This window comes from Phaeoacremonium minimum, assembly GCF_000392275.1.
Source record: "Phaeoacremonium minimum UCRPA7 unplaced genomic scaffold PA7_03_scaffold_44, whole genome shotgun sequence".
NCBI lineage: Eukaryota > Fungi > Ascomycota > Sordariomycetes > Togniniales > Togniniaceae > Phaeoacremonium > Phaeoacremonium minimum.
The window spans coordinates 139,381-207,208 of NW_006920951.1; the positions used below are offsets into that span (position 1 = coordinate 139,381).

Genomic DNA, 67,828 nt, shown 5'->3' on the forward strand with positions numbered 1-67,828 from the left:
AATGGTGACGAGCGTCTTCACAGCTGCCGAGCTGGCGCCGCTCCAGCCACTGACATTTCATCGTTTCGTTGAAGTTGGTTTGGGATGTTGAATGACAGCCTAGCAGGCATGGATTTACACGACCAAGAGAGATCAAGTTAGTGTCAATGGCACACCAAGACAAAAGAACAAAGAGAAGAGCTGCTCTAAGGCGAAACCCTGGTCTCGGCCGGGAGATGGGCGAATTCCGACCAAGGTTCCGGGCCGCCACAATTGGCCGCATCCAAGGTTGCAACAATAACTTTGCCTCTTGAGGTAACTGTAAAAGTTGGTAGCAGCAGGTCGTCGTGAGATAATAGATCAGCCCCCAGAGGCTCAGCCCCGATGGCCACACGAATGAACTCTAGTCTGTGTTCGACGATGGCACCGTACTGCCATAGAATAGGCAGGTATCGTCATCCGTCCCTCTCAGAGTTTTTATAAATAAAACCGCACGAGTCGCTATCCTAGACGCTGTTAGTTTAGCTCGAGCACTTAGCCTACGGGATAGTCATCACCATAGTACCGAGAAGCTCGGGGCGTCGCCTGTCCCTTGCCGCCCACATCCCATAGTGATCTCCCCGGCTTGGTCTCATTGATGGCGTAAGACCCTTCATTTTAAATCCATGGCACCGCGGCACACGTCGCCTCTTTCCCAGGTCCCGGTTCACTCAGGTCCGTCCATACAGTGTTGCTGCTTGGCAGTGCTTGCTGAGAAAGACAGAGACTCGGCCGATTGCCGTTAATTAGTGGGAGACAAGATTTTCTGCCATTGAAACGTTCGTTGTCATTCCCGGCTTTTCTTTTCTTATCCCTCTGCCCGTCTAATTGTATTTCTTCTGCTCTTGAGACTACCTCTCTTCACATGCTTGCGTCATTCACTCATCGGGCCCTTGCAGTTAGTTCTTGAACCTGGGTTGGCCCTCTCCAGCATCATATCCGGCAATCCTGCAGCGCCTGCGCCTCGCGCATACGCCAGACGACACACGCCTGCGTGACGCACTGAGTCGCCAGAAACCCGCAGCCCACTCTACCGAGTCGGTACCGGTGGATCCGTCATTGAACACGCACGCACGCTCGCTTACTTGCCAGTGGTAGTATATACCATCACCGCACCACCTCCTCCAGCGGCTCGATCTGCTTGATGCAGCTCAGCGGCGCAGAGAGATGGCGACGCCGGTCCAGGACAATGGATCAGGACGGCCGGTACCCGCCACTCCAACCGCTGGCGCTGCTGCTCCTGGTCCTCCCGCTCCGATGCGCAGCAGCAGCAACATCGCCGGCAACACGACCAGTGGGAGTGGCTTGGCATCGGCCGCGGCAGTTCAAACACCAGCGGCAGCCGCAACCACGTCGACGCCCACATCGATGATGGAAGGGCAGCAGCAGGCCAAGACGGTGAAACGGCCACGGCCCGTCAAGAGCTGCAACTCATGCCGCCAGCGCAAGCTACGCTGCGACCGCACATGTCCGTGCTCGCAGTGTGTCAAGTCCAATCGGCCTTGCAAATACGCCAATGACCAGGACGTCGGCGGCAATGCGAGCTACTCCGATGGCGGCAGCGATGTCGAGGCCAGCAGTCCTCGCCCAGCCAAGCGTGTCCACCGCGTTGCCCCACCGCAGTACCTCCCTGATGCTGGACTGCCGTCACATGCGCATGTGCAGAACGGTCAGGAGCATCGGTCGGCAAGCGCATCGTCGTCATTGCTGGACGTTTTCGGGGCGCGACTGGAGCGCCTGGAGAGACTCGTTCTTTCAAAAGGCAGCCCTGGTGCCGCAGAATGGGGCCCATCATCAAGAACCCATCACGATGCGGGATTCACCTCGGTAGCTGGGTCTCCGGGCAAGATCCGTGGTCTCAGTGTGAAGGGGAACCTGCGAACCCGTCTCTTTGGCCAAAATAGTACGCGCGTGTTGCTGAATCTGTTTGATGAGGCTAGAGACTTCATTCTCAACTCGTCCAATAATGAGAACCTCAGGGAGCTCTTCGTTCAGCTTCAGAGCATTTATAGGGCAATGCAGGAGGAGCATCGCAAGGCACTTTCGCCCATTACTGTCTTCATAGACTCCATGGTTCCTGTCCAAAAGCGCATGGCGGATATCCTCCCGAAGAAAGTGGCCTGTGACCGCCTGATCGAAGCGTACATTGGCGCGTCTGAAGGCTTATACCGCATCATCCATATCCCTTCCTTCCGTGCCGAATATGATCAATTCTGGCAGACAAATCGGCCCAGCGATGGTTTTCTCCCACGGCTGTTGTGCATGCTCTCCATTGGCGCGCGTTTCGAGACCGACTCGCGCGGCCTCAGTCATGATAGGTCTGATGGCGTACATCTTCCTACTGCTTGCGCGCTCGTCAGAACCTATCTCGACAGCCTGCGCGGCAAGCAGCTGGTCGACATCAACACACTACAGTCAGAGGTCTTACTCCTTCATGCACAGCGGATGGTCTCAACACGGCAGCAAGAATCATGGACACAGCTTGGCCTAATTGTCCGGATGGCTATGACAATGGGTCTCCACCGCGATCCGTCCGAGTTCCCCCAGATCAGGCCGTTCTTTGCTGAGACTCGTCGTCGGCTGTGGTATACCATTGCAGATATGGATCTTCATGTCGCCCTAGCCTGCAACCTTCCCTGCGCGATCCGAGATGGCGAGTACACTTGTCGTCCACCAAGCAACCTGGACGATGATGACATCCATCCAGACATGACGAGGCTTCCAGAGCCGAAACCCATTGACCAATACACCAACACGCAACTGCAAGCCTACGCCGCGCGAACACTTCCCTACCGCATCCGCGTTTCTACCATCATCAACCGCCTCGATAGTCTGCGCGACTTCCAAGAAGTCCTCGACTGCGGCGCACAACTCGAACGCATCCTTGATGATATCCACTGCTTATTCCCACGCAACCATGCACTTGATCCTCGCGGAAAGTTCAAAGAGTGGCGCATGCGTGCGCTACTAGATATGCATGTGCGCCGACCACTGCTTGCACTGTACCGCCCGTTTGCACTAAGCACAGTCGATTGTCCGGCTCACATTAGTACGAGCTATCTCAAGTCTAGCATGACAATGCTCACCTACATGGACGAGCTAGATCCACGTATGCCAGGCTTTGTGGATGTCAGCCATATGTATAATGTCGTCTTGAAACACGATATCATGCAGGCAGCGTTTAGCGTCTGCTACTACATCAAATCTGCCCGCGAGAGTCAAGCGTCTGGCATGAATGGTTATTTGGGCAGTCCTGAGGTTATTGAAATGCCTTTCGTCAACGCACTGGATCCTCGAACGATATGGAGCACGCTGGGCATGACGAAGACGGTCGAGAAGACACTTGATGCTCTGATTGGTCTAGTAAAAGACTCCAGTTGCGATATGAAGGACGTAGTAGTTCTGTCCGTCGTGCTAAATTCTGTGAAAGCGGTCCCGACTGAACAGAGGCTAGAGACCATCAAAGGCGGTGTGAGGAGGGTGATAGATGCTTGTCTGCAAGCACTGAATACAAGCTCTGAGGCAATGTCCTCGATGACGGTGAGATAGTCAGTTGTGATCGCGGTATGCTTGGTGCTGATGATGTCCAGATTCTCCCGGGAGCGCCGAACATGCTTCCAAATCAGCCATTCCCGCCGAATGACCTGTCGATGGCAGGCGTAAGTGCCCGTAGGGCTTGTTCTCCGTCTCCAATAGCTAACATGATGACGCAGTTCTTAGATGATTTCTCCTTCTGGGACGTGGATCTTTGGGATCCAGTGGGGTATCAGCTTGGATAGGCCTTGATACACTGAAAGAACGATCAACGGAAACAACACACAACACTCGATATCTCCTATTCGCGTGCTTCCACGCGCACTCGCAAGTTTTCCTCGCTGTTCAAAGTGATTGAGCATGCGGCGGCTGGTCTTGCGCTGCGTTTGTTGGAAGAGCACGAGTAAAATCCACCAGCTGAGACGTTTGCAGGCCGACATCGTCTTTCTCTGGAGGGTTGACTTCTATAAAATGGCTCATCTTGAATGTCTGGTTGGTATGAAGATGTGCGATAGGATCAGCGCACTTCTGCGTGTGCCATATACGAAAGGGATGGTGTCAGATTCTGTTCGATACTGGCGACAGGGGAAACCAGAGGAGATCAAGATCCCGACAATGACCAGTCTTCAATTTCATTAACAGATGGGAAGGGGGAGACCTCAGGCTCTCTCTACTAGTGGGAGAAAGAGGCTGCCTAAGGAAGGGTGTTTAATGCTGAGCAATATCAACAGCGGTTGAGAGAAAGTAGCCGAGGTGGTGCTCGAATGCATTCGAAGCTAAACCGATAAGACTATCTAACCCAACCTCTCCCTCAGACACGACGCCTACCGCACACGGAGTAAACCTTCAGGCAGGATCAACGTCGCACATAAATACCCATAATCCGAAAGGAGGGCGCGCAGTAGCCAGGACGCTGAAATCAAGATCCTGTGGCTGGGCGTGAAGGAACGGTCGAGAAACGGCCTGTCTCCTGTTCCTTTTTGCCTGTTCCCTTTGCGTGCTCTGAGGCTGTCTCGATATCTAGAGGGCAAGTGGATGTCGATGGGACGATTTGGTGTTCGAACCCACACCAAAGGAATGATTTTTGTTGGATGAACCTGAGAAAAGGGTTGGAATTTTGACGGCAAGATGATCATTTGTTTTCTATCATTAAGATACCCTCTTTTTCCTTTGTCAGCGCGAGACTCCATCACCTCAGAGGTGTACCACCAAGCACCTGGATGATTGATATCTACCTAGATTATTAGATTTTAATCTCGGCCTGGCCCGACTCCGGATACGAATGACAATCCGTTCTTCCAGTCCACCTTACAGCTCCATACTAATGGCGCCAAACCTCCTTGATGTCTGTTTCTCTCAATTCATGATTACTGGTGCTCGACCGTCGTACTGATTAGTCTCAATGGCATCAACAATAAACGACGCCACGCTTTTCTTCGTAATCTTTGACAACAGGCCCACCCCCTGCCCGTTGTCAGGCAAGACCTTGACCGGTGCTGCCTCTCCATCCGCAAGTACGCATGACCGTATCAACACGAAGTCTATACTCCTTCCGTTCCCATCTGTCCCGTCTGAAGATGCGGCTTCGCGAATAACCTGGTCTACTGCATTGTGGTCGACGAATTGCCACTTCATGTTGCTGTGTTGGAAGAGGAGACGGAACATCCAGGGTGAATTGTTCATACTATCTCCCGTACCCAGGCTCGACATGGCGACAAGTTTCCGCACGCCATGTTTCTTCATGGATTGTAAGAGATTTTCTGCAGCGTCTGCCATGAGCCGCGGAGGTGTGTCTGCAGACGGAGCCGCGAAAGGGCTGTCACTGGTTCGTCGGGCGTTGAGTGTCGACACTACTGCCTCTGGTAAACTAGAGATTCCATTCGCCAAGAAGGCTCGCTCGACGTCGTCGGTGGAAAGAGGAGAGCCAGTGATGAGAGTGAGTCCGGGGCGAGCCTCAAGCGAATTTGAGGAACGAACAAGGGCAGTCACGGTGTGGCCACGCTTGAGGACGTCTTCAATAACGAGTTGGCCTATGCGGCCGCTACCGCCGATTATCAGAACTCTCATGATGTTTTTTTTTTGAAAGGCCGCGCTAATGGATCGGTTGTTGAAGGAATGGACGAGACGAATACTGTAACACGCGTGAATTGGTGTATGTTATAATGAGTTAAAACTATCAGCGAACTACTCGAGCAGCCTGGCCTATTTATATCGTCTCGTTGACCAGTTTGGTAGGCATGCTGTCCAAAGAAATAAGGGGCTTTTGTTGAATAACTCGGAGCCGGCTATTCGGCCGAGTGATGACAAACTCCAGCTTTTAGAGCTTGGTCAAGCTGTCTTCACCACATTCTAACAACATTGATCTTTAAAAACTCATGTGAGCTCCTGGGAGCTACTGATATACCTAGTGGGTCTAAATAAAACATGCGAAGCAAAAGTGCGAGGTTTGCGCGGTGTAGTGCATGGTAAATAAATTAGATCCAGTGAGGAATCGGCAACAAGGTCACGCTTTGGCCTCATACTTTTATGTTACAACAAAGGGATCATTCGAAGAAAACAATCTTCTCTCGAAGGTTCATGTGTAAGCCCTACTATCGCCATGAAAACACCAGGAAAGCGTCTGTAACATCTGTGATCGAGGGCTGGAGTCGGCTCCGACAAATCCTTCCGGCCGAGTGCTAGGCAGCCATCAAAAGTCCGTTATAAGCACCGTCTCCGGCTCCGAGCTAAAAGCAAATGCAGAGGGTTCAATCGGCCGAAACTACTTACAAACAAACAAAAAAGACCTGGCTTGGTGAGATCAAAATCCTAATTCTAGAGATTTCAGTAGCTTGTTCCATTAAGCTTAGAGGTAAATGATGCATGGATACCGAAACTGAACACCACGAATATGTGCCTACCATCTCCCTCCATGGTATTGGTCCTCCCAATGTCAGATTGGGAATCAATTTTGCCCAGGCACGTTGGACTCGGCCGATAGAACCTCCCCGGCGTTCGGCAGATAGTGATGCATATATAAACCTTGCGATTCCGTCGCTTCAGTTTCTTCTCAAGTGCAGTCTCAGTCGTCCTAGCTAAACTTAAGCACCTTTCAAGCCTCTTGTTTCCATCAATTAACATGTTCAGCGACAACGAACAAGTCGCAATCATTGGCGGTGGACTTTCGGGAATTGCCATGGCGCTTTGTCTTCATAAGCTCGACATCCCCGCCACTGTCTACGAGATGCGAGAAACAGAGCGAGGGGAGCGCACATCTGGCGGTGGGATGATGATAGGGGCTAACTCTCTGGCGCTCCTCGACAAATGGGACGTCTATGAAAAGATGGTGCCTCGTGGATATCCCTTTGAGCGAGTCTATTACAAGAACGCGCAAGAGGAGACCATCGACTCGTTTCCCTTCGGCTCAAAAGAGCGAGATGGCTACGGCAGCCTCCGCATCTATCGCCAACAGCTCCTGGATGCAGCCTATGAGACTTGCAGAGAGAAGGGCATCAATATTCAGTTCAATAAGAAATTCTCCCATGTTGTCGAAGAGACAGATAACGGCGTGACCTTCGAACTTACAGATGGAACCACTCACACGGCTGCTTTGCTCATCGGAGCAGACGGAATTCATTCCAAGATCCGCGACTACATTCTCCCTGGAGTCAAACCCAAGTTCTTGAACCTCATGGCCGTAACATATGAGGCTGCGGCGGCTCATCTGCGCGTCCCTAAAGACAAAGATTACAAGCTACCCGTGCAAGTAACAACAGATAAAGGAATCTTCATTCTCGCACCGCAGACGCCCGATGGCAGTCTGATGCTGGCCGGAACGCAGTACTCCACGCCAGATCGCACGCGAGAGGAGTGGGCCGCGCTTCTCAAAGACACTGAGGGCCTGAAGCAGCTCATTCGGCGAGATATTGACTCGTATCCAGATATCATCCGATCTGCACTGGAGAACATCAATGGAGAAACGTTCAACGTCTGGCCGTTCTACCTGTTGCCCCAGCTCGAGCGCTGGACATCACAACCGCACCGGCGCGTCGTTATCCTTGGCGATGCAGCGCACGCCCTTCCGCCCACGACAGGGCAAGGAGCGTCACAGGCATTTGAGGATGTATACACACTCGGATTATTGATTGTGCGACTACGAGCGGAGCCGAAGCTACGATGGGAGGAGGCTCTGGAGTTCTGGCAGAAGATGCGCCAAACAAGAATTGACGACCTGTTGCTTCTCACGAAACAGATGAATAACAAGCGTCTCCCAATGAATCAACAGGCGCTACTGAGTGGGGATGACATCTGGGTCAACGAGCTGGATAAAAATCCAGGGCAGATGGACTGGCTTTATCAGCCAAAACTTACTGAGCAGATTGATGCTTGGGTTGCGGCAGCGTTGGAGAATGGTGTTTAATAATCGGGATTTACTGTTAGCCCAGGGTTGACTTAGATCCAAACCCCACTTCGCGACAGCGTGACGAAGAGTAATCAACAAACCCGGGTAGTCACTCCGGATGCGGCTCTTTGTCAGCGGTAAAGACCGCATTAGAGATGGTTTCATAGCTGAATTGACGAATCGCTGATAACATTTTCCGAGAAGTTTGGTGCAGGTTTCGCCTTGAGTATTCCCACTCGCAACAAACACTACTCAGACCTAGCAGTACCTCAAGAGCCCGCCTGATTACATGCCTAGGTAGGGTTGCTTCTGCTTAGCCGGTCAATGGAAACTGGGTGTAAAGTACGATTGAGTGTTATTGAATGCCATATAGACTCTTGAATCTAGTCATAATAAGTTACCATTCTAAAATGAGTTCATCTCCATTGGGTTGTAATTTGCATTCTACCGCCCAAGGTACCATCTTGTATAGAGAGTTTAGTCGCTTGTCCTGGTGGTATCACGTAAAGTGACTTCACAAGCAAAATACCATACCTAAACAGGAGATGCAGATACCTAAAAAGGCCATGCATGGCCCCAAAACACAAAAGCATGTTGACCCCAGTTTTCCCAACGTATTACGAGAGACTGCTTCTACGTCATTAACAGCTTCTGCAGCGTAGTTGCATCCTTCCGCAACTCCGTCGTCTGGCTGGTGCAGCTGTGCTGCCCTCCTCCCACACGCTGTAGCCACACAGTACCTACCTAGGTAGTTAGCGCGCTCACCCATGATAACCACTGTCAACGTCTCAGCGCTCATCATAGCTATACCAGTCAAGGTTTTGTATAGCCGAATTTCTGGTCAATGAACAAAAAAGAGTGGCGTCTAGGAGTATTCTCTCATCACGGCCATCGTACGATTTCCTGTCATATAACAGTCTTTAGCAATTCAATCAATTGATGTGCTTAGGTCCATCTTTCCTCCCAACGTAAAGCCTCTCTGATCTTGGCGTCAACAAATCAACCATCTAGTAGTCAAAGTTCGTAGGATGCTATGTTTCCGTAAAAGGCTTACTCAGCGATAGACATTAGACTCCGTGACTCCGGCATTGAAGCATTGAACAACAACCGATCTTCTAGTAGGAAGGTTTGTACATCAAGGTATTCTTTCGTCAACATGTTGACCCGCAAACCCGAAGCACAGCAATGCATTCGATTATTGATCACGCTAACGCTTTAGTTGACTCCTACTCCCGAATTGGCGTGTAGGTCAGCTATTCTCCACTATGATGAATCTCCTTATTCTTCGAATATAAAAGAATCTCGAGTATCCTTTCATCATGTCTTCTGTTTCCAGACAAAAACAATTGCAGCTTTCTCGTTACCCACAAGGTGCCATTCTCATTATCAAGAACTTATACACAAGACAAACTCAACCTCCTTGTTGATTGCGCAAACTCGATATTCAATTCTAGGACTGCTTAGAAACAAGTCCAGCTTAGTCGAACAAACACATCTAACTCTCGCACAACAATCCAAATAAAAAGCCCCGTCACCCAAGATGTCTTCAAGCGACAAGAACCTCACGGTCGAAACCGCTACCAACCTTCTTCCCTTCGCTAACCCAAACCTAAGCTGGGAATCCAACGACGAGACCTCACAGAAAGGCTTCACTGTTAGTGGAGTCGATAACACTCCAGGCAAGAAAGCTCTCTTCTTCATCCTCGAGGCGAAGCCCGGCAAGGAGCACCTGGTACAAGGCTTTCTGAAGGACATCAATGAGGGCGTGCTCCAAGAGCCCGGAGCGGGACCCTGGATGGCTTGGAGATACTCTAAGACAACATTCGGTGTCTTTGAGGGCTTCCCCGACGCTGAGGCCCGTCGGGCTCACATCAATGGTCCTGGAGGACGCAACTTTCTCCGCACTGACGTCCTCAAGGAGATGCTCGCTCACCCTGCGCAAGTTCACGAACTTGATATTCAGCATGGCAAGTGGGGAACAATTTTTGGTCAGATCGTTCAGCCTGTGGCCTAAAAGCTACTTGTGATTGTATAGTCAAACATGTGAGGGTGGACGGTCAGTACATTCTCAGGCGTCAAATTCAACTTCTTTACAGTGAGCGAGGCTTGGATTGAGAATTCCGTGTCATTTGATATAGTATATATAGACGAATGATAATCAGTATCTTCACTCAAGAAGGTGAACGATCTATATATGCAGCGACAACACGCCTGTTCCAGTGATTTAGTAGACCGAAAGTTTATGGCCTATATCCGGGAATATTTTCTCGAGGAAGATAACAGCGACGAGATCATTTCGGATATATAACTCAAAGACAGACATTTATTTCTCTGAATGATACTTTAGGGCGAGACTTGCCCGAGGCTTACCGAATAATAAAGTTAATCTCGCTCGTAAATCATCGTGAAAGCTAGAGCGACATCTTACACAATGAGTCTGATGTGGTATCCTTAAAGATCCTCTTTCTCTTATCGCATGAGTTTAAGACTAGGTGCGGGCAGCACGTATCCCTTCGCACTGTGGTATCAGACACTGTTAAAGCGAATTTGCACATCTTCTGGTAACGTTCTAGATAATAAGAAGCCTTGGCAGGGATCATCATCAACTTATCAAGAAAGTTTTGAGACCAAAATGTTAGTTTAGTGTAGTGTGGTTTTCATGACCTTATTTAGGCTAAGATCAAGTAGTAGCCCTGCAAAATGGGTTTGTTGCTAGTCTATCTTCGTGGAAACCTCACTTATCTCATAGTGTCGGGAATCCAGCGGTCAAGTTTTCCGACAAATCTCATATCTTATCAATTGCGGAATCCTTCGTTCTAATTTCAATCAAACCTTCAATCACCCTCCGGATATAAGAATCATTTCCATGTCATGCCTAAAGCCGCTTGTAATGTAAGGTGTCTCCCATCTCAGAACGAATATACGTGCTGTTGTAGAATTGTATCTATTGTCACAGATAACGATGAAGACAATTGAGAATTTTCTACTCGCGGGTATTCTTATTGCGATACCTGGCGTTCATGCTAGAAGCGGTAAATGTGCATCAGAAGGGCCAATTGTCAGTGTGAAGAATGGTTCCTACTCTGGAACATATTCGAGCAATTATGATCAAGATTTCTTCCTCGGGATACCTTTCGCACAACCTCCTACGGGAATCCAAAGATTTGAGCCACCCCTAAGTGTCAATGCATCGTGGGCAGGTGTCAAAAAAGCAAATGACTATGGTCCAGCGGTTAGTGGCCCATCAAATGATAACAACTTTTTCTTCACGTTATAGACTAATAATAGTTATGTAGTGTGTTGGATATGGGGTATGTCACCTCAAAGAGATTGTACTCTCGTCATTGCTCACGTCAAGTAGTCAGATCTCTATAATGCCCCCACATCAGAGGATTGCCTCACGTTGAATGTTGTGCGACCTCACGGACGAAAACGGAAGTTACCAGTTGCAGTCTGGCTTTACGGGTGAGTTGAATATGGCTTGTGAGAACAACTGCCCAATACTGACAGTCCTTGCTTGCGTGTAGAGGCGGATTCTATACAGGAAGAAGTTCCGCGCCAGGCTATAACCTCTCAAGAATTGTTCAAAGTTCAGTCCAGGCCGAGCAACCAATCATTGCAGTGTCTCTCAACTATCGTCTGTCAGCATTTGGATGGTTATGGAGCGAGGATGTCAAGAACAACCATGGCACCCCAAATGTCGGCTTCCTCGACCAGAGACTTGCTTTAAGATGGATCCGTGAAAATATTGAATCATTCGGCGGTGATCCTGATAAGGTGGTCATATTTGGAGAGAGTGCTGGGGGTCAGTCGGTAGGCTGGCATCTTATAGCATATGGTGGTCGCGATGAAAAGCTTTTCCGTGGCGCTATCATGGAATCTGGCAGTGTTCTCCAGAGATGGCCCCTCTGGGTAGATAATCCTCCTGCCTACCAAGAAGAGTCCTACATGAATCTAACGGATGCCACTGGCTGCACAACCGCAGCAAGTCCATACCAGTGTCTAAAAGCACTACCGTTCAATGAACTTAACACAGCATTGAATATCACCAACACCTGGATGTCAGGCACAGGCCTCGGGCCTTTTATTGGCGTGTACGACGGTGATATCATCCAAGACTTCCCCAGCAGACTTGTCCGCGATGGTCGCTTTGTCAAAGTACCAATCATATACGGAACGAATACCGATGAGGGAACTGTCAGCGGGAAGCGTGGAGTCAACACCGACGAAAAATTTAGAGATATATTGGCTCAGGCTGGACTTAACGAGACTACAGCTCCCTTTTATGAAGCCATGTATCCCAACATTGACGGCATCGGCATACCCGCGACGTTTGATCCTACAGCGATTACACAGAATCAATCCAGTCTAGATTACGTCAACATCACAGCTTTGGGGAGACAGTGGAAACGCGTCTCGGCTTTTTATGGAGATGTATCGCAGCATACTCCGCGTCGAGCTATGGTACAAACATGGAGCCAGCATGGCCTGACATCATACAGCTACCGCTTCGATATTACACCAGCTCAGAATCCCACTTACACCGGCGCTACTCATGCAGTTGAGGTTCCGTTCGTCTTCAACAATGTCGATGGATGGGGTTTTACAGTCAATCCTTTTGGAACACCAGAGGATCCTCGACATCAAGGATACCTGGATGCATCAACTTTGATGACTCGCATGTGGATATCATTCTTTAATAATCTTAACCCAAACAATCATGGCTGTAAGTACCTACTAGAGACTGTTCAAGTTTCAATCCCAACTGCAGACTGAACGACAACGCATCGTTTTGTCTAGAAAACCTCAGCTGATATCTCCAACCTTTTAGTGCCATCCCAGCCACAATGGCTTTCCTTTAACTCAACGAGCACTGGGGTTGGAAAGAATTTCGTCTTTGCCATGTCAGAAAATGAGCACGCCTTCTCTCCATACATGGAACGAGATGACTGGAGAGTCCCCAACATCGACTTCATTCGGGCACATGCTGTGGATCACTGGTACCGCTGATTGCCCCTTAGAGATTTGTACGTGATATAGTGAAACCTCATGTATTCGGCGATGAGGAGAAATAAAATGGATTTTTGGATATGTTAAAGCTCAGCTGATTCAATGAGCGTCGACGAGCATCTCGGATGAAGCGCTCAAATGAGCCAAAACCATTTTGGTTATCTAAGAGGTGTTCTCACGGGCAATTTTTTTTTTATTCGGTCTGTGTGGTTCATGTACGGACCGACGGTGGAATAGTGAGTGTCGAGGCCGTTCGTGGTGGCCCAATCAAGTTTAATGTTATTGGTTATTGCCCCGGCAAAAATTAACCGAAGCCGTGATGGGGCCGCCTGAAAGCGCCCCCATCACGGCGCCCTGACAGGCCGGGGTGTGGCAGGCAAGATGCCTCGGCAGACTTTGACACCCCCGCAAAAAGCCGGGGTTGAAGAGCGTGGAGAAGGAGTTCCCCGAATGCACTCTTCACATTACTTACTACCTAGTTAAACCCACATGCAACCCACGGCAAAGTGGCGATGGGGGATCTTACTCCTATATAGTGATTGATTTCCAATCTTCCCTCCTGTATTGTAACGACTTTTGCTCCTCCTTCGGACATTCACCAACGACTTACATAATTCTCTCACCACCTCACGAGAACTTGACTCTGTATAGTACTACTATTTAACCACTCTCATCACATATCACACAGTCGTTATGACGCCTAAGCAGCGGCAGCCGTGCTACGTGCTCGGCGTGGGCATGACCAAATTCATCAAGCCGCGCGGCAAGGTCGACTATACGGAACTGGGATTCGAGGCTGGTGTCAAGGCGATGCTGGATGCACAGATCAACTACGACGACGTCGAACAGGGCGTTGCTTGCTACTGCTACGGCGATTCCACATGCGGCCAGCGTGTCTTCTATCAGTTCGGCATGACCCAAATCCCCATCTACAATGTCAACAACAACTGCTCTACTGGCTCGACCGGTCTCTATATGGGCCGTACTCTCATCGCCAACGGTGCTGCTGACTGCGTTCTCGTCGTCGGCTTCGAGAAGATGATGCCCGGAAGTCTGCAAACATTCTTCCAGGACAGAGAGAACCCCACCGGAACGACCACGATGATGATGGCTGAAACGAGAGGATTGACCAAGGCTCCTGGTGCCGCACAGATGTTTGGCAATGCCGGTCGGGAATACATCGAGAAGTAAGTGTAGCAAAACCACTAATTCTCAATATCCTTCGTAGACTTACACTTTATAGGTACGGTGCTAAGCCCGAGGACTTCGGAGAGATTGCTCGGATAAACCATGCACACTCTGTCAAGAACCCGTACTCTCAGTTCCACGACGTTTACACACTTGAGCAAATCATGAACGCACCCAAGATTCACGAGCCACTCACCAAGTTGCAATGCTGCCCGACTTCGGATGGTGGTGCCGCTGCTGTGCTCGTCTCGCAAGCCTTCCTTGACGCGAGACCGCACTTGAAGGACCAAGCTATCCTCATCGCCGGCCAGTGCCTGGCAACAGACGCTCCATCTCTCTTCTCACGCAGCGCCATCGATTTGATGGGCTACGAGATGACACAACACGCCGCCCGCACCGCTCTCGGGGAGGCCGGCATCACGCCCCAGGACTGCCAAGTGTGCGAGCTGCACGACTGCTTCAGTACAAACGAGATGGTCGTCATCGACGCCCTAGAGCTCAGCGAGAAGGGCAAGGCGCACGAGATGGTGCGCCGCGGCGACATCACCTATGGCGGCAAGATCGTCATCAACCCCTCGGGCGGACTCATCTCAAAGGGTCACCCGCTTGGCGCAACCGGCATTGCTCAGTGCGCCGAGCTGGTCTGGCACCTGCGCGGCTGGGCGAACAACCGCGCCATCCCGCATACCAAGCATGCACTTCAGCACAATCTAGGTCTGGGCGGTGCTGCTGTGGTGACGGTGTACAAGAGAGCAGATGGCAAGGAGGCGCCTGTGGTGGACTCGGCGACGGTGGGCAAGATCAACAAGCTAGGCTACAACCCGGCCGTGGAGGCCAAAGGTTTTACAGCGGCACACGCAAAGGCCGTAAGAAGTAAGAGCAGGTCAAGTGACTGGGCGCTGCAAGATACCGAGAAGAAGGTCGAGGCGAGGTTTTGAGCAGATGACAAGGAGGGTATGCCAATAGCGGGCTAGTGTCTGCCAGCTATGTCGTCGATAAGATTGTAAAACCGAGTAGCAACAACCAAGGCTGACCTGGGAATGGGCCGTCAGCGGTTGTTTCCGTGTAAAGGGGAGCATAGCGGCGTTGTTAGTTGAATCATCACCAGAATCGACCCCCATGTATATGGCATGGCTCGCGCAGCCAATAAAACAAATACTGAGTCTTGTGTTTCTAAAGCACATGATTGACTGAACCAATGCAAGCGAGTGTTCTCTTGTAGACTGTCTATGCTTTTTACCGCCTCGCTAAGTAAGGCTATGCATTGTCGCAGAGTCTTCCATTGATGCTTCTACCGGTCGATCACACGGGTCAGGGGCCAGTGGCGCTGTCCCAATTCATGCAGCCAACCTGTCACCTGGTGCTTCCACTCCGTCCTCCATTTTGAAAAAAATAATGAAAAATTAAAAATAACCAAGTGATAGATGATGCACTCAATGTTAAATTTGTTGTTTGTTCTTTACCTGATGCGTTCCTTCGTGTTTTTGTGAAGCATATAACTCTGGAAGTCACGGCTCATGAGATTGATCTCGGTGTTATGGCTCCGTGCATGAGTTCCTGAGCCGCACCGAAAATGACACTTCTCGGAGGGACCGCAACTGCACCTGCACCTCAATCCTTCTCATCCTCCGTATCCCACGCATGCTCGAGCGGGAACTACTTCCCCGCGTCGAGAGTGCGAACAAGAGACGACATTCTGTCGATCACCAATCGTGGAGGTGGCGTTTCGCAGTTTCAGAGTTACATACTCGACCAATCGCAACGGACGTCAACTCGATGTTTCCGTCTGCTCGGGCTCACCGCATGATGGTTCCGTATTTACCCTTTCGTCGCAGCTGTGCTCGATTCCGAGCCGCCGGATCACCATTCGTCATGTCTCCCAATGCCATCCTCCGTCACTCTCCTGATTCAGCCTGAAGGAGCCAGGAAGCAGCGCGGCCTTCCAGGCAAGCCAACGGCGCCAACCTGGCACCTCGCGTGGGATGATTGCCCGATGGGATGTGGTTTGCAGCCATCCAGGTGCCCTACGCACACCACTATGTAGTTGGCTGCAGTGACTGTGGCGCTTTTGCTCGACACCAAGTGTTTTATGTCCGCCAGCTCTGGCGTAGATGATTTGAACATCCCACGCGGGCAAACGTTGGCCAGTGCCAGAACAGTCTCCTACAACCAGACTGATATAGATCTGGTACGAACGTTCCCTGCTGACTGTCTGAGGCTTGCAGTTTCTGCGGGAGTGTAGGATGACAGAACCAAACTTGTGCTCTTCTTCCCATCAAGGTTGTTACCCTTTTTCCCTTCTTGGCATTGGGGTGCTCGTCATATTAGACATGAGCGTCCCTTCGACTTCAAGTCAACCACGCATAGACGGGATAGGAAAGTGAACTCGGCCTTCCGGAAACGAACTGGCGACACCACTCAGAACTTGCTGCTGGCAGCTATGCCTCGGAAAGTGGACTTGAGTCGAGGGCCGGCCCTTCTCTCACTCTCAGTCGGCACAGCCAGCTTTGCCTTCGCGACATGTATAGTACGCTACTGCGTACGCAAGAGAATAAGCAACAATGTCGGGGTGGATGACTATGCCATCGGGGTGGCAACTGTAAGTCAGACTATAAGACCAACAAGGCTTTGGGAGTTGAAGAGACGCTAACAGCCTGAACTGATCCAGCTCATCGCCTTTATTGGGACCATATTCAGTATCATAGAGGGCACAGTGATGAACTCCTCAGCACGGGCTCTTGAATTTGACTTTTTGGGCCAGCCTTGGTTCATGATGGGTGCGACATTGGCCAAGATTTCGATCTGTCTCTTCTTCATCCGGCTAGTCGGCGGTGTCAAGCAGTGGAGGATCCTGCTCGGTGTGATGATTACGTTAATGGCAATTGTTAACTTTGCATTCTCTCTGACCACGAATCTGCAATGTCGACCACTCGAAAAACTCTGGAATCCTACCGTCGATGGACAGTGCTGGGACCCCAATCTGCAACTGGACATCGGCTATTTTCAAGGAGGTACGCCAATTCTATGGTCTGCGTTTGAGAGACAAATATTAATCCGAGACTAGCTTTCTCGGTCTTCTCCTGGCTATTTCTGTCACTTTTTCCTGTCTTGATCGTACGTGACCTGGAAATGCATCGAGCTATGAGATGGCCGTTCTATTTCCTTTCCAGCCTCAGTCTCGTGTGAGTAAATGAGCTTGTGTCTTTTGTCATCGAAGACGAAGATTAACAATCCCATAGCGCCGGCATTTTTGCAACAGCTCGCACATACGAGATCTCCCAAGTCGACAGTGGCGTGTATACTTTTGATACATTCTGCGCTCAACTTCTCGCGATGTAAGTCTCCTCGGGTTGAAGCATGCATGGTCTGCCTCGTATCGATACTAACGAACTGTCGCATAGCCTCGAGCAAAACATCGGCATTGTAGCTGCCAACGTTCTACCCATGGGGCCGCTCTTCTCATCCCGAGCCCGCCGTCTCGACCGCTCGCCACGCCTCCTAAGCCGAACAGGGTCCAACGGCGCCCGCAGCGCTCGCTACAGCACAGACGACTCGTCGTCATCCATCAACATGAAACGGTCCTCGATGCTCGTCATTGAGGGCCCGCGGCGCGTCAGCTTCGATGAGCGCTCTACTGGCCAAGGCTGGCAAGGCAGCACAGACAACGCCCGGAGCCCTAGCCGCGGCAGCAACCGCAGCTCGACGGAGTGGCCGAAGGGCATCATCAAGACGGTCAGCGTGCACGTCGTCGAGGAGGACATCACCGACTACGAGCGGGAGCTGGCAGCCTCCAGGGCAAGCGGCCACACGGTTGAGATGGATTGGGAGGCGATGCTGCGGAGCGGGCCGGCTCGGTAAAAAAGAGGTAGGCAGTTTGCTTGTGTGTATGCCCTTCTGTACTTGTACGTCTTTGGCTGGTTCTGGCGTTTACAAGAGAGGCATGGCGTGTTATTGGATTGGCGGGAATGCATCGGAGCGATCCATTGATTCAGTCATGCATGCGTTCATCCATTCATTACAACGGCGGAACATGGGCGATACCCTGTACGAATAGAGTCAGTGCCTGGTTAGGACTTTTTAGACTGTACTGATAGACGAGTGCGGACTCCATATAGTCACTCTTTTGAATTTCAAGCTCCAAGACTAGGTACCTCACTATTAGTGACGCCAATCTAGTTTGTTGAACCGCGTGTTTGCGGTATTGTTTATCTGCGCCGTTTCTTACGCCATATAACGCCTCAAGCCAAATGACAGAATCCTCCTAGATCCCTCAGATGACTGATTAGATCGGAACGTGCGAGAAGAGGAATGACACTGATTCTCCGTTGTGGGTTCGACGAATGGCCTCCGCAATCGTTGCGCTCACGTCGATGATGCGCAACTTGGGACATTGGTTTACCTTGTCGCCCACCGGTACAGAGTTCGTGATGACAACTTGTGACAGTTTTGACTTGTTCAGGATATCGATGGCATTCCCGGAAAGGATTCCGTGGGTCACGATGGCGACGACCTCGCTGGCTCCATGGTCGTGGACAGTCTCGGCTGCCTTTGCCAGAGTACCGCACGTATCGGCCATATCGTCGATCAAAATAGCAATCTTGTCCTTCACATCACCGACAAGGATCATACGGCTGACCTCGTTTGGCCGAGGTCGCTCCTTGTGAATGAGAGCGAAGCCTGTCTCCAGGCGGTCTGCGGTGGATGTGGCACGCTTGGCACCACCGGCGTCAGGCGAGACGATGACGCACTTCTCGATGGGAAGATTTTCACGGATCCAACGAAGAACAGATGGCTCAGCGTACAAGTTGTCGACTAATACTTGGTAAGCAACAATTGCAAGGTTCCGTGGATCTCGTACGAACCTGGGATATTGAAGAAGCCCTGGATCTGGCTGGCGTGGAGATCCATTGTGATAACATGATTGCAACCAGCAGTTTGGATCATGTTGGCAATGAGTTTTGCGGAAATGGGAGCTCGGCTGCGGTCCTTCTTGTCCTGACGAGCATAGGCTAGACCATGGTCAGCAATACTTCCTTGTATGTGAACATTGAATTCCGTCCACTGAATCCACGGTGTGGGAAGGGGTGCGGTGAGACATACGGAAGTTTGGAAGGACTATAGAACGACAATGATTAGCACAGTAGCCACCTCAGATGGCTCCAACAGGGATCATACCGCAAGTGATCCGCCTCGCGGAGGCGGTCCTGCAAGCATGGGTCATAATGAGGAGCTCCATGAGTCCGTCATTGATGTCCCCAGGGGCAGTCGACTGGATAATGAAGACATCCTCGTCTCTAACTGATTCGCCAATGGTTACACTGGGTACACATCAGCCTCACATGCCTTGAACAAGCTCTTTGAGTCTTCCATCCGAACCCAGCACGCACCTGGTCTCCTGGTTCGAGTAATTGAGGCTCATAGTCTTCGCGATGTCGATTCCCAGCCTAGTATCTCACCAATTAGCCTCATGCTGTGCCTAGTCGTTACACTCGCGTCTTCGTGGGGGTCCATACCGGTCAGCGACCAGCCGGGCCAGAACCGGGTGGCTGTTGCCGCTGAGGAGCTATCGAGTTGACCGTTAGCCGTGTCAGTCCCTTTCCCATCGCAAGGGGATCTTTGCGCACCTTGATCTCGTTCGCCATGTCGCCCATCTTGGAGAGCTGTGGGGGATGGCGGTCACAAAAGGAGCTTTATAAGGGAGGGGCTTTGTCACGCCTCGAATTCGACTGGCTGGAGTGTGTTTCGGCGCGACCTGAAATGGGCGTTCGGTGTAGGCGCAAAATTTCAGCGTGGGGTAGTTGCTGCAAATGGAGGGGTAGATTGTCCGAGGAAGCTGCGCTGTGGTTGCTCTGAGACACCGAAGATTGCCGAAGGTAGGTAGGCAGTTAGCCGTGATATATAATGACAGAAGCCCTTGGGGTGAACCTCTGGTTGCACGGCGGAGGCAAAGCAATGGCCGAGACTCGAGATGAAAAGTTACGGGAGTCAAATCGCGAGGCTGCTCCGGTAGTGGAGTCACAGTCCGGTCCCGTCCCCAGGAAAAATTTAATAGCCCGTCATTGCCCGCCAGTTCGTTCGTCACCGGCCTGACAGCCATACTAGCAGCTGGCGGCCAGCTGGCTACAGTGGACGGTGCCCCCTTTGCGTTGAACCAAGATTCTGTGTTGGCCTAATCGTGTCTACTGGGTCAAAATGGCTATGAATACAAAAGATGATCCGTAAGATTACCGATGACTGCGATGACCGGGAGCTTATAGGTATTAAAATAAAGATCCAGACATGATGATTATGAGCACATTGTGTTTTGCAAGAACGTGAATATACCTTGAAGTAATGTATTGATTCACTCCCGCCCCATTTGGATCTATGTTCTCAAGACTCCTTCAAGGTGCTTCTGTGTATTAACAAGAGAAAGCACATTTGAAGAAATATATTATATTCCCTTGTCTCCAGGGCAGGGCGTGATTAACTGTTGTATACTGGAGCCAAGGTGCCTACCTAATTGTAAAGTTAAGCATATCTTAGTTTCTCTCATCAGAGTCTCATCATTCGTGTTTAATATTTTCGATTTATTTCAAAAGACTGAGTAGAATGATTGTTTGTGCAAGCAGAATCTGGCTGTCAGTATAGAGAATATTAGTGCAGCTGTCGTTTGATTGTTGATAGTGAGCATCTGAAAAAGCCTGAAGAGCCACCCACTTGTGAGGATTGGCTTCTAAGCGTCTTCTACCTAGGTAATACACTCCTCCAACACACAGGGCAATGCCACTTCGCATTTATTGTTCCTAGAGAGTCAACAGTCACAAAGCGGGCAAGAATAAACGAATTTAGTTGGCACACAAGCCACAGCAAGCATCACCAGCCTCATCGCCGCTTTTACGGCAGGTTGAGCTGAAGCTTCTAAGCTGGTTCAGCTGACAGCGTGTGCTTCGCAATGTGGGATGCTTGGCGCCGACAGAAGTGCCGACCAAGACCCGGAGGCTGCCGCAGGGGCACCGTACATAGTGGCCTGACTCCTGCAGCGCTGCACCGCCGCATTTCCGCAGCGCCGTTAGAGCATCGAGTCGTACAGCAGCATGGCAAGCCACGCGTTAGTGCAGGCTTGCAGGATCGTCTCCAATGGTCTATGAAATCCATTATGCAGTGTTGCATCACTAACCCACCGGTGAGGCTGCTATTGTGTTCCAAACAATGCTGTCTGTGCTTGATTTCCGTTCGCCCATAGATGGGGAATGGCTATGCAGGGAAGTGTGGAGTAGTGTCCCAGATCCGATGGAGACTGACTCGTCGCCAAGCCGAGTGGTGGGTGCGGCATCGTTGTGAAGCTAAAAAGCAATGCGTGAGTGCTTAATCTTTGAAGCTATTTGCGGTTATGTAACCTTGCTCGAGCGTATAGTATAGCTTCTTCCCCGCAATTTGACACTATTTAATGCAGATCTTGGAGTTGGGGTGCATTTGTGAGGGTGAGGGCGTCCGGTAAAGCGAGAGGACGCTCCGCGGGCGTCTTTCGATCCATCATCGACGCCTCGGATCTGGGGATCTCGCTCCAGCGGAGATTTCATAGGTCAATGCCGTAGTCACTGCCGTTAAAGCATTCTGGGACAGGGGTATAGGATGCAAAAAGGCAAGTCTTTGAAGAAGGGGCATGTGTTGATTTGATGGGTTTCAGTGCATCAAACATGTCCTAATTTGGTAATTGTGAGGAAGGCATCGGAGGTTTGCAACACCCTCAATAAGACGGGCTGGAGGAAGCGTCAGATTCGGCGACCGGCGCCGTTCGATTTGCGGTGTCGATCCAGACGGGAGCCAAAGACGGGCCTCGAATAGGAACACCAGGCAAGCAGGGCACCGACAAATGACTGATACTCCGTGGCGGGACGTTTGAACCAGTCGTATCTACCTACAGGAGCCTTACGACTAGAGACGAGTGCACTTCGTATCATAGTATCATCAATCTGCTGGTCTGGTCCAATATTATGGTCCAAGACCGTAAACATGCCACGGCTGTACGGCGCTGTCCGGCGTCGGGGGCCAGACTAGGCTGGATCATGAACTTCTAGAACGAGCGCAGACGGCTACCGCGATTGGCCCACCCCCAATGAGGCCCCTGTAAGATCTGGTCCCTGTTGGCCTTGTCGACCAGTATCAGGCACTCTAGACCCGGTGGAGATAAGAATGGCACTGCCTGAGTCGGTGATGTACCCATTGTAAGCATGACAGGCTCAGGGAACACCTGCTGGTAGGTCGGCGTGGCATAGGCCGAGAAAATTCCATCGGACGTTCTATGGCGCTTTTCGAGATCTGCCAGTTTTTCCCATTCCATCAGAATCATGAGCTTTGTCGGTGGGAATCTCCTGCCCACGCTCCCAGAGCTCCATTCACTCCCCTGCAACGGCGGGATTCCTGGCGTTTCCTAGCCGCAGATGGGCCTATTGTAGCGCTGTTCGAGATACGGCTGGGGCGATTCATGAGGTAATTCAACACCGCTTCTTCCTGGCCGGATGCGGCGTACCGAGTCTACCGACAAGCCACAGCCATGCTCCTAAGATTGCCCCTACCCACCAGAGCTCCATTGCCCAGGGAATCCTGCCCCTCCCCTCCTGTTGCCGGGTACACCTGTGCCCTGAAGGACAGTTCCTTAGCTCCTAGCCGTCGCCCTATGCGGGGTTCCTGTCTCCCGTCTGTCCATGTCCAAGGGACCCTGCGATTAGCGTTTGGAGGCGCTGAGGGGTACTGTAGCATGCTGCATGCGGGCGCATTGTGAGCCATAGAATGCTGTTTCCGTTGCCCCAGAGAGGACCTGGGGATGAGGGGAACAGCGCAGGCATGGCACTTGAATGGAGACCGAAATGGATCGGATCCGATGCAGGACGCAGGCAGACAGGGAAGATGCGCGAAAATAACTGACTAGGAGACAGACAGACTGAGGGATTAGACAGATTAGACGAAACAGGAGGAGGGGAGAAGCTCGTGTGGAGTGTCTGCAGCAGGCCCAGGCGTACGGGCTGTGGGCGTGGGCTTAGCTGGCGTGTAAGTGTAAGAGTGGGTGGGTGTCGAGATCATCGAGAATCAGATCATACGTTTTGCTGGGCGTCTGAAAATCTTGCCTACGCATCACCAGACAATCCTCACCACCTCTCCAGCTCCCGGCGTCACCTTAAGTCGCACACTACTCGGCTGCAGGGCCGCGCCTTCCTCTAATTCAAGCAAGCTTTGCTCTCTCGCCTCTGCGTCACCGTCACTCGTCCCTTCCTCGATCGCTATTACTTAAACGTATCCTATCCACGCCCCCACCCAAGCTCATCCACCCCCTTTCGCCCATCATGAACTGTATAAGAACATCCCCAAGCCGCCTCCTGGCCCTCAATAGATCTCCTACTTCTTCTCTCATCACAAGAGCTTTCTACACCTCAATGACCAAGCACTCTCACAGAGCCGCATCACCAGCAGCCACATATCAACACCGCAGCAAGCGTCAAGAAACCACCATGACCCAAGTCCAGATCCCAACCGAGCAGTGGGCTCAGGTCGTCGAGAAGACCGGCGGACGTAAGTCTTACCTAACCAACCCGATCCCCCTTCAATCACCTCACCACCATACCCCCTCTTCTGCGCTCCTGCGTGCCCGTGGAACAGCACTTACACAGCTCATCTACCACACGCATGGCCAGGAGAGGAGGTCTGAGGAGGTGTGCAAACCTTATGCAGAGCTAGAGAGGCTAACACGCACCCCGCAGCCGTTGTCTACAAGAAGATCCCAGTACAGCAGAAGCCCGGTCCCGATGAGGTCCTGGTCAATGTCAAGTACTCTGGTGTGTGCCACACCGATTTGCACGCCATGTTGGGCGATTGGCCCCTGGCGACCAAGTTACCCCTTGTCGGTGGCCACGAAGGCGCTGGCGTCGTCGTCGCTCGCGGCGATCTCGTCACAGACGTTGAGCTTGGCGACCATGTCGGCATCAAGTGGCTCGGCGGCTCATGTCTGGCCTGCTCTTTCTGCCAGCAGGCAGACGAGCCCCTTTGCCCCCACGCTCTTCTCTCCGGCTACACCGTCGACGGTTCCTTCCAGCAGTACGCCATTGCTAAAGCAGCCCACGTTGCCCGTATCCCCAAGGAGGTCTCCCTAGAGGCCGTTGCCCCAGTCCTGTGTGCCGGTATCACGGTCTACAAAGGCCTGAAGGAGTCCGGTGTCCGCCCAGGACAGTGGGTCGCCATCGTCGGTGCTGGCGGTGGTCTCGGCAACATGGCCATCCAGTACGCCAAGGCCATGGGTCTGCACACGATCGCCATCGACGGCGGTGCTGAGAAAGGAGCTGCTACCAAGGCTCTCGGCGCCGAGGCCTACGTTGACTTCACAACCTCCAAGGACCTGGTTGCCGATGTCAAGGCCGCTACTCCCGATGGCACTGGCCCGCACTCCGCCATCCTTCTCGCTGTCTCCGAGAAACCCTTCCAACAGGCCGCCGACTATGTCCGACCACGTGGCTCAGTCATTTGCATCGGTCTCCCAGCCGGCGCCAGACTCTCTGCGCCCGTCTTCGACACCGTCATCAAGATGATCTCGATCAAGGGCAGCTACGTCGGTAACCGACAGGACACTGCCGAGGCTCTCGACTTCTTCGCCCGTGGTCTGATCAAGGCACCATACAAGGTCATCGGCCTCAGCGAGCTCCAGAGTGTCTACGACATGATGCACGCCGGCAATGTCGTCGGTCGCTACGTTGTCGACAACAGCCGATAAAGCAACTGTCTGCCTAACGAGCTTTTGTTGCAAGCGAGTGAATGAGATTATGAGTTTTCCAATCGGAATGGGTAGCTGATGGAGTTCCGGCTGATGGGTTATTAATCGTCCATGTTTTGGAAACCAATGAAAGGGACCTAGAAAGTGAAGAGGGGTTGAAAATAGGTTACCCATGTACAAAAAGCTACACAATTAACAATTATTGTTACAACCATCTATCTTGATCCCACTTGTTCTGTGAATGAACTGATGAAACTGAGAATTGTTTGTGCATCTTACGTCGTTTTCGGATTGTCAAAATTGCCGCCTATATAAGGGATGATTTTTGGGCATGCTCGTATATGTACACCCTAGCCAGCAATCCTACCTAGAAAACACAAGTCATTCTACTTTGATCAGATCCATGCAACACCAATAACACTAGGCAGGTACATCATGTCAACCTAATTGAATAGGCAGAGAAATGAAGGAATTGTGTATAAATCACCGTTTGAGAGCACATAATGCTTCGGCAGTCCTGTATGCTAGAAATTCGACAATTCCCTTCGTTCCCAAGTAGTTCGTTGTTTTCACCACTCCGATTCATTTCCCTGGCCTCATAGTAAAAACAGTTGGGCAACGATGACCTCTGCAACATCGCAGCCGACCGGTGCTCCCACGACGTTCATCATCTCTCCGGAGTTGAATCTGTCTGAGTATAATCTCTCTATCCCAGAATACCTCGCCGTCCACCCGTCCGTTCACCGTGTTGGAGCAAGCGTCATCGTGTTTCACGGGCCCCGTATGCTGCTCATCAGGAGAGCACCGCACGACTTTCTGCCCTTGAAGTACTTACACCTCCTCCCTGCCCCATTCGCAGATATAAGGCCATACTAATATAGACCAAAAAACCAGATGGGAGGTCCCCGGCGGCGCCACAGAGCACACGGATGCTACACTGCTGCACGCGGGCGCCCGCGAGCTGTGGGAGGAGGCCGGGCTGCGCATGGCGAGCGTGCGGCGGTGCGTAGACGCGACCCGGGGGTTCGTCGACGGCGGGAAGCGGTGGCGGTTGATCACGTTCGAGGCGGAGGTGGACGGGGGAGACGGCGAGGCGCCGCCGCCCGTCACACTCGACCCGGAAGAGCATGTAGCGTATCTGTGGGCGACGGAAGAGGAGGTGCGCGCTCGCCGGTGTGGGGACGTCGAGCTGGATTTTGCGTTCAAGGAGTTCGCGGATATGATCATGGGTGCCTTTGAGGAGAGGAATCGGGGGAAGAAAGTAGACTCATAATCTCAACCGTGATGTTCTGCATCGTGAAGAGACATGTACGTAGTTGCCAAACTTTTGGGTCAACTTAGAATAATCTCAGCAAAGGTCAAATTCAAGCAGCTCGACAAAATCACTGTCACATGTACAACGTATTGGCTGCCTTGAAGCGTCTTGACATTTCTTTTCCTTGTAACTAGGCTCCGTCCAACGCTGCTTTTCCTTACATAAATGGCTTTTCTAGCACAAACCAAAGCCGCCTTGCCGTTATCATGCCTGTTCTTTCTACGACCCGCCAGGACCTCCCAAGAGCGCAAATCTTCGTACGATACCAGGTCCATATTCTTGATACTGTAGACTAATTAGTTGCGGCTCAATGAGTTTGCTGTATTTCACATACCTCTGCCTTTGTGTGGCAGTACGACTTGAATTCCGGTGTTTGTCCAAGCAGAGAACCTCCGAACCAAGGACCGTGCCTTTGCCTCTTGTGTGTGATGACCTGAACCTCTAGACCACCACTCTTTGCGCCACCGCTACGGACCTCACTAGCCCGGATTCTAGCATCCACTAGCTGCTTGATATCCCTCTGTAGTCTGCGTCCGAAGTCTTTGTACAAGGTGCTTCCGCCAGACAGCACAATATTCTTGTACAGGCCCCGACGCACATCGATGGGCGAGGACTGGATGACACCGTCAACGACAACCGGGAGAGGCGTCAGGAAATCGGAGGAGTAGATTTCGGGATTGAAGAAAATCTCGGGGGCCAAGAAACGCTCGTATCCAACATCCACGCTGACCTGCCTACCACCGGGCTGTGTGACACTGTGCTTAACGAAGCGCGTAGGGTCGCGGTCGTAGCGGGAGAACTCCTTGACGATATCCGGGCAAACATATGCGTACTCCTCCTTGATCTCCTGAGCAGTTTTCAGAGAAGAATCAGGCTCGCCTCGATCACGAAGTAGCGATTGAACGAAGTAGGTGATATCGCGACCTGCTATGGGAATAGACTTGATCGAAGATCCGATCACATAGCCCTCTGCTACTGGAATGACGTGGGTGACACCGTCTCCCGAATCAATGACTGTACCAGTCAACGATCGATCCTGCACCTTGGACGATGTCCATGAGGCTGCGAGAGCAAGCACTGCTTGGACGGCAATATATAGGCCGGCACAGTTGAATGACTCGAAGAAGATTTCGGCGGTGTTCTCGCGGTTCTCGGGCGGGTTCAGAGGCTATGAAGTCGTCAGCGTCATCCTTTGAAAGAGTTCCGACATTCCTCACCGGCTCGGTGAGTAGGAAATAGTGATCCTCCGGCTCTACCCTCAGGTATTTGAAGATGGAATTGGACCAGAACCGTTCCATATGATCCTGCATGATCATCAGCACAAAGTTGTAGCGCTCCGATCTTTCGAGTACGAACCCAATTCTCTATTTGTCCATGTCTGATGGGGTAGTGAAGACCATAACCTGAGATATTAGCATCCCGCCTTGTGCAGTCGGCACGGCTCCGAGCTTACCAGGACCGTTAGCTGCCGAAAGAGCCTCATCACCGATAAAGAAGTCTAGGTCTTCGGTGCCTCGCTTCGAGTTGAGATGTCCCGTGGGCCCAGCGCCGCCAGTCAGAAACGATGGCTTGTTTGCAACAGCGGGACGTCCAGAGCCCGCACTTCCGGCGCCACCTGCTGGGCCCTTGGTCGCAATCGCAGTCGGAAATACGAAGGATGGAGAGTCGTTACCGGCGAAACCTAGATGCGTGCGCAAGTTAGCGAGGCACCCAAAGAGAACCTTTTGACGCCCTTCAACGAGTTCATACCTAGCTTTGAAAAACCCGTGCCGCTGGAGATCAGAGAATGTTAGCGATCGTATACTAGAGATGTGGAGGTGACGACAGCACCCGCCCCCCAGCTTCGTAAGCGGGGTTAGTGTCGGGCTATCAGGAGAACGTACTTGTCCATGACAACGGCAGGAGTTTGGCTAGCCATGATGAAAGAGGTTGGAGCTTCGCAGAGCTCCGGGGTCTCCTATCACGATCTGTCGCGGAAGTTGTAAGATGAAGGAATTTGGTGGGGTTGATGCTGATGGTGGTGATGGTGGGAGTTGACCTGGAGGTCGGGCCAAATTACGTTGCGTGCCTGCTCAGCCAAGCTTCAACGTGCGGCTGTGCGTCTGGTAGCCCCGCTACGGCTGGCGGAATCGACCAATGATGCAGCTTCGAGCTTCATGCTTGTCTCTATTAGTTCTCTTGAAGCTTCAACTGAACAACCTCGTGCTCTTACACTCTAACAAGTCTCACCAAGATGTCCAACATAAATCCTCTTGATGTGTCATGAATATAGCTTAGATTTCCTCTGAATTGAGCGTTAAGATTGGACTTGACGCCGCAATCGCCCTTTCATCAAGTCATATACTCCTCTCTCAATAACTGACAGGACAGAATCGAGGCCATCATGGATGGAAGGCACGTTTTGCCCTTCCTCTTGCCCTTGCCGCCTTCTACTTTAAGCGCCTCCGCAGACAACTCATAGACTTGATGCCGGAGGAATTGCTCTACCTAGGCCCCAAACTTGGAAGCAGCTCCCACTCTGGCATTTGAATCCATCCTACAATAATTTCCTCCGATATACCTATGCCGTTTGCTCAGCATTCGATATCATCTCTCACAGATATTTGCCTCTTCTCCAGCGAAGGCAGTATCAAACACCTCAACAATCTTATTGTGCATTTCTTTTGACCCATGAGACTCACATCTTGCTCTAAGGTCTGACAGCATCTTTAATCCACTCCTGCTCTGCCTCCTGCTTTGTTTAAGCCCACGCAGACAACAATAAGATCCTAGGAGCATACGCCTTCACAGGCTTTCGACAAATTTCGATAACTTCTTATTGAAAGCCAACGAGTGAAATTTGGAGGAGCTTCATGTGTGTTTTGGTGCTTTGAAATTTTGGCGCCTTCAGATTTCCCGGCGCGTCCTGCGACAACACCTGTGCCTTGTTTAGGTTGCAAAGTCGCTCTCCATGACAGAACACCACACGGATGAGCTGCACCTCGTCCCGACCTCCTCACTCAAAAATCTTTCACGACTTAGCTCACCCGGCCCTATAACGCAAGACTCACCACTCCTCCTCGCAGATCTCCATATTGATGATCAGACCGACGACAGTTCAACGACAATGGACTCCCCAGCAGATGGCCACGAATCGTCAGACGGCAGTGCTTCATTCGAAGGCTTCACCTCTAACTCTCCAATATCAGCCACAGGTGTTGATGGAACAGTCGATAAAGTGCTAAAGCATGGAAGCAAGCGCCCAGTCACTGCCATTTTTGTTCATGCTGGAGCCGGCTACCACAGCGTCCAGAATGAACAGGTCCATCTACAGGCATGCTCCGAGTATGTCCTCGCCAAATGCATTCTAATCAGGGAAGTAAGCAGCTAATGATCACAGTGCCTCCCGAATTGCCATGCAGCTACTCAAGAAAGGATGCACAGCTGTCGAGGCCGTGGAGATAGCAGTTCGAATCCTCGAGGACAAGGAAGTCACAAACGCCGGCTTTGGAAGCAACCTCACTGAAGATGGCAATGTTGAATGTGATGCAACTATTGTTGATCACTTGGGCCGAAGTGGTGCTTGTGGTGCTGTGCCAAGTAAGGTCCTGTAGACCGTTTGATATCTTACCAAGCTTATTTTGCCCCAGACATCAAGAATCCAGTTTCATTGGCGAAGTTGATATTGGACCACAGTGCCAAGCCGATGTCACTGCGACGAGTGCCGCCCAACATCCTCGTTAGAGATGGGGCGAAGGAGTTCGCTGTCGAGCACGGCATGGCTGCCATCCCAAACCAATATCTTGTGTCAAAGAACGCCAAGCACCGGTACGAGCAGTGGAGCGAAGATCTCTCCAAGGCCGCAGAGCAAGAGAAGAAGGCCAAGCATCGTGCCTCGTCTGGAGGACGGCCGTTGTCTCCTGATGACGCAGAGAAGGTCACGGAGCAGAAATATCCGCACCTATCGAGCCATCTTGGTGACCATATCAACGCCATACTCACAGGCACCTGGAACGAAGGCCAGGCAGACTCTCCCTCACACAGCTCACCTGGTGAGAACGGAGAATCGCCTACGACCCCGGGCATATCCTCACGGCCTCCAACCTCAGTCCGCCAGGAAACCCCTACCGAAGCTGGAGACAATGGAAACCCACGTAGCCCTATTGACGCTCCTCAACGCCGATCGCCAACGCCAGTTACTAAGCGAGCGAGGGTTTCCTCCCACCAGAACGATGAGCCCGTGCTCTTTACTGTAGCTTCCACCGCGACTCAGACGGCGCCGTTGATTAATTCCAATCATGATGGATCTGTAAGCTCTGTAGAGAGTGATTCAAAGGATACAGATGCACCACAGGGCACCAAACGCTCAGCGGAAGCGCTGGAGACACAGCCCGTCGACCTATCGTTCAGAGTCGGCCAACAAGACCTCATCACAGATACTGTGGGAGCTATTGCGATTGACAAGCTGGGAAACATTGCAGCTGCATCTTCATCTGGCGGTATCGGAATGAAGCATAGCGGTCGAGTCGGACCGGCTGCTCTTGTTGGCATTGGAACTGCTGTTCTTCCCGTAGATCCCGACGATCATGACGGGACTACGGTGGCGGCAGTGACCAGTGGCACAGGAGAGCATATGGTCCCAACCATGGCTTCATACAAGTGCGCCGACCGGCTGTACAATAACACGCGTCGTGGGCCTCGCGGCATAGACATTGAGGAGTTCGATGAAGAGGCCATTATGGATTCCTTTATCCTCGACGACTTCATGGCACATCCGGGAGTGAAGAACCAGTTCTCTGCTGCGGCTATTGGCGTAATGGCCGTCAAGAAGTCTATCCGCGGCTATTATCTCTACTTCTCCCACAACACCGATTCTTTCGCACTGGCATCGATGTCATCCAAGGATCAAGAGCCATTGTGTGTCATGTCTCGACTCGGAGAGATTCGCCACGCCCCTGCCCATGGGGCAAGAAAGATTTCCATCGACTAAATCGCCTCACCTAGGAAACTTCAACACGATTGTATAATACACAGGATAGAGCCATACCCCTATAGACCAGGAGTTTTAGGCTTTCAGATAGATAGAAGGGGTTTGTGCAATTCAGGCACATTTGACAGCGTCGCTGGTCTGAGGCATCCAGATTGAACAAATGAAAATCGGAGGACTCTTTGAGTCCTGCAAAGACAGTTTTCAATGAGGCGCCTACTCTAATACACATAGAGCACACAGAGACATAGTTCATAAGGGTATATTTCCCTGCCTGATAGCTATCCTTGCCATGCATTTTGTGACCCAGAGTGTGGCCCATACATATGATGTTTTCCCCTGGACAAGAAATTCCATTTGTCCAATCCATTCCACCCTTTGACGCCTTGCTTACTATAATTCTTATGATCATACAGTAGTCTACATGCTTTCTTTCCGGAGAATTTCTCTTTGACTCTTTTATCAAGTGTAACATTTCCATTAATCTCACCCTGGTCTCGGCGTGCCCGTTGCACTCCCCGTTTCTTCTCTTCCCTCGCCGTTGATGCCCAACCGCCTCTTCTTCTTCTTTCTCTGCCGTGGCACCACGGCCGGCTTGGCACCATAGCTGCCCAGTGACAGCTTCGTCCCGCACGTCAGGCACTCCGCATTCTCTGGCACCTCGCAGAAGATGCTCAGGCAAATACTGCACACGAACCCCGTGTCGACTACCCTGCGGTGACAGAAACACGCCGCTCGAAAGTCCACCACGTCCGTCGACGGGCTGACTAGCTGGTTGAGACTGGCCTCGTCCCTCGCGCCTCCCGTGCCCGTCCCCGCGCCGCCTGCCGTTGGCGCCGACGAGGAGGCGAACCCGAACATCAGGTACGACAGCAGGCCCTGCGGCTCCTTGGCCTCGAGGAAGGTGCCCCGCGTGATGAAGCTCGCCTGCTGCAGGAAGGTGGCGGAGCCGCGCAGGGCCAGCGTGTCGATGGCGATGCCGGCGTGGGCGGCCGCGAAGACGGCGTTCATGGTGGGTATGTACTGCGATGCGGCGCTGTCGGACACGCTGACGACGAGGATGCGTGCGTGCAGGCCGGCTAGGGCTCCCGTGTCGGCGGTGACGGTCGTGGGGTTGTTCGCGGAGGGGACGGACTTGGTTGCGGTCAGGGCGATGGACGCCTTGTTGATGTGACTGAGGGCGAGGGTTAGGGCGCCGGAGATCTGGGTCGTGGTGGTGAACAGGTCAGACTCGGTGGTGGCGGTGATGAGCTCGCGGAGGGACTTGAGGAGCGAGTTCTCAATCTCGGCGAACTGGGGGTACTTGTTGGCGGACTGCCGCTTCTGCTTCGGTGCAGGAGCATCCACGTCCGTCATCTCAACATCTTCGGAAGTCTTTGAGGATTTTTTTGCTTCTACAGGGTTTGGATACAGCCATACTGCACGGTTTGTGTGGGATGCTATTATAGCGACCGAGTTGGCGTTGCTGAAGGCGAGGTGTGAGTTTACGAAGACGAGGATGTTGGCGATGGCCTTGGAGATGGGCAGGACATTGTTAATGGCAGCCCATGCCCTGGGATTTGTGTCGAGGATGATGGTGCATAGCGAGGGAGTCTCCTCGGTGGTGTAGATCTCGTAGTGGCTGGTGGCATCGACAGCATCCATTGTGGACCCCTCTGCTGCCGGCCATTCGAGGTTGTAAAGGTGGAGGGGAAGTCAAGGGAATATTGATGATGTGACGATGCTCACTCAACTTTTGAGCTTGCCTGGCTAGTCTATCCTTGGAAGAGCTTCATAGTGGGACCGTGCGTCAGCGCCCCTGCCGGCAGCCTGCCAGCAATCATTAGTGAGAGATGCCGCGGAAGTTTCAGCGCTACTGCGGCCCACACGTGATGACACTTGGGCGGTTAGCGGGACCTTGCCCCTCCAAAAGGTTTGTTCTCGGTCGAGTTATTTATAAGGCACACCCCTACCTAGCACAAGCTGTGGTGTGGAGGGGCAGCGGGAAGTGAGCAAAAAGAAACACATGCCACCTTTTCTTACATGTAACATAGAGCATATTTCGACACGCAAGCTGTGAGACGCCACCAAATAAGGGCCCGTTCAAGAGAGGCGAGGGTTTCATATATATTTAGAGACCGTCTCCCCGCCTGAGTTCCTAGGGCATCTTTTTTTCTCTCAATTTTCCCATTTGCATCTCATTCTCCGTGGAGCTAGCGCAATGGAGACTGTCATTGAGACCGGAGGCAAGAAGCTGGAGGAGCTCGGGAGGGAGGACCAGACTCTGCTGCTGTTTGCGCGATTAATGGAAGGAGGGCAAGAAGACGACGAAACATGCAGCGAGCTGGACAAGCTGACGAAGCTTCTGAGTGATGATCTGGATGCAACAAAAAAGGGCGAGGAGTCGATATGTAAAGTCATCGACGGAGACTGTGTCGACACTTTCGTCTGCTACCTGGACATGAGGCAGACTGAGGTCGTCCGGGGCCACGCCACGCTTTTGACATCTGCATACCTCAAGGCAGCAGGAGACGACGGATCGAAGAAGCTTTCAGAGTTCTTCTATGCCAGAGTGAAGAGGGGCACTTACGATGACTACATCGTCGCTTTTTGTGTGGCGGCCGCCATATTTCCAATCGTCCCGGATCTGACTTCCGAACTGTTCCTCAGCGAGGGATTTCTCTCCAGCCTCGGGCCGCTTATGAGGCGGAAGTGGAAGAGCAGGAAGGTCGAAACGGCATGCCTTGAGATGCTGAACGCCGCATGCATGAATACGCCATGCCGAGAAGCTGTACAGAAATACTGTGCAGAGTGGTTAGAGGAGATCGTCGACCAAGATGTCAACGACGCAGTCAAGATGTACACATCCGATCCGGATGTTCAGATCACAGAAGGCTCGATATCTATGCGGAGGCATTCGGAGCAGGTTCAACACCTGGCAGCAGTCATCTTGACCAAGATAAGGGTTAGCCATCCTACCAATGCCGCGCACTCTCCTGTACCAGTCATTGGCCCAGCCTAGAATGTCTCACTGACACTCAGGCCGCAGGCAGTACAAGCACCGCCTGCGCCCGGACAAACTGAAGGGCGGATTCAGCAGGCCAGTACGAGCATTGAAGAGCTGTCGAAAATGTTCACAGATATGCTTTTGAAGGATCCGGAGCATACGCGAAATAACTCCGTGGAGGGCTTGGCTTATGCCACCCTACAACCAACAATCAAAGAGGAAGTCGCCAAGAACAAAGATTTGCTCAAGAGTCTTGTGCAGACTTTGAAGGACGCACCGCCAAAGTCACCGCTCACGTACGGAGCTCTCAGTATATTCGTCAACCTCACTCGCTATCAGCCAACCCAGTCGGAGGAAGAGAAGAGAATGAATCAGCTCAAGGCATATGCAAATGCTGCAGGGAAGATAGCACACAACCCTCTAAACGACAACGACCATGTCTCTGAACGATGCAAGCGGGTTTATGAAGCAGGCATCACCCCAGTACTAGTATCACACAGCAAGAACGGTTCAGTCGCCTCACTATCACTTATTATAGCCGTTATCTACTCCCTCTCCATGACACCAAGTCTCCGTGGTCAATTGGCTCAGCAAGGAGCTGTCCGCCTCCTGATAGCGGCATGGACCGCCCTGCCGGAAAGTGAGAATCAGTCACGGCGGGTGGCCGCCCAGGCCCTGGCACGCATTCTCATATCGACAAACCCGTCTCTTGTCTTTGGAGGGACTCGCCCCACTCCTCAAAGCGCAGCCATTCGACCTCTCGTGTCCATTATCGCGCCAGATCCGAACGCTGAAACACGCGATCTTCTTCCAACATTTGAGGCGCTCATGGCCTTGACTAACCTTGCCTCTACCGATGATGATACCCGGCGCAGCATTGTCCGGACAGCGTGGGCCGACATAGAAGATCAGCTGCTCTCTTCAAACCATCTTGTCACCAAGGCAGCGGTAGAGCTCGTGTGCAACTTGGTGCAAACCGTCGATGCCATGGCCTTGTACGCCGATGGCAGCGTCAAGGCCCGCGACCGGCTACACATCCTGGTTGCGCTGGCCGACGCCGAGGACGAAGGCACTCGGAGCGGTGCAGGAGGTGCACTTGCCACACTGACAGGCGTCGAAGATGTCGTCAGGGCCATCGTGGCCCGCGACAGGGGCGTGGAGATTGTACTTGGCTTGTGTGCCGACGACAGCGAGGATCTCAGACATAGAGGAGTTTTCGTACTTTACAATATGGTGTCTGCGGAGGGCGAGGCGGGTAGATTGGCCAGAGAGAAGATCAAGGCTTCCAATGGCATTGAGATATTAACCGAGAGCGCGAAGAAGAGTAGACGGCCAGAGGTGTTGGATGTGACTGTCCAAGCACTCAAGGCACTGATTGAAGAAAATTGATAGAGGGAATGCATGGCATATTGAACAAGTCACATGGGTGGGCTTTCATGGCTTGGAGGGAATGGTCAAAATTGTCGAGTGCTCGGTCATTGCAGGGTGTTATGTTATATTATCAGGGTAGCAGGAGCCTCCATGGCGTATTCTCATTATTGAGCTTTCTTTTAGCTACCTGTTATAGGAGCGACATCCCCTCAACCCAGTATCGCAGCCTTTGCATTACCGAAGTAGCAACAGCCAGAGTTTTAAGTCTAGGTTGGGGCACCGGGCGGTGACCATCGAACGAGCTCCTAGCTCTCGACTCGGTTTAGCACCGCTACGCCTTCAACATGTCCCGTCTGAGGGAAGAAGTCGAACCCACGTAGGCTCTCGATCTCATATCGCGTACCACCGATAGCCTTTTCCTCGCTGCTACCAGCGCCACCGTCGACCTCGCCCCTGACCAGCACGCCGACATCTCGCGCCTGCGTATGCACGTTGCAGCTGACGTACAGAATACGCTTGGGCCCGAAGCGCAGCAGCTGGCTCAGGAAGCTGGCGTCACAGCCCTTGCGCGGCGGATCGAGCACGACCACCGTCTCATCGGGGTCGTACGTGACGCTCTTGAACAGCTCGGGCGCGTCGGCGGCGATGAAGCGGCACTGCTCCTCCTTGAGGGAGTTGAGCGCGGCGTTCTTGCGCGCAAAGTCGATGGACTTGTCGGCGATATCGATGCCGACGCTGCCGCCGGAGAAAAGCGAGGACAGTGTGATGGTGAAGAGGCCCGAGCCGGAGTAAGCGTCAATCAGGTAGCGGATGGGTTTGGCGTCTGGTGACTTGGACGGCGGAAGGGCTTGGGAGCGGACGTAGTCTGTAAAGGGAGACAGGATGGAATTGTTGTTCTGGAAGAAGGCGCCCGCCGGGTTGGTGAAGACGAAGTCGTCGATATACTCGGTGGACACGGCGTTGTTATCGGTGATGCACGACTTGATGTCGGTATACTTGTCCGTCTCTACTAAGACGGAGTGGGATGGTATGGTCTCCGATAGCGCTGGGACTGGAGCCTCGGTATCGCCATTTGCAGCTGCTTTAGGGATGCGTTTTGTGTCTTCTCGTAGTAAGATGGTGGCACCTCTCTCATATTTGCCAAACTCGGCAGCCATCCGCTCTCGCTCTCGTGTCAACCCTCTCCGCACTGCTTCAGTACCAATCGGACAATCCTCGATATCCATGGTTTTCCTTGACCCCTTTAGCATGAAGCCAAAGTCTGGCTTCTCTGCGAAACGCCTGTTCTTATCGCGTTTACCTCCTGGCGGACCATCAAAGTGCGGCGTCAGTTTCGTGCGGTAATTGTACTGCAGCGGACTGCCAATGGTGTCTAGTATCTGAGGGACCAGCTCAGGCGGCAGCTGGGAGAAGTTGCGGTATGCCTTCTCCACGATCCTCCGCTTGATCTTCAGTTGCTCTGCATAGTCGAGCATCTGGAATTGACAGCCTCCGCATTTGGTGAAGTACTTGCACTGTATCCGGCTGTCGTCTCGGAGAGGCGACGGCTTCGTTACTGATATGAAATCTGCGACGGAATACTGCTCTTGAGTTAGATGGCGATATGCCTTCACCTTGACAGTGTCGCCCGGCACTGCGAATGGCACCACGTAGATCTGATTTGAACCTGGCTGTCGCGCCAAGGCATCACCGGTTGATGACAGTTCCACAACTTCGACCTCAATCTCACTACCGGGTTCAGGCAGACTGTTCTGGGCCTCTTCCTGTGACGGCGCTTCGGTTCCATCTTCTGAAAGCTTCTGAGCTGCCAGCATAGACTGAATATCTGCAAGCAAGATCTCCTCATGAGAACCCTCCTTCACGGGCTTCTTCCTCTGCTTTCTGAACCTCTTCTGGTGCGGGCCTCCACCATTTGCACGTGGTCTCTTGCCGTGCATATTTTTGGTGTCTTGCCTCGATGAGGCAGGCTCCACAGGAGCTTGAGCCTGTGAGACGGCAGCTGATGCCATGGTTAACGCCCTTCGTGCCCAAGACGTTGTTGAAATGTTCACCTGATGTCGAGATACGAATGATGACACCGTCAATTTTGGTACGTGTCTGAAGATGCTGGTTCGCATCGAAACTCCACCCAGGATGTTTGTTAGACAATTATATTTAAGCTGGGAGCTATTTCTTGAGTCGGGCAGTCCGAATCAGAGTCTGCAAAATCCCACAGCCAGTCATCATTCTTGGATTTGCGACGGCGTGGCACCTTGAATTTGGGGCCAATCACAGAGTAGCTGTGCTTGCAAAGAGCCCCTAGGCTGGTTTAGGTTTAGTCTACAGTGGTGCGATTCCGGTACTCGCAGGCTCTCGCAGGGCCCCAGCGATTACTTAAACTCTGAGATACCAGCGGGTGGCCGATAGGTGGGAGCGGGTGGCTTATCAGTTGCCGTTCCCGTGGTTGCTTCACCTGCTCGAAATGGGCGTCCCGGGAACGTCATAGAGCTTCTTTGATAGACTGCAACCTTCACTCCTGGTAGTCTTTTCTTATATGTGTCCCTTTCATTATGCTGAATTCATCGTCATAACATTGCTATTCTCGAAAATAATTGTTTTTTTGGCGGCACTGGCTCGGCCAGCAATCCGTTCTCTTTGAGGAATCTCATGGTTGAGGGCAGCTGGTTGGCTTATAAATTCACACAATGAGTGAGGGCAACACCACACTCCCAAGCACGCAATAGCGGCGAATACTGATGCTATCCCTCCCCAGAGTCCATAAGAGGCTTCAGCCTTCCCTTGTTAATCATTTATCATGCGATTTCAGGCACCGCATTCCCGTTTCAGGGCGTCACCCTGCCCGTCCAGGGTTCCAAGGGCGCGGTAGCCAGTGAGAGCGCGATATGCTCCCAGATAGGGATTGATCTGATTGCGCGCGGAGTACGTCAGATCTTTACATCCTTCCGTCTTATTAGACCCGCGGAATATCAATCGTTAATTGATTGATTAAATGAATCGGTGGAATGAATGAATGACTGACGGGTGCACAGGGCAATGCAGCTGATGCCATGGTGGGCACGACGCTATGCGTCGGTGTCATCGGCATGTATCACAGCGGTATTGGCGGTGGTGGGTTCATCTTGATACGTGATGCAGATGGCAATTATGAGTCCATCGACTATCGAGAAACTGCGCCAGCGGCTGCTTATGAGGAGATGTACCAGGGTAACATACTGGGAAGTCTTCTGGGCGGTTTAGCTGCAGGTGTGCCCGGAGAATTGCGTGGGTTGGAGTACTTGCACAACAAGTATGGTGTAAGTGTAGTCGCCAGTGACACGATGCACAAGCCATTCTGACCTAAGCTACACAGGCTTTACCGTGGCGAGCAGTTGTCAACCCTGCAATTCATGTTGCTAGGGACGGCTTTGAAGGTATGTCAGCAGAAAATGATCCTGGGGTCCCTCACAGCTACTAACCTTGGTCAGTTTCCGAGGATCTTGTTCGATACATGGATGCCGGGGCTTCGAACCCTCCTGGCAACTTTCTCGTGGAAGATCCTGTCTGGGCTGAGGACTTTGCGCCTAATGGTACACTCCTAAAGCGCGGGGACACTATCACTAGGAAACGATATGCCGAGTAAGATTTATGGGCTTACTTGACCGATCCTGTGCTAATTCTTGTAGCACACTTGAAAAAGTTGCCAAATATGGCGCCGATGCCTTTTACCAAGGAGAGATAGGTATGATGCCAGACTCTCAAGCAGGATCATGCTGACCTTGATTAGCCGAATCAATTGTCAAAGCCATTCAGGATACCAATGGTACAATGACGTTGTATGATTTGAAGAATTACAAAGCTCTCATTAAGCGCCCCATCAGCATTGACTTCAGGGGCAAGAAGTTGTACACGACGAGCGCTCCGAGTAGCGGTTCCGTTATGCTCAGCATTTTGAAAACGATGGAGCAGTATGACCCGGATGATATCCAGGATGTTAACCTCACCACGCACCGGTTCGGCGAAGCTATGCGCTTCGCATACGGCGCGCGGTTGGAGCTCGGCGATCCGGACTTCGTGAGCAACATCGAGTTATACGAGGACGTCATGCTCAGCAAACGCAAAGCGAAGGAGATTCGCAATCGTATCATCGATAACAGCACTCAGCCAATCGAGGAGTATAACCCGAAGGCTATCCACGCAGTGGAAGATCATGGCACGTCGCACATTGTGGCAGCTGACGCAGCAGGCATGGTAGTCACTTCCACTACGACAATCAATACTCTCTTCGGGTCGCAGGTCATGACCCCTGACACGGGCATCATCCTCAACAACGAGATGAACGACTTCTCTATTCCCGGTGTCCGGAATGAGTTCGGCTTTGTGCCTACAGCGGCCAACTATATTCGGCCTAACAAGCGACCGCTATCCTCCATCACGCCCATCATAGCCGAGCACGCCAATGGTACGGTGTTCTTCACCACTGGCGCCGCCGGCGGGAGCCGTATTATTAGCGCGACTACCCAGGTGGCGTGGCATGTGCTGGAGCACGGCATGACCATGGCGGAGGCGATTGCCGCACCGCGGCTGCACGATCAGCTCATGCCCAATCAGGTTACGTTTGAGTACACATACGACAATGGGACCGTAGAGAGCATGGTAGAGAAAGGCCACAATGTGACGTGGGTTAGGCTCGGCGTCAGCGCTGTCCAAGGGATTCGAATGCTATGGAACGGTTCTTTCGAAGCTGCCAGTGAGATGCGACAGAAGAACAGCGGCGGTCGTTCAATTTGATTGTCTCACAAATGACATCCAGATCAGAGGGGCACACGAGATATACCATGTATAGATATAGAGTCAGGAGCATATGCGTGATCGGTTTCTTTTATATCACTTCTTCTCTGAACGAGATGTGAGCTATGGGCTTATCCATAGACCTCCTCTATGCAACACCGAGTACCTTTACGTGTATCTATGACCGCCACAACAATGCTGGTCTTTCTGGCTCCCTTTGATCAAATGATTACACAAAATAATACAACATACAGTTACCGAGAATCCCAAAAGGAAAGGGGGTATCCATATAGTCTATGCAGTTAGTAGCGGAAGAGAGAAATCATGCGGTCATGGCCACCAGCTTCTCCATCTGCTCGATCCATTTCTTCGCAAACTCCTCCTCAGTGAAGCGCGTTGCGGATTGGCGAGCTCGCCGGCGGACGGCTAGAGGGTCAGGAAGAGAGAGGGCCTTCTCGTATCCCTCAGCAAACTCGGTTGGGGTCGTAGCATGGAAACCTAAGAAGAGTCAGCCATAGCCCCATATGGCTATTTGGAACCGCTATACATACCCGTCGGCTCGCCATCAACCTCTGTAACAATGTCCAACTTAGGACCACCACTGTCATGAACGACAGAAATCAGGCCGCTAGCCTGGTACTCGACAACTCCGATGCCGAAATGTTCATTCCACATTCCGTTGACACCGACGGACGCCTTTCTCAGCCACTCCAGGATCTCCGGCCACGAGGCGTCCAGGTGGAACTCGACCTGGTCCTGGATGTGCAGCTCATGAACTAGGAGGCGCAGCTTATACACCCGTTTCGAATCATGGTCGTCTCTAACACTACCGACGAGGACCAGCTTGGCTCCCTTCGCCGCCGTAGAGCCCGTCTTGACGAAGTCGGCGAACGATTGGAGGATGAGTTGGTGATTTTTCTCAGGTCGAAACTGTGCGATGTAGAGAATCACTTTTTCGCGACTCTTCTCACTCTCCTCCGAGACCTCAATCTCTTGGTTGAGCTCCTTGACTGCGCAGGGGGGGTACACCACTGCGATAGGTAGCTTTTGCTTCCGCCACGGACCCCAGAGCTTCTTGATATGGCCTTGAGTCCAGCTCGAATTGGTCATGACAACGTCCACGGTTGAGCCAACGAAGGAGTAGCACTTAGCAAAGGTCTCCCAGTATAACTTCTTCACAACGCCTCTGGCGCCAGTGCCCTGACCTGCATTGACGCCCTGGTCTCCAACAGCGGACTCGGGATCCAAGGACTCAAGCATATCGGTTGATATCGTCGGATAATGGACATATGCGCCTGTGGGAACATGCCGGAAAAGAAGCTTGCAGAAGCCAAGTGCAAAGGCATAGCCCATCGTATCGACAAACACGTCTGGAACCAGCAGAGAGAGGGCATCCCAGGCTAGGACAATCGATCCAAGAGACTGGCCTAATAGAGTGAAGTGTGGATAAGTTGAGGGCAAAACGAGATGTCGTGTTGAGAGATAAAGGAATTGGATTGTTGGGCCATGAAGTTGAATGTTGAACCTGGTCTACACGTTATGAGCGAAAAGTCATTAAGACTGCACCACAGTGCAAGACTCACCTTAACTCGGTCGAGGATGGCCTCCTTTTTGGCTTCGTGATCACCCGTGTAAACAACCACTTTAGCTCGAGGCCACCTCTTTTGTGTAGCTCGAATAGCAGCCCATAGGACTCTCTCACCACCTCCGCCGGCGTTGCTTGTCCTGTTAGCTCGAGTTCTTAGACCTCAAAGAAAACGGGCTTACCAGAATGGGTGGAAGAAGCCCACGACACCATCCCACTGCTTCTCGCCTGTCTGACCATTCGGGGAGCTGCCCACAGCATATGCCTCCACGTTCTCCCAGTCCCCATCAAGTGTCTTCTCGCCAGCTGTTTTCTTCTCTAAGTATGCTTTTTCATCTTCCTCCATAACCTCGAGGAGGCTCGTCCTCCGGCCCTCGGTCTTTCTTCGAAGATACCATCCTAATGCCGAGCCAATGCGTCGTGTAAGGAAGGGTAGAAGGTACGCAGTGAGGAAGGGAATTGTCGAGAGGGCCAGCAGACACCAGGTAATAGTCATAGGATGGTAGCCCAGGATAGTGGGCTTTGGGTGCTCACGCCCTGGCACCGACGATCCCGGCATGGTAACCAGGATGCGAGGGTGAGCAGTGCAGCTTGCTGATATATGGACCTGATCTTAAACTCTCCCGGGCAAGTTTGGGCCTAAAACTGGACGAACTAAAGAAAATGGCCGTCTGAGGCGTGTGAAAGAGCCGCGACACTCAGCACCATGCTCGTTGATGTCGACAGGTCAGGGACAAGGCGAGGTGCTTGCAGCTTGCTTGCATTTAAGCTGGAGGTGAGGCAAGCTGGCGGCAAACAAGCTCGCTCGTGTCTGTATGCACAAGCCCCACTGGCCGGCTGCCGGCACTACAGAAGGCCGCCAGCTGCGGCCCGTGCGGCCTCCTAGCTCCCTGTGCAAGCTGCTTATTGCAGGCGCCCTTGGATGCATCCTGGAGCTTTGTCAGGTCACTTGTGTTCTATCATGTGGTCCTCCTTGACTAACCCTACCTTTCACAAGGCCTATGCCTTTTCATGAACGGCGATTGACATGGCAATGTCAGTGCACATGGGCGGTCACTTGAGGCTTTCAGCCTCGCGGATTCGGCCTTTGCGGAATCTATCTTCTCATCATGAGAGGACATCATCCTTGACTGTGAAGAGTTGCACTCACCGGGTCCAAGGGAGAAGGCGCCTGCACATAGCTCCTTTCTTACAAGCTTCTGTTGAGGGGACAGAGCAACTCATCACCACCCTTCACACAGTCACAGGCACCCCGTGGTATGTCACACTACCATTGGTTGCCCTTGGTGTGAATGCCATTTTCAGGCTACCATTCATCGTCTATGCGCGGAAGATTGGTCAACGGAGAGGGAAGCTTGCCCCTGTACTACAGGCTTGGTATGCAAAGATCGTCCGGACAGTAGAGAGGGAGCCTATTCCTCCGTCAAGGAAAGCAAAAGAGGTTACCTCAAGATTCAACAAGACGTCGAAGAGGATATACAAGGAGTGGGGCTTGCAGCAATGGAGGATGCAGGGCAGTCTCTTCAGCCTTCCATTTTGGCTTGTCGCAATTGAGTCTATCAGAAGGCTATGCGGTGGACCTCGTGGCCTGATCGGCACTCTTGTCTTTGGAAAGAAGGAAGCTATTGACAATGGCAACGTCGTCTCTGCCACTGCATCCGCATCAAACCCTGCTGAGGTCATCTCATCAATGGACGTTGCAACTATCGAAGGTGTAACGGCTCCAGGGATAACGGATATCGCCATAGGCGCAGCAGACCCTACTCTTGCCACAGGTGGCTGCTTATGGTTTCCTAATCTCATGGAATCTGATCCTCTACACATTCTCCCGTGCTTACTCTCTGCCATGCTGGTAGTCAACATACTCTCTGGAACGAAAGGAAATAGGTTGGCTCTGTTTGGTCTTCAAGATCAAAAGGCTGAAGTTGATACAACCAGCGCTTCAAGCAAAGCCGCTTCGAAACAGAGTACAGCATCCGTTGAATCACCTGTACGCCGAGGACTACAGCGTGGCCTCATCATCCTTTCCCTCATGGTTGGTCCCGCCACATTGGATCTTCCGGCAGCACTTCATCTATACTGGCTATCGTCTGCTGGCTTCAGCTATTTACTTCACGAGGGACTGCGGCGCCTGATACCAACTACAACGACTTCGCTCAAGCCTGCAAGAGGCTTTGAATCACCCTTGATCAGACCACCTCCTCCGCCATGAATGATGGGGATAGTGTAATACAATGGATGTTATATTACGGCTGTAAATGGCCCTGTACAATAACGATGGTATGCTCGAGGCTAACGCCTGAAACGCCTGACAAATATACCCTACAATACAATGCGCTCTGACTCCACCTAGTCATATCCTCTACCCGAGGAAGATGGCCAGCAGGATAATCGTGAGAATCACCGCCAGGATCAGGAGCAGACAGCATGCCTTGCTCCGAGCATTCCTCTGATACCGTGCTGCCGCCCGTAACTCGTAGTCCGCACCTCGGGTGTCCGTCCGGACGTTCTCGACATTATCGGCAATGCTGTCCAACTGCTCGCCTTGCTCGGTTACGATCGTCGCAACTTGCTGGAACAGCACGTTGAGATCGCCAACACCCTGCTCGATATTGCGAATCTCCTCTTCTCGTTCGACGATCAGTGCATCTTGGAAGTCCACCTCATCCTGCGGGGCGAGCCGGGCAAGCTCCTGTTGTTGTTGTTGCTCTAAGCTCTCTGCTGGGACCGCCGCTCCGCCTTCCTCGTCAATCGCCGCACGCGCAGCTGATACGGAGGCTCGCTGCTTCTCAAGAGCTTGCCGCTGGAGATTCTGGAACTCGGACAAGGAAGATTGGAACTCGCGCGAGAGCTTCTGTTGCTTGTACTTTTGCGTCGGCTAATAGAAGTAGTTAGCCTCCCCTCTTTGTATATCCCACCAGAGTATCATACCGTAACGTCTTCCCATGTCTGGATCTTCTTGACACCCTCGCCGACCTCCTTGAACAGGTCGCGCGATTCCTCTAGCAAGTCATGCACGCGCTCCCGTACTCTAGCGGTGTCTCTCCGGGTTCCGAGGTGTCCAATCTCTGTCTGAAGTCGTGAAACGTTGCCGGTGATTGTGAAGAGCTTGTTCATCAAGTCTTGCGATAAGCGCTCAAACTCCGGGTCATCGGAGTACTCGGTGTTGTTGCCCCGTCGCGGCTGCGACTCAAGGGACGATAGCTGGTCGAACGACATCTTGAGCGGTAATGCACAGTTGAATCCCTCAATGAATGATTGTACGCCGAGCAGATGGGAAATGATTGAAAGAGTGAAAATAGATCGCTGAGGATCAAGTGCTTGTGATGTCCGCAACCTTGAAACTGAACTGCCCCGGGGACCGCTAATCGGCTGCCTTGCTAGGATGGATGGTGGCTGAGGTGACGGCAGCAGCAGCAAGCAGGCAGGTACGTAACAACCTGGCGAGGGGAAAAGGCACAGGCTCCACACACACACCACCTCGCCGAGCTTCCCACGTGATGCAGCCACACTTCCCCTACAAGGATGCCTTTTGGGCGCCGCGTTTCTACCGCGACGGGACCATTTTTATATTTACAACAAACGTCAGAGAATCTGCATTACACCAAGAGCTTTCCCTCTCTTTCGACAATGCCCAGCAACGATGGCCCCAGCACCAGTCAGGCGAGCTCCTTATAAGGACTTTCTACAGCCTGCGCTGCACAGACGTTTCTCAACAGCAGCTGCTATCCTGCTAGGAATAGCTTATGTGCAGGCTCTATTTCTTGGAAATCATAACTGTAAGTGTTTGCCATAGCTCCTCAAGAGCTGATGCTGACTTCTGCTGGTAGCTCTCTGGTTCTGGTTTCCCATTGGCCCCGCCGGCATTCGAACCGGCTTCCTTTTTCTCTGCAGCCTCTTCATCATTATCCTTCGAATCGCCCAGTATCATGTGGGGTTGCGAATCTCCGACTCGGCCTGCCAAACCTTTATGCAGAATGCCCTAAAGTCCCAAACCCTCGAGGCGCTTGTATCATATGGCTTGTCAAGCTGGCTATTCAGCCAAATCGGCCTGTGGTCGTTGGACAAGGAGAGCAACTTAAGCTGGATTCTATACAGCAGCGGGGATAGGGCGAGGCTGAACGAGAAACCTCTGTTCTTCACAACACACTTCGTCCTACTTGGCTTTGTTCAAGGCGCATACCATGTGCTGGTGGATCGAGACAGACTTACCCTCGGATCGGTGAAGGCCACTAAGGAGCTCACGGAAGCAGGCGGTAACAGTGCGAATCCGCTGAAACGCTTTGCCGAGCAAACGCCGTTTCTCGTACTCCCGGCGCTCACCTATTCGCTCGTTGCGATTGCTACAAGTCTCTTCTTCTACCCTCTACTCATTCGACCATTCGCATGGAGGACTGCTCTTACTTTCTTCCGCCCTTTTTACAGCCTTCCAAAGACCAACATGCTACCGGCTTCGATGCCTTTCACCATCATAGTTCTGGGCAGATGTCTCTGGTTGAGCTTCTTGTTATGCTTCTCTTGGTTGGCGGCAAACATCGCTTTCTCTATACTCATTGTTAAAGAGCCAATGAAGAATGGCAAGCCCCTGACCTCTGAATCGAAAGACCCCAATGGTAGTCTTCTGAATGGCTTGAAGAGCAAGAAGCTCTCAATCAAGGTATGGTGCTTTCCCCTTACATCCGCATACGTCACAGCTGATCGATAAAGTGTTTTGCTATGTGGGAGCTCGCCATTATCTCGCGCGACTTTGATGTGCGTCGGAAGGCAATTTACGAGGATCTTGAGCGGAAGGACGGGCCGATGTGGTCGCAAGTCTATGCCATTTGTCTCAACACAATCAAAAATATTGAGTTCAGAGTCGACAATTACGGAAAGGCTCCTGCAGAAGCTACCGCATCTGCAGCACCGTCCACAGATGTCCAAGCACCAACTCAGCGGGTCACCCAACCTTTGAGGAATGAGGATGTTCTAATACCGGCCTCGAAACGGAAATCGTTCCGTGGTGAGGTAGAGAAGGTTGTGAGTCAGGTTGTGACTTCCCCTGGGCAGCCCTCTCGCTTGAGTCCAATTGCGCAAAAGGCTGTGACGGATGTTAAGGGTACGCTATCCGCTATTAGGCAAGAGGTCACCGGATCGGGTGAAGCAGAAAGCCCATTCCAGATACAAATGCGCAAGCTCATAGCCTCGCCTGTTGGTTGGGCGTTCCGGCAGGAATTTGGAAGGAGACTCACTGCAGCGGTTCTGGGCGGCCCTTATGGAGAGCCTAGCCTTTACATTAATGCAGCAACCGCACTGACTCAATTGTCTGTGCAAAGTTTGACAGAGGACAGGTACGGAAATGTTCAGAGGGATGTGTCAAGCATCATTCGAACATTTACGGCTACAATAAAAAAGCTGGAAGCCTTCAAGGCGAGCTTCCCGGCCCACTGGACGGACGTGGGTGGCTCTAGGGAAGCCCCCGAGGTGGATCTGATCTTGGAGGCTCTGAAACTGGGTCTCAACCAGCTCATTACCGAGTTTGGTCCGTATAGCAAGGACTTGAGACTGAGCCTGACGGACATGCGGCTCGCTAGGGAAGCCGTTGGAGTGGCCAGTCACGAGGTGGTCAAGCAGCAAGAGATGAGCCAGATCCGATAGTATGAGGAGAAGGACTTCTTGAGCTGGCTAGACAGCATGTGACGATATTTGTATGCATACCATAGATCATGTCTGGGGATCGGCAAGGTTCAGGCTTCATAGAGACGGCCACCAGCCCAAATGGGATTTAAAAGTTCTAATACGATGCTTTACTGTCTCATGAGACTTATCAATATTCAACCTGGTTGTTTCCCGCCGTAGCAAACGTATGTGATGGATGCTTTGTGATACGAACATAGCTCTGCTCAGAGCTGAAATCTATATCCTGGCCTTGCTGTTTTTCCATCTATCACTCTTATATGTGTAACTCTTTTATACAACCTGGGGAGCTGTCCCTGCTTTTTTGTTCTTTGTCTAACCTTTCCGTGCATTTGGTCTTGACTGAGGACTGTGTAGGCGGGCACTAAATTAGTGGTGTGTGACCTCATATGCCACTCTCATTGGGCTAGGGAGTGGACCGCCAATCTTAGCGTGGCCGCCTCATCAGCTCCAGCTCGTTCCGGCTCAAAAGCAACTCCTTCCCTCCATCCCCATCGCACTTGGTTCGACTCCTGCGCACCAAAGGTCCTTGCGGGATGCTGTCAATGGAAGCGCAGAGCTTCTAGGGTGACAAGATGCTCCTTGCCTCTCACAACAGGCTTCACAGCACGCCTCCGCGGCTTGGAGACCGATCTGCTGAGCGCAGATCTGTATAGCTAGCATCATCATGTCTACCCGCCTAGTCTTCCGTATCATCTACAGGAGTGTCTACACCCTCCTCTGCTTCATCCTTCTCGTCCTCATACTCGTCACTCCCGGCGATGCGATCCGGCAAGCGCTACCTAAGCAGGCATACCACATCGTCATCATATCTGCCGCCTACATCGGTACAGTCCTTGTTGTTGGCTTCATCTACGCGGCGCGACTCTTCGTCAATCGCTCCATCCTGTCCTCCATACCCAAGTCATGGATCCCAATCGAGAAGGGCGATGTCAACAAACAAGTTCGCAAAATGATTGCCGCAAGTCTCAGCCGGAGTGCCGCTATCGCCTTCGAGTCTCGCCCGCGCGACACCTCCACGATCATGCCGGTCGATGTGGAGCCCGAGTATGAGGAGAAGGTGAAGGAGAATGGACATACAAAGCCGCATAAGAAGTCGCTGCATATGCTTAGGTTGAAGAAAACGGCCACGATGGAGGATGAATTGGGCATTACTCTGCCTCCACACAAGGCGGTTTGGGGAGAGATTGAGCATTTTGGATGGGCATCGCCGAACTCGCCTGATTTGCCCAACTTGCAGTACTCTACCGTCATCTCGGAACTGCCAAACTTGATCGAGGCGAAGGCTCTTACTCTGGCCCCGCCAGATCCGGAGTCTCTGGCTGATCCGCCCCTATTGGATCGCGAGGCTGTGGCTCTGCTGCAGAGGCCGGAGAGTATGGGACTGCGAGGTTATCTCACGCATTTGGCTGAGCTTGGGGTGTTGACAGCGTCACCTGCTGTCAGCGACTTCGTCTGCATGTACGAGTATGCGCGCTACTCCACACGACCCATCTCTATGGCGCGGTTCCGGGAACTGATGCACTTGTTCGCCGAGGTTCTGCGTGGAATGGAGAGCTTGGATCCCGCTGTTTTGAATCCTGTGGACGAGGATGATGCATCTTCAGAAAGCGACATTGACGATAATGCTCCACTTCAGACGAATCCGGGTACTCCGCGAAGCCAACGCAGTCAACATAGCTTCAGGAGTCAGCACAGTCTTGCGTCGGAGACCGGGAGCTCGAACAGTAGTGGATCACAGATTCGCCGACGGCCGCCTATGATAGCTCGCAATTCGTCGCAGAATACGTGGGCGCAGTATCGCACCGCACCGACAACGCCGAGAAGCAAGAGGACTGCGATATCGCGGACGTCCAGCGCGAACAGCTTTGCGCAGACACGGCATCCGTATCCCGCCAGTGCTTCATCCAGCTCGAGCACTCACTCTGGCTCTGGCGGGTCTGTCATTCGTCTGGCGGATCGAGCGGGGCCTGGCGAACTGCCGTATGTGCTTAGGCTGACGGATACGTACCATGATCAGCCGTTGGGCTGAGGGAGATGAATTACGAGATCACGATCCAGCCGGTTTTGGCCGTTGTTGTATAAAAGTTTTTGTTAAGTATATATTGTCTAATGCTAATACATTCTTGAAGGCCGTGGTCCGATTGCGCCTGTGATCGCTTTAAAAATGCATGGTGCTGTGGAATCATGGAGACAGCAAGAATGATAGCGACTGGGTGGTCGAAGCTGGTGCAACAAAACTCGATCAAAATCCCGTGCTGGTTGGGTTGATGGCGTAAGGCTTCCCGCAGTGACTTTTTGTTTCGATGCCTTCCGTTTTTGTCCTTCAAACGCCAGTCACGAAAATCAAGCACTTACTCTCCACCACCTAGAGCCCGGCTGCATACAGTCCTCACGACCGACCAAAACCAGTTCCGACTCAGTCCGTCACCGACAACCAAGCATCCCAGCGTTGACTGTGACTTAGCCAGACTACCTAACCCTATCTGGACGATACCGCGGTGGTAGTTGCGATGCACCATTAACGCTTTGGACTCGAAGCACACTAGCACGATGTTGTGGGGTTGCTGCACGTGGCACCACGGATCCAGTGCGTGCCTGATACACCTAGTTGTGGGAACACAAAGCGAGGCATGCTATCTTGCACAGCAAGCGTCAGCGCAGGAATGCCTTCACTGATGCTATGAACAGTATAGCCGATGGAAGCTCTCAGTGCACGCCCACCAAGGTCAATGACGGGCGTGGGTGTGCCGTTTATGATAGCGACTGCTGACGGGATTGGTATCGTCAAGGCGACGTTCCGACCCAGATGGATGAGGCTTGCACTATCGTCAAAGCAGGGTGCATAGGATTGGTTGTTGTTGTTGTTGTATCTGATGGTATTGGCCAGCACTCAGGATGTTGTCGCATCCGGACAAGGAGCGATAAAACGACGAGAAAAGATAAAGAGAGGAGCTTGTGCAGTGACACTTGCATACTGTTGTTGAGGTGTTGTGACAAGACGGCAATAGGAAATACGTGCTTGGATGTCGACGAGATGGAATCTGAACCGCATCAGAACTGATGGACGACGGAAAGAAGCGAACATCCTTACCATTTTTTGCCGGCATCATGCATCACAAGTCCAGTGTACGAAGGCCGAATGTCGACAATGAGCCTATCTCGGTTCGAATCTCGAGACTCAGCCTCCGAAATGGTTAGCCACCGATGTGATGGCGCTGTTGACTCTCGTGTTGCGTTCTGCCCGGTTGTTGGGATGTCCACCGATGAGGGTCACAGGGCCGTCTCTTGCCTGGTCTCTCATGAAGCTCTGCAGGCGCTGTCGCTGCATGCCGTGGGGATCGACCGCTGAGGCGCGGGGTAGAGGAACATGTCTGACAATACAGAGGGTTAGCAAGGCGGCTGGAAGCTATGGCAGACGACAGAGTTGCAGATAGGACACCAAGGAGGAATGACGTGGGGGGGATTTACCGACCCAGCGACAACTGACTCGGTCGAGGGCGCATCCATGATAAGAAGCCGAGTAATAAGACGCTCGGGGAGGCAAGAAGTTGTACTTGGAAGGAAAAGAATTAAAGCACGAGGAACTGGCAGTCCACCACGAGAAGATCCTCAGTCCGCCAGATGGCAGCTTATTATATACATGTTAGAAACCAGAAGTGCTACGGTCTGAACCGTTCCCATCGTGCTTCAGGGGCACTAGACACAAACTAGACACACGTTTGTGTATCTAGTTCACTCGTCAAAGTAATGAGGCTCCAAATCTCAGTTGGGCTGCACGCCCTAGCTCCGTTCCGGTATGGCCCTTATGCGCCGGTTGCCTTCCCACGTTCTCCACCCTTCTAAAGAGCAATACCTGCGGTGGTTCGGAAAAAGGCGAACCATTGTGAGGCTCAATTGTCAGTATCTGTCCTTGCGCCCTGCAACCAATTTCCTAGCTATCTCACTTCGATGTCTGCTTCAATTGGCATTACCCGCCATACTTACAACAAGTAGGAGACTTTTCAAGCCGTTTGTGGTAGAACTAGATGATATAGATACAGTATTTCTTTGCTTAATGTTCATAGTATCGTTAAAGCGGTTTATATGAAGCCTTTGACCTTCTATAGCTCTATCGACACGCCTCATAGCAACGGAGCCGTAGATGTCTGCTTGACCTCATACAAGAACTTTGCCTTCTTGTGATGAATCTGATGATGGGTTCCCGTGCTGGGCGTGGGGTTGCCCTAATTAGCAGCGCGAAGGAACGCCACGCCTTATTGGAAATCTTTTGCAGTTCTTCCTTTACAGGTGCCCCCGCCACATCTTATTAGATGGTCTAGGTGCTGAGACGTGTGAGAACCGGGCATCAGAGGAGGAGCGCATCAGAGGGCTCTCGGAGGGCTTAAGAGACCAGCACCTGAGTTATGGTGCCCGCTAGCCGGGGTGCAGCTGCCTGACAGGGGCCCCATGCCTGGCATGGTGGTCACGACAGGGTTTAGATGGTGCTTCCTTCGGTTGGGTGTGGTTGGTTGCCCCCTCCCTTCCGAAGGACCCATGGGGCAAGATCAGTTACCCCTTCCGTTATTCCTCGTGGTAGGTAAGTGCAGGGTGTACACCTTGGGCTTGGCCGAGGTACCTACCATGTAGATATTCCTCAGTCGGCTCCTCGATTGTAGGTTCCACCAAGCATGCCCCTTTTGCATCATCGGACAGATGCCACGAAGATCAATCGACTCGGTTGGGATGCTGACTGGTCTGAATTGCAAGACCAGGTCGGCATCTCAGCAACGACACCGATTAATTGGCTCGTCGGCATACGCAGGCTTTGAAAACTTTTGACTTGGCCACGGATTGTGCTTTCTCAGTGGTGCACATGATATATGTACATGAAGGCTTCATGGGCTCACTGCACACTCCAAAACTTGTTCCGGATAATTCACTGCCACATCATCATGCTTGATCCATGACTACCTGAGAAAAGCATCATTTGAAATCGTGGCTGGTCATGCCACCATTCCAATCATTTCACTTTTCTAGACATATCAAGGCATAGAACATAGATCATATGGCTGCCTAGGGATCTCTTACGGGTTCGTCCCACTAGTCGCGGTCAGGATTAGTTCCAACTGATTGGAGATGAGCGGTACTTCCGTAGGTCAGTTGAATCTGACCTGACATTCACTCTACCTACTCCTCGCCCGCAGATGACGTTCCTCGTAAGGCTGATCAGCAAAGTAAACAGTTTGCGGGCTCGTTCGATTGCAGGACAGGAAAAGAAATCCTCCGTGGAAACTTGGACAGCGTAGGGTCTACCCTGGGCGGCAATACTGCAATCCTCAGGTTTGCATGACGGATTTCATGGATCCGCTCGCTTCATAGCGGTACTCTGGAGGTTCTCATGTACTGTTCTGCCACACTAACAATCTTAATACTTTGAAATCACCGACGCTCAATAACAAGAGGTATGATACCTATTAATATCTCGAAGATTGTGTGTACTGCTATAGTCCTAACAACCTCTATAAAGGTAGCAAATCCTTGGTGAAGAGGTTATGCCACCCCTGCCAAACTCACATTTGATATCCTAGCAGAGGAGTCGATCAGTGCCCTCAAGTAAAAAGATTAGGTGTGAATGTGTGAGCCACCATGGTTAGAGCCTGGTTCATAACCGGACGGAATACTTGTTTAGTACATTCATATTTACTCTTCTATTTAGTTACTCGATGAATTTTTTGGGTCCTGGCATACATTCCGCCTTTTCAGAGTTTTGAGTTTTCTGCAATCCACAGTGGTCCCCAGATACCTTGAACAAGAGATCGTTTCATGACCGCCTGATGCTTCCCACATCCGCGAGAGACACGACGATTCAGCCTGGCTTCGAGCTATCTCAAGGGTCTACGTCAATATCTCTACACCGAGTATGATTTTGCAGTCTGACAATCCAATGTGACTGGTTGATATACTCTCTCATCATCGGCCAGTGCGTGCAGACAGACGCGGCGTTGAAGGCAGCAGATTTCATGTCTCTTGTAAGTGCTTTTTTGATGTCCGACAGCCGGAAGAATGGTCTTGTAAACAATAATCCGCTCATTCCCTTCACGTGAACCAAAACCGTGTCGGAGTACATTTCGGAAAGTTTGGGACATCGATGATTCATAGTCGTGTTTGACGTGATCTAGATGGTTTGTCTGGGATCTCGTAGAAGAGTTCGTGTCTCGTTTTTCGGTTATCGCCCCCATTGTTTGGCATTCGGCAGGCAACGCGTACTTCGATCACGAACCCTTGACAATATACCCGCTCCAAGCAAAAAAACCATCATGGCCCATGTTATCGATATAAAAACAGGTCTTTCATGGTATTATAGATTTTCATTACTCCGTAGTCTTAGAACTAACGGATGTTGTGACGCCATATCTTTTCCGGCATGTCATTTTACGAGCTGCAGACCCAGGATCGTAGTATATGAATCTAGCCATGTACGAGAAGGTTTCAATTCTGGGCAATCCTTGGTTTTCGTCTTGGTGATTAGGAAACCCTGAAGATGTGTCGGCCAAAATATTGCGATCACAGGTGATCTCAGGCACGTCCCAGATGGCGAATGTAAAGCACTGTCTCTGTGAGCCTCTGTGGCTGTTATTCAAGCTGTTCTGTTGGCGTTGTCATCCTTAACGTTTTGTATCGATCCAAGACCTCAAGTCAGGTAAAATGTATCGACAGTCTACCGCAATGTTGAAATTCGAGACACTGCGTTATGTAGAGCCCGGTTGCCCGGAACAAATGAATGAAAAGTCATTCCGTAAATGCCATCTTTTGCTTTTTCGAAGTTCCCCCTTTTCGAATCTTGTGTCCTCGGCCACCCTAGGCAATATTGCGGCCATCTCCACTACTTCCGTTTACTTGGGACTTCATACCAGAGGCACTCGTAGACAGAGGCGCATTTTACCAGTCGCGATCTTGGAAATCGGACTTGACTCTTGCGCAAAGCGTTTATGGAACAGGCGCAATTTAGATGAAACAGATTGCTCGGGTATCGTTTTCTTCTTACCCCCCATAGACGGACAATGCTTCCGCATCGTGAAATCGATCACGAAGCCAATAAAGAATCTGTGACACGTCACAGAAATTGACCATTTGGGACGCAGAGGCGAAGTAATCATGATTGACGATCATTCAACCTTCGAAATTCCGATCCATAAATATGTTGTCGACAAATCGGCCTCGTTCCAGCCATCAGATGAGCAGCCTGGTGAAATGTCATCATGTGCAAGCATCTCCTGTGATGAAGAGAAAAGCGCGACCACTGGTGGCTTCCGAAATGCTAGTCTTCATCGCTAACTGAGGAGCATCATAGTTTTAACCGACTTGCTGGTTTTTGGAACTTCTTGAGCGGTCAATCACACCGGTTCCGACTTCGCATGCCGCTCAATAATGCTTTAACTTGGGGTTCGCGTTGATGACTTGTGATTGCCTTGTGTGGTGTGCCAAATAGGGATTCGACCTCGATATGAGATCTTATGAGAAGCTGAATATTATCTCGCAAGGCATGACTTCATTGTCTCCTAGTATTCTACTACTAGCAGCATAGGAAACGAAAGTTTGATCAGGTGAAGAGACTTGAACTGTGTGTGATTGGATTGAAATCTCTGAAATCTCGCAAAGCAGGAGAATTACTGTCGAAGATGGAATGGCTGTATAGAAAGGCACTGAAAAGTGGTCGATCAACAAGCTAAAATCGGATCGGGGGGAGGGAATTTCATGCTGTGGTGAGGCTCTGTTACTGTTACTGCAGTTCGCCAAATGGCGAACCGTTCTCGCCGCTCCGCCCGGCCTTCCAAAAGGCAACAAAACAACAAGATGACAAGTCATCCAGTAATTGCCCTTGCGGGGTGCTCTTTGGTCACAAGTATGCAGCCACTGCTAAGGCAGGCGCATGAGGGATTTTTCTCTCTTTCATTAAGGCCGAACCTCCGCAAATTACCTGAGACAAGGCTCTGATGGTAATGCTTCGGCCCAACCGGCGGAGGTTTTTGAAACTTCACGCGAGAAATTTGAGGAAAACCTGCTTCACCGCTCTTCAAAAGCGGCGGGCTAACCGCGACTGACTTTTTATATTTCTATCATAAGCTACTTTCTATATGAAGCCTACAGGGGAAGACGCAGGGCGTAACATGAGACATTGCTTTTGCTTCGAGTCATCATTCATGACATGCTCTGGGTTGCATTGATCGTGACCAGTCAACCTATTGGAATGAATTGAGACCATCTCCCAGGCATTGGTGCTGCATTGTCACCACTTGCACTGCAATGATGAATGTGAATCCCACCCGAATCCTCTTCGTGCTTTCAACCAGAAATCCTTAGTTGCTGTCGTTATGCAATTTTTCGTCGCAAACTCAGTAGGCGTCTTATCAATCATGAAGGGTTGGTTACTCAAGCACATCTTATGATGCTAAGGACATTGATGATAAGATCAACGTGATTGGTGGACTGTCCGCATTTGATAAGCCAGCCTTGTCTCACACTCAAACTCCGTTGTTGTGACTCTCGGTGACGGACCCAATATCAAAACAACGTCCCGACCCTTGCCAAGAAACAAAGCAGAGCACTCATTTTCTCGTAGGTCCAAGTCAATTCAAAGAAGGCTTAACCTAAAGTAAGATGTAATTAAGGCGTTAACCCCAAGGCAATAGCAATGTGGAAGTGATTTCTGCATGCTGGTTTGATTTACTGAGGCTAGATATTGTTCCCTCAGAGAAACGTTGACCAATCCTTTGTCCAACATAAGAAGTTCGTAAGGTTGAACCAAAACACCTAGCTCACTCGTTGTACGGTGAGCCTGAGTGCGCTGGCTAGCTATTGTCGAGGGCGCCGTGGTCACGACTTTGTCTCCCAGCTAGGCTAGGATTTCGATGCGGGGACAATGTGTGGAGGCCGCACTCCAACGGGCCCCAAGACTAGAGGCTAGGAAAAATACGAGACGACATGCTCCAAATCTGGTAGAAGTTTCTAGTAGTAGGCTTGTACAGAAAACAATGGGGCAATCCCAGGAGGAGGAGACGCGCGATGACTGGTTGGCTCGACTAAAGTGCATTACTGCATTCATTCCTCAACGCCGACCTCTCTGTTTGTCGTCTCCTCTTCTCTCAATTAGTAAAAATGATGACATATTCATCTCTGAAACTTCACCTATATAATCTAGAATATGCGCAGAAATCTGGCTGATACTGCCACCAAATATTCAAAAAAAAATAATATGCAATCCATGTCTACAAAGAGCTGCGCTGGAAGTAGTGAGAGTAGGATTAGCGCCTCCCACAGTGTCTACTGTGAATAGCGAACCAATCAGAGTGGGCCAGTCTGCCGAATGCAGAAGTCAGGGAAAAGCGTAGTCCAGGTACCCTCTGCTAATATGGTGGAGCTAAATGAAGTAGGTCCGCAATTCATCCATCAGTCGACTGATCAGGTCAACTTGACGACATTAGCCGGTCGCATTAAACAGCATGCAAGGAGTATCAGTCTACATGATATCTGGATAGCGAGTTCCATTGTTTGGTCCCATCAAGAAACTTTCCCGACCGACATATAGATACAAGCCGCATTTTGTCACCTGCGGCCACCACTAGCATGAGTTTATATTTTCACAACCTACGAACTCTTGCGGCTATTTGACGGATATATTAATAAGTTCTATCACCATGTCGTAGAAGACTGATATCTTGAATTCGGGAAGAGAGCTTCGTCAGAATTAGATATCTAAGTAGTATGACAGTTGCTTGACGGATTGTGAGATCTGACATTTATCAGCGCATGACTTCATTGGACATATTATTTTGGGAAAGCCTAGATTCTTCATTGGTCGCCTGCATGTGCTCCGCAATGCCATCATGTCGTTCCGTGGCCCTGTATATGCAACCCTGGCAGGCATGTCCTTGCGGTCCGATTTGACGCGCGTCTGTTACTTGTCTGCCGACCAATCCAACTATCCTTTTGACGTAACACCCGACTCGGTGAGTCATGCAACAAGATACGAAAGATGTTGAGTATGATGCTAAGCGGACACGCTGCCGCTCTGGGCGGCAGTGGGATAACAGGTTCAGCGCTTATTGCGCTAAATCCTGGGCTCATGCGCCAAGCGCGATATATGACCGAGGTGGATGGACTGGCTCTCTTTGCTTTCAAGAACCTTAAAAATAGAGCATCTGCATCTTAATTGGTCAAAACTTTTGAAGATCATCGATCAAAGAAGGCAAATCTCGCGATTTACAGGACATGATCCTTCGTGTCCAAGATGTGTAATTCCCATGACGAGCTTTGGTCAGCAAGAGCTTTTGTCCGGCAGCCCCAGAAGCGCCACTAATGCTGTTTAACTCAGAAGAATTAGCCTAGTTCTTAGGTATACATGACATCCTCTCTTATGAACATATTAAAGGAACCTGAAATGATTATCTTTCCAGTCGCAGATATCTTCATTAATTCTCGTCCTGTCCCAGTTTCCCGCAGTTGCTAGAGTCGTCAGAACAAGTGGGCAAAGCAAACGAGGCTATAGAACCGCAAAATCCGTGTAACACAATTTATTCTTGACCCTTATATATACAACGCACGTTCGAGCCGAACCATATCATGAATTTGTCGAGAAGTTCTTCTGATTGGTCTGTGATGTATGGGTGAGCCATATTCTGCCTCCGATAAGGACCGCAAGAACATATAAATATCTCAGCCTGAGACTGACAGATTTGTTCAGAGCCTCTCCTCCAAAACCAAGCCATATGTATTCTGCAGTTTTGCGGGGGTCAGACAGTCCAATGTACTCGATTCAGCGCTTCGAAACCGAGCCAGCACACGATGGGAACATCTTCGCTAGATTGAATTTGCAAAAGGCAAACACTATTCAGCCACCAAACCAGCTTGCTGTCCCTACCAGGACATAGTCACCCTAATTAGACTTCTCGATTACCAAATATTAAAGTAGCAGAATTCTAAAGGAGACACATCATGCAATGATATTGCCGTATCTATTACAGAAGAAGAAAGCGACAAATCGAGTTGTAGGTAGACATGTAATGTTCGGCAGCACAACAATCCGCTATGATACAGAATTATAAAAATAAAACTTGAATAAACCCTTGCTAAATTTTTCGAACCATGTTTTTGTAGCATCGATGGATCTGTCTTGTCATGTATCATCTTCTGCATGGAATGCATATCCTCGCTAATGAGTGTAGCGCCAATGATTATAGCAAGTGGTCTTCATACACACCTCATAGGGAAAAGCCTGAGTGGCATTTTCTCTATGATGACACTAGACGAAGGTGAAGTTCAGTTTCAAGATGATAGATAAAATACCGCGGGCGACGTGGTGACTTACTGTCCACTACAATATTTGTGAAGCCGCTATTACTGCGCGAACTCAGGTCGCTTCTGTCGGCTGCGAGGAAACAATCCGACTTTCGCGTATGAGAGATGCATGATCATGTGTCACGCTACAGCTCAAGGCAACAAGTGTATTGCCATCGCGAAAAGGTTCTTCAAGGAAGCGGCATATACTGGCTGGTGTTTGGCTAAGTGGAACAGCCGTGTCGGTTTCTGTTGCATCGGAGAAAAGGTGGGTCGGCTTAGTTGGTATGTTTCTATAAGCCACGTCAACATGAAAGTCGTGAAATGATATTACAGCGAGAACTAACCCGTCAAACATGGAGACCTGAGAGAAAAGTGGATAAGGGGACATCGCGAACTGAAGGGACAGAATTAGGGACTTGTTGAAATATTGTTGATATCTCTAGCTCCTTTCTGGTGAACGCTAGAAAGAAAAGAAGACATTACTAGAGCATTGTGAAGATCGATGGAGGTGAAGAGAAACTGTTTATATTCATCAGTGAAGGCGAAAAAGAAAGTGAAAGGTGTGACCCGGGAGACATGTTTTCCAGCCCTAGTTACTTTGCTTCGAGTCCTCACACCCAAAAGTATGTAGAAAAGATACATAGAAGAGGCCTGTATACCGCTGGTATTCAAGGTGATTGGACTTTCTGTCCACGAAAGTATATGGACTTCCCGACTGCACTGCTGGAGCCAAAGAGGCGGTACCCCGTGCGCTATGGTGCATGCGAGCCAGGCTCCCAACAGAAGCCCCCGAGCAGTTGCAGGGGAGGAGAATCCGTGGAAATTTAATGTGGCCCATTTGCACAAAATTCACTTGTCGAGGGGGCATGCTATGTACGAGAACAGGACAGGCAAATGGTCCTGGACCAGGGGGCACGTTTCTACAGGGTGGTCTAGTTGATTGGACACCCTTCTTACGAGGAGTCTAGTGCGATCCAAGATCTTTCCAAACATCTATCACATACATCTTATAATCTATCAGAGGACTTCACGAAGAAGACAGGGGTGTGCATTGCCAAGCTGTTCCACCTAGCTATATAATAATCGGGCAAGTCATCGGTGACTGACAGGGTTAGGTGAAATCCGGGTAGAAAAACTCGGTAGTGTAGCTGGCTGATAGGGAGAAAGAAAGGAATAAGAAAACAAGCTGCAAGAGCACATCTGCCCACATCATGGCTTGATTGGCGTGACCGATGCGCCTTGGAAAAGTATGTCTCGATGTAATCTTTGGAAGTTTCCTAACTGTATTGTAGATCGGAACGCCACAAAAACGACCCGGAAATCGGTGGCTTGGATATTCAGATCCTAGCGTAGCTCATGTGGCATCGTAGATATGTGAGATGTACGCCATTTACGGCTGCACGGTACTTTCTCTCTCACCGCCAGGGCAGACCTGGGCTGAAAGACGAAGAAAAGGAAAAATGCAGGGGCTGTGGTAAGCCACCCGCCAGATTGGCACATCTCTCACCATGTCACGGCGTATTTGCCCAAAATCGATCTAGTATCATTTCCCTTCAGAAAAGCAATGAAGAATCTTTATACTTGTTGGGACATAATTGAGACATACAGCGACGAGTGCTAGCACTTTAATGATTGATGCTGCGCAATATATCCTCAAAGGTGAGCAAGATGTGGTTTGTGCATCCTTCTACTGAAGCAAGTTAGTTGCTTGAGGGATCTTGTCAATCATAATCAAAGTCGGTCCAGTAATATAGTCCTTCTAGCAATAGTTTGCATTACCATGCATTTCACCTGGAAGACCGTCGAGAGATGCATCTGGTAATTCTTGTACCTGTGAGGAATTAATATCTGCGTGAAGTTACCGCGCAAAGGCTTGATACTAGCGCCGGAAACTTGCGAGATCTTACTTCGGGGGGCGCCGTCGACCAACGGTAGATGTTGGTGCAGCAGGGATCACTGGTCAACAGACCATGTGCCATCAGTCAGTGGCTGGCCGGGCCTGGTCTGCTGCAGGATACTGTGAATGGGCTTTGTGAGATTGGGGAATGAAGTGCATGCACATCGAGCCCTTGATAATGTGAGAAACGAGATGTGGCGTCTGCAGGCATACATCAACAGGCTGAACTCGTACTACACCTCATGCATATAAAGAAAAACGAGGTTTCTAGCCACTCGGATGTTACGTCTACTGTATCTTGCCTATACTCATTGTTCCATGTACTGCAGATCTATGTACGACCTGGAAATCAGGCCACGATCTCTGCAAGTGTTTTCTAGTGGTTGGAAAACTTGGCTGGACCATTCGCTGTCTCGGTGCTGGAACGATGCTAAGTCGACTCGCTTTGCTATACGCCAACTCTCAATGCCAATTTGGATCCTGACCACTTGTGCATCGTGATCAATTGCAGCATAACTGTTTAGCCTTGACAAGTCCTCGTCGACCCCATCATACATCCTGGCTGCAAAACCCATACCCTTGCTCATTAAGCACTTTAGCTTAGCACACCGGTTTCATAAATCCAAACACCGAAGGTGACGAGTCTTCTCAAACCCAAAAAGCAATAAGTAAAGTCCTTCATGATTATCCTCTCCTCTTTACAATGTAATGCCAAACATTATGCCGGCGACTACAACGCAGCCGGCGGTTCTCTCGAGCCCTGCACGATCGGCAGCATTTTCCGATGTTGTGCTGGAGCTCGGGTTGCTTGAAGCGGCTGTGCTACTGGCGGGAGCCGTAGTGATGCTAGCCTCTGTAGCAGAGCTTTGTGCGGAAGTTGTGGAGATGCTAGAGGAGACTGATGACGACGATGAGGCAACACTGGATGACGATTGGGGTTCGCTGGTGCTCGAAGATGGCCTGACGGACGATGAGGTGGTAACGGCAGCAGAAGCAGTAATGACCACATTGAGGTCTGGGGTCACAGACGGGCTCGGGTGGTCAGTGGTGGTGTAGCTAGTGCCAGAATATGGCTCAACTTTCCCAGAGATGGACGTGGGAATAGCCCAAGCAGTGGCAGTAGCAACCGTGCTCACTCCGAGCATGGAGATGATCCAATCCGAAGCGTCATCGGAATAGAGGTCGAAGTAGTTGAGATGCTCCGCAACGGTATCACCGCCGGCGCAGATCGGGTCGCCGGCGGCACAGTAGGCCCGCAGACGGTCAGACCACTCATTCAGATCGGACAGATAGGTGCCATCACGGGGGATCAGACCGTCATCATTGGCGCCGTCCAAGACGTTATAAGACTGGCCGGCTGTATGACGGACGTCTCCAAAGATTGTGACGGCCTTGACTGCAAATAGGAATGAGCTTGTATTCAAAGCAAATACCGTGCACATGTGCAAAGCCGCGTAAAGAAACGTCTGAAGAATGTTTAAAGAATGACTTACTCCGCTTGCCAACATCTGACGAGGCTGATAGAGCTGTGTTCGTCCAAAGACCGCAATTGAAGATCGTAGCACCTCCATCACCACCGAGAATATCGCCCACAATATGAGCACCTTGGGAGTACCCAGTCACAACCAGTAGTGAATCCGGGCAGCGAATAGCGTAGTTGATGATCTGGGCCTGGCCGTTCAAAGTACCCTGGTGGACAGTATCGCAGTAGACCTGCTCCTCTCCGGCAGTGAAGTAGATGTCCTCATAGCCGCAGTTGTCAAGCTGACCGCAGACCCCATTGACAATATTGCGTTGACGACCAGGGTATGGTTCGTTGTTGCCGCGAGCCAAGAAAAGATGAACATCATCGCACCCCGTAGCACGCGCGGCGAGATCGCGTGCGGCTTCGGCGGCTCGGGCCCGGATCTGCGCGTGCGCGAGCTCTTCGGCTGGTACGGAGGCTGATGCCAACGAGGCGGAGAGCGCCATCACGATGGCTTTTGCAGCGACCATCTCGGCTACTTGGTGTTCACGCAACAACGCCAAAGCGGCGAGGGTTGATTATCAATTAAATCACAATGAATGACGAAATATAAATACAGAAACGAAGGAAATCAACGACTGTAGTGAGCTCAAAGTTGGCTTGGCAATCATAACAGGTTTGAACCCTGGACCTGGGGAGAGTTTGTACTTAAGAGGCCCGCACCACACTAAGTAAATGACGAGGCCCGAGGGCTACAGCCGCGCTGAACAGAGTCAATTGCGGTTCTAACGGGTCCTTTAGGCTTGAAGCTGTGGGGTCGTTCATTGTGAAGAGCAACCAAATTGCAACGATTGCGCCTTCTTAGAGTCGCTTTTCGGTGTTTGCGAGTCAAGGATGGCGGACATTGTGGCTCCAAGCGGCATGTGCTAACGCGCAAAGAGCCGTTAACCCCTGAATAGCGTCAGGCACAGGCACCATCCTTATCAATTTTGTGGATAATGCTCTCTTTTCTATAGATAACATAGAATTCTCCTTGTAAATTCAGCTATTACGCTCTTAACACCTCTTTCTTGGCCCCACGCAACCTCTAATACGAAGAGCGCTATAGTAGTGGGATCACATCGACCGAAGTCCCGAGATGGCGTTTAACAGCACCTGGCCTTGCGAAACACTCCGCTAAGATCTGAATATCACCAGCATTCGGACCCTGCATTCTATAGGGCTGAGCGTCAATTCGAGATCCGCCGTTGATTGAACCGGAGATCGTCAGCACAAGATTCAAGCTGTTTCAGTTTTGTGCTGTGGAATTTTTTTCCTGAGTTGGAGAGCAATTGTCATCGGATCCTTCGATCCAGAGTCAAGAGTTCGAACCCAAATCGGACAAGCGACACACTATCAACAATCTGGGTTGCTGGGTCATTTGCTCGCGAGATCTGCTCCAATACGAATTTTGAAGAGTGATATTTCTTGACAGCCCTGCACCAGACGTGAAACCTCCAGCTCTCAAGCAAGTTTCCCGAGCCAACAGCCTCCTTCCAAATGGGAGCCGCACAGAGAGTTGCCTCAGATATCCGTGCCTTCTGTGCCACATAGAACGCCGGGACGTGTTGAAGAGGAGACAACTCCAATTGTGCCTTCTTCAGCTCGCGCGCATGTCCCTCGGCCTCTTCAATCATAGGCAACCTCAAGACGGGGTCCAGAGCTGCAAGGAACATGCAGCTGAGCACATGGAAGGTGACGCCCGCCGCGAACTGTGTCATCCGCGAGTCGTACTCTTGCGTTTCCATGCTTTGACACGCTGCCAAACACTGCGTGAACTCAGTATGCCATCTCCGGCTCTGGTTGTTGATCCATCGAACCCGCTCCGTGAGTTCTATGACCTCTTCTGTGGCCGCATCGAGCCCTCGTCCTAAAATATCGAGAATGCGGCACTGGAGCCCGGGCATCTTCACCATGTCCACCGCATAGTCTCGCATGAGACGACCGTCATCCGTTAATGGGTCGTCCGAGGGGTACACCTTCGTGAAGAATCCCTGCCAGGGTTCTTCTTCTAAGAAACATGGTAGACCTTTAATAAGACACTCGGTTCCCTATTCAGTGTAAGCGTCCAAGACACCAGGGGAAGAGGTCATGTATCATTTACAATAGCGGGAAAGATAGCCTTGAAAAGAGCTATGTCGAAATCTGTCGTGAATCGCCCGGGTCCTCTTGATTGAACCAACCTGGCTGCACCGGCAACATGATGAGACCAGTAAGTTAGACTCGGGGAGTTGAACAGCTACGGATCTGTCAGTGACACTCGACCTAATAATATAGTCCGGTTACACATACTTCGAACAGAGCCAGAATACTAGTTGCACATAAGACTTCTGGGTCCGACCAGCTAGGACTATTCACGGCAGCCTGCAGACTAGCTAGTGCCTGATCATATTGGCTCAGGATGACCGCCTCAGGTATCGCACAGGATGGTGCCAATATCGATCTCGTTTTGCTGAAGAGACACCGTAGGGCGTTGTCCAAACAATCTGAAGAGCCAAAGCGGGGTCCAATGTACGCGAAATATGAGGAATCTTTACTGGCCCCTTGAGTCGTGATGAGGCTAGGAAATCGAGACGGTTCTGAACGTATGAGGTCCAGGGCGACGACAGCGTGGTAGATAGTGGTAAGAGCAGACAGATCGTGTGGGAAGAGTCCACAACCACTTATCAGAATGTCGATGCCAGATAAAGGAACGGAAGTCGGTGTTGATACACTCCACTGGCTGCGGGCCGTAGGGAGAAGGCGGTATGGCTTGTGGAGGCGAGCCTGTTCTTGACGTAGAGCCACTTCCGCCACCGAGTCCCTGCTTCGGTCAATACGGCGGGCCTTGACGCACATCTTGTCCACTGGTGAACTTTGGGAATTTTGCTCAACGTCATCTTGTCCGCAGAAGACACGTCTCCTCCGTTTCTTGTCCCCGGGTCTCGCGTGGATGATCGTCTCCGCCCGAGATCCGCGCCGAGTGCCCGTAGATAACACTGGCTTCTCTAGACTTTCCAACCTCACGCCCGCATCTAATGAAATGGATACAGAAGCCATAGTTTAGGCGCGCATTATATATCGCTAATGACCATCGTGTGTAGCGATGCCGTGGGTGGGGAGTATTGAGTGGAAAGGTTGATGCTTTATACGCCAGTAAGTGGTGCTTGTGATCGGTTGCAAGGATTCCCGCTCAGCTTCAAATCAAGCTTGCTGATGATGTGCATGGGTGGATGCTCCTAATTTGTGTTGATCGTCAAGTTGTAACCGATAAGAGTATGTAAATGTTCGGAGTGCTACCTTTGTGGACAGGGAATGCATCCGTCGAAGTCGGCAACTCCTCTAATGATAGGCACGCCCTCGTATTAGACCTTTTCCCAGCCAGTTGGCACAGAAGTTCAGGATCACATCCCTGAACAGAACGAAAGCGATACAACCTGTAAGCGCGTATGTCCCAGCGAATTAGCCACCCGTTCCAGCAGGCTGGTACTGCTATTTAAGCCCTGTGGGGTTTCACCATCTGGCTTACATGAAAAAGGAAGCAAACAAGAGCACCCAAAGACTCTGTTGTGATGATCGCGCGCTACTTGAAAATGATGCCTTGAGATCTAATATCTCACCATACCCCATCCTATCAAGACGAAGCTGCTATTGCTAGGGATTATCTTCGCAGATTTCCCTTTAACATAATGAAGGAATTCTTCCCAGCAACCTGGGGTTCTTTGATCCTTCTAGCGCCTGGACTAGCTTGGAGCGGAACTCAGCACCAACCGCCTCATCATACCCTATTGCATCATTTATGTCTTGACATTATCTATTTGATGTTCGTTGTCTTTCCGCAGGCTAGGGCACCTCATTCAGAAACGGCATCATTTGACATGGTTTTCACTGATATCACTCCTGACCTAGTGCTTTTATCGTATGAACTTGGTGCGCCAATTGTCTGAGAACCCTTCTTCAGGCCAATCTCATTCAACAACTTTGATGAAGCAACCATTAGCACAGTAGGCTCGAGGCCGCTCCGATCAGTCAAGTGTAGCAAATCAAATTCATGGACTTGGAATCACATGAGTCTTTTCGTTTCTCCCGAGCGCGGGCTCGAAATCCTATCCTATTTATAAGAGCCTAAGCGTTGACATCTTGCCCGAGTCTAGTCCCTTGGTAGCAAAGATGTAGAACACTTGCGGGGTCCCTGGGCGTGGGTCGATGGATCGAGAACAAACGTCGCGTTCCACCGGGTAATTCATGGACACGGAGTCTACGCTGAGTGTTCTGGAAATTGTGAGAAAATAGAGGTCTCTTTTGAGGTGCTGTGATCACTAGAATTACCACTATGTGTGCACTCCACCAAATAGCTTTTGAATACTAGTAGTAGTCATCTATTATATGAATAACCTATTTCTCGTTTGTTAAGGGGTAAGGACGATGTATCTCGATGATGCGTCCAACCCTCCATCTCTCTAAGGCTAGGAAAGAGGGATCACTCCGTCCTAACAGCGACAGGTCCAGTTAGGCGTCTTTGCCTCATACCTTCCAAAGATTGTGTGAATGGAGACCAGGCTTCATCAGAAGCACAGACCAAGTCCGCACAGCACAAGAATCGAGGTCAAGAGTGTAAGGGTGACGAAATCCAGGGTAGAAAGACACATGGACCAGTTTCTGGTTCGTCATATGGGCCCGCCAGGCTAATGCAATCCATGCCATTGGGCGACCAACTACCTGTGAATACTTTTGTTCGGGACGACCGTTACCCTTATCCGTATGGTGGCTTGCCGCTAAACAACCCCTCCCACTTCGGGTAGGATGGGAATGGCCACAAGGCGAAGCCAGGGGGTACCTTGGCCGGCCTACTAGCTTCTCTTTCAAACTGCTGAGGCTGTGTCTTGCGGCAGCTTTCGCACTACCTAGCAGCCCATACAGTTCATTTTGTCTGTTTCTCGCACTATGTGGAATCGTCTTGGGCTGCAACCGATTTGCATCAACAGCCTTGCACATACCTGACATGTCCGCATGTCTGCCCGGCCGACCCCTGTTCGTACACAAGTACAGTGTACAGGTCGTAGTCCGCCCTGCTAGAAACCCAGATCGACAGGGATTATGATGTTCGATGCACGTGGGCTACCTTACATATGTCTCCGACTTGTAAGTTGCTGTATGAAGCCAATCGCTCTTGTGTGTGCCTGGTGTGTTCCCGGTGTTCCTGGTGTGTCCCTGGTGTGTTCCCGGTGTTCCTGGTGTGTTCCTGGTGTGTTCCCGGTGTTCCTGGTGTGTCCCTGGTGTGTTCCCGGTGTTCCTGGTGTGTCCCTGGTGTTCCTGGTGTGTTCCCGGTGTTCCCGGTGTTCCTGGTGTTCCTGGTGTTCCTGGTGTGTCCCTGGTGTGTGCCTGGTGTGTCCCACTTGCACCCTTCCACACCTCGCGCTCTGCCAAGCTTAGCATATTTGCTTGCTGCGTCCCGTTGCGAGATTTCGAAGTTTTGACCTTCAAGGCCTATCAAAGCACATTTCCACCCGTATCGCCTATCACTTGGGCGGCTTAGACTCGGCCATGGAAGATATTAACTACCCTTACGTAGTAGGCAATTATGTATCTCA

At 51.3% G+C, this 67,828-nt stretch overlaps 19 protein-coding genes across 19 annotated transcripts; 12 read left to right on the top strand and 7 right to left on the bottom strand.

Moving 5' to 3' along the window:
- Positions 1-1,386: 1,386 nt before the first annotated feature.
- On the top strand, positions 1,387-3,567 carry UCRPA7_831 (putative zn2cys6 transcription factor protein; the record flags this gene model as incomplete). The annotated part of the gene is made up of 1 exon (XM_007913422.1): positions 1,387-3,567. The coding sequence occupies one exon, from the start codon at positions 1,387-1,389 to the stop codon at positions 3,565-3,567; it is 2,181 nt and encodes a 726-aa protein (XP_007911613.1).
- Positions 3,568-6,670: 3,103 nt separating this feature from the next.
- On the top strand, positions 6,671-7,951 carry UCRPA7_832 (putative kynurenine 3-monooxygenase protein; the record flags this gene model as incomplete). The annotated part of the gene is made up of 1 exon (XM_007913423.1): positions 6,671-7,951. The coding sequence occupies one exon, from the start codon at positions 6,671-6,673 to the stop codon at positions 7,949-7,951; it is 1,281 nt and encodes a 426-aa protein (XP_007911614.1).
- Positions 7,952-9,473: 1,522 nt separating this feature from the next.
- Positions 9,474-9,947, top strand: UCRPA7_833 (putative antibiotic biosynthesis monooxygenase protein; the record flags this gene model as incomplete). The annotated part of the gene is made up of 1 exon (XM_007913424.1): positions 9,474-9,947. The coding sequence occupies one exon, from the start codon at positions 9,474-9,476 to the stop codon at positions 9,945-9,947; it is 474 nt and encodes a 157-aa protein (XP_007911615.1).
- A 3,689-nt stretch (positions 9,948-13,636) lies between these two features.
- Positions 13,637-15,069, top strand: UCRPA7_834 (putative nonspecific lipid-transfer mitochondrial precursor protein; the record flags this gene model as incomplete). The annotated part of the gene is made up of 2 exons (XM_007913425.1): positions 13,637-14,130; positions 14,187-15,069. 2 exons carry the CDS (start codon positions 13,637-13,639, stop codon positions 15,067-15,069), a joined length of 1,377 nt encoding a protein of 458 aa, XP_007911616.1.
- Positions 15,070-17,272: 2,203 nt separating this feature from the next.
- UCRPA7_835 (hypothetical protein) lies at positions 17,273-17,989 on the top strand (the record flags this gene model as incomplete). The annotated part of the gene is made up of 3 exons (XM_007913426.1): positions 17,273-17,313; positions 17,371-17,466; positions 17,533-17,989. 3 exons carry the CDS (start codon positions 17,273-17,275, stop codon positions 17,987-17,989), a joined length of 594 nt encoding a protein of 197 aa, XP_007911617.1.
- A 424-nt stretch (positions 17,990-18,413) lies between these two features.
- Positions 18,414-19,782, bottom strand: UCRPA7_836 (putative ribose-phosphate pyrophosphokinase ii protein; the record flags this gene model as incomplete). Its single annotated transcript, XM_007913427.1, has 7 exons — positions 18,414-18,943; positions 18,994-19,140; positions 19,232-19,246; positions 19,307-19,449; positions 19,519-19,575; positions 19,645-19,694; positions 19,756-19,782. The coding sequence occupies 7 exons, from the start codon at positions 19,780-19,782 to the stop codon at positions 18,414-18,416; spliced, it is 969 nt and encodes a 322-aa protein (XP_007911618.1).
- A 3,762-nt stretch (positions 19,783-23,544) lies between these two features.
- UCRPA7_837 (putative alcohol dehydrogenase 1 protein) lies at positions 23,545-24,872 on the top strand (the record flags this gene model as incomplete). Its single annotated transcript, XM_007913428.1, has 2 exons — positions 23,545-23,680; positions 23,869-24,872. 2 exons carry the CDS (start codon positions 23,545-23,547, stop codon positions 24,870-24,872), a joined length of 1,140 nt encoding a protein of 379 aa, XP_007911619.1.
- Positions 24,873-25,493: 621 nt separating this feature from the next.
- UCRPA7_838 (putative nudix domain-containing protein) lies at positions 25,494-26,145 on the top strand (the record flags this gene model as incomplete). Its single annotated transcript, XM_007913429.1, has 2 exons — positions 25,494-25,653; positions 25,754-26,145. The coding sequence occupies 2 exons, from the start codon at positions 25,494-25,496 to the stop codon at positions 26,143-26,145; spliced, it is 552 nt and encodes a 183-aa protein (XP_007911620.1).
- Positions 26,146-26,406: 261 nt separating this feature from the next.
- UCRPA7_839 (putative actin-like protein 3 protein) lies at positions 26,407-27,670 on the bottom strand (the record flags this gene model as incomplete). Its single annotated transcript, XM_007913430.1, has 4 exons — positions 26,407-26,472; positions 26,522-27,355; positions 27,405-27,491; positions 27,641-27,670. 4 exons carry the CDS (start codon positions 27,668-27,670, stop codon positions 26,407-26,409), a joined length of 1,017 nt encoding a protein of 338 aa, XP_007911621.1.
- Positions 27,671-29,293: 1,623 nt separating this feature from the next.
- On the top strand, positions 29,294-31,156 carry UCRPA7_840 (putative asparaginase family protein; the record flags this gene model as incomplete). The annotated part of the gene is made up of 4 exons (XM_007913431.1): positions 29,294-29,511; positions 29,567-29,766; positions 29,817-30,218; positions 30,489-31,156. The coding sequence occupies 4 exons, from the start codon at positions 29,294-29,296 to the stop codon at positions 31,154-31,156; spliced, it is 1,488 nt and encodes a 495-aa protein (XP_007911622.1).
- Positions 31,157-31,639: 483 nt separating this feature from the next.
- On the bottom strand, positions 31,640-32,797 carry UCRPA7_841 (putative rna polymerase ii transcription factor b subunit 4 protein; the record flags this gene model as incomplete). The annotated part of the gene is made up of 1 exon (XM_007913432.1): positions 31,640-32,797. The coding sequence occupies one exon, from the start codon at positions 32,795-32,797 to the stop codon at positions 31,640-31,642; it is 1,158 nt and encodes a 385-aa protein (XP_007911623.1).
- A 227-nt stretch (positions 32,798-33,024) lies between these two features.
- On the top strand, positions 33,025-35,528 carry UCRPA7_842 (putative cro1 protein; the record flags this gene model as incomplete). The annotated part of the gene is made up of 3 exons (XM_007913433.1): positions 33,025-33,065; positions 33,350-34,097; positions 34,182-35,528. The coding sequence occupies 3 exons, from the start codon at positions 33,025-33,027 to the stop codon at positions 35,526-35,528; spliced, it is 2,136 nt and encodes a 711-aa protein (XP_007911624.1).
- A 287-nt stretch (positions 35,529-35,815) lies between these two features.
- UCRPA7_843 (putative trna (uracil-5-)-methyltransferase protein) lies at positions 35,816-37,447 on the bottom strand (the record flags this gene model as incomplete). Its single annotated transcript, XM_007913434.1, has 1 exon — positions 35,816-37,447. The coding sequence occupies one exon, from the start codon at positions 37,445-37,447 to the stop codon at positions 35,816-35,818; it is 1,632 nt and encodes a 543-aa protein (XP_007911625.1).
- A 747-nt stretch (positions 37,448-38,194) lies between these two features.
- UCRPA7_844 (putative gamma-glutamyltranspeptidase protein) lies at positions 38,195-40,277 on the top strand (the record flags this gene model as incomplete). Its single annotated transcript, XM_007913435.1, has 6 exons — positions 38,195-38,198; positions 38,317-38,429; positions 38,540-38,803; positions 38,860-38,920; positions 38,975-39,076; positions 39,274-40,277. The coding sequence occupies 6 exons, from the start codon at positions 38,195-38,197 to the stop codon at positions 40,275-40,277; spliced, it is 1,548 nt and encodes a 515-aa protein (XP_007911626.1).
- A 322-nt stretch (positions 40,278-40,599) lies between these two features.
- On the bottom strand, positions 40,600-42,421 carry UCRPA7_845 (putative alpha- -mannosyltransferase alg11 protein; the record flags this gene model as incomplete). Its single annotated transcript, XM_007913436.1, has 4 exons — positions 40,600-40,775; positions 40,829-41,699; positions 41,861-41,996; positions 42,045-42,421. The coding sequence occupies 4 exons, from the start codon at positions 42,419-42,421 to the stop codon at positions 40,600-40,602; spliced, it is 1,560 nt and encodes a 519-aa protein (XP_007911627.1).
- Positions 42,422-44,224: 1,803 nt separating this feature from the next.
- UCRPA7_846 (putative snare domain protein) lies at positions 44,225-45,081 on the bottom strand (the record flags this gene model as incomplete). Its single annotated transcript, XM_007913437.1, has 2 exons — positions 44,225-44,740; positions 44,794-45,081. 2 exons carry the CDS (start codon positions 45,079-45,081, stop codon positions 44,225-44,227), a joined length of 804 nt encoding a protein of 267 aa, XP_007911628.1.
- A 1,348-nt stretch (positions 45,082-46,429) lies between these two features.
- On the top strand, positions 46,430-47,499 carry UCRPA7_847 (putative nuclear envelope protein; the record flags this gene model as incomplete). Its single annotated transcript, XM_007913438.1, has 2 exons — positions 46,430-46,519; positions 46,570-47,499. The coding sequence occupies 2 exons, from the start codon at positions 46,430-46,432 to the stop codon at positions 47,497-47,499; spliced, it is 1,020 nt and encodes a 339-aa protein (XP_007911629.1).
- Positions 47,500-48,205: 706 nt separating this feature from the next.
- UCRPA7_848 (putative sucrase ferredoxin domain-containing protein) lies at positions 48,206-49,694 on the top strand (the record flags this gene model as incomplete). The annotated part of the gene is made up of 4 exons (XM_007913439.1): positions 48,206-48,914; positions 48,969-49,187; positions 49,280-49,521; positions 49,671-49,694. 4 exons carry the CDS (start codon positions 48,206-48,208, stop codon positions 49,692-49,694), a joined length of 1,194 nt encoding a protein of 397 aa, XP_007911630.1.
- Positions 49,695-61,452: 11,758 nt separating this feature from the next.
- Positions 61,453-62,725, bottom strand: UCRPA7_849 (putative acetylxylan esterase precursor protein; the record flags this gene model as incomplete). The annotated part of the gene is made up of 2 exons (XM_007913440.1): positions 61,453-62,150; positions 62,248-62,725. The coding sequence occupies 2 exons, from the start codon at positions 62,723-62,725 to the stop codon at positions 61,453-61,455; spliced, it is 1,176 nt and encodes a 391-aa protein (XP_007911631.1).
- Between the last annotated feature and the right edge of the window lie 5,103 nt (positions 62,726-67,828).